At 47.4% G+C, this 69921-nt stretch overlaps 2 protein-coding genes across 5 annotated transcripts; one reads left to right on the top strand and one right to left on the bottom strand.

Moving 5' to 3' along the window:
* Positions 1-22066: 22066 nt before the first annotated feature.
* Sh2d6 (SH2 domain containing 6) lies at positions 22067-31867 on the bottom strand. The gene is made up of 16 exons (XM_042690404.1): positions 31802-31867; positions 31632-31657; positions 31186-31220; positions 29566-29636; positions 29339-29450; positions 28734-28840; positions 27261-27321; positions 26396-26418; positions 25852-25915; positions 25047-25125; positions 24797-24827; positions 24654-24678; positions 24206-24264; positions 23847-23930; positions 23523-23681; positions 22067-22183 (listed from the first exon to the last, which is right to left on the bottom strand). Exons 1-16 carry the CDS (start codon positions 31865-31867, stop codon positions 22067-22069), a joined length of 1119 nt encoding a protein of 372 aa, XP_042546338.1.
* Positions 31868-48910: 17043 nt separating this feature from the next.
* Positions 48911-69456, top strand: Capg (capping actin protein, gelsolin like). 4 transcript variants are annotated; one of them, XM_042690477.1, is made up of 11 exons: positions 48911-48956; positions 50032-50075; positions 61068-61103; positions 61283-61455; positions 61554-61708; positions 62178-62345; positions 64038-64187; positions 64899-64991; positions 65480-65612; positions 68155-68243; positions 69240-69456. In XM_042690477.1, the coding sequence occupies exons 3-11, from the start codon at positions 61081-61083 to the stop codon at positions 69303-69305; spliced, it is 1050 nt and encodes a 349-aa protein (XP_042546411.1). In that variant the 5' UTR covers positions 48911-48956; positions 50032-50075; positions 61068-61080; the 3' UTR covers positions 69306-69456. The 4 variants fall into 4 exon arrangements, with proteins under 4 accessions (XP_042546411.1, XP_042546410.1, XP_042546412.1 ...); XM_042690476.1 differs by lacking the exons at positions 48911-48956; positions 50032-50075 and adding an exon at positions 51247-51363; XM_042690478.1 differs by lacking the exons at positions 48911-48956; positions 50032-50075 and adding an exon at positions 51683-51704.
* The last annotated feature ends 465 nt before the right edge of the window (positions 69457-69921 follow it).

Here is a 69921-nt window from a genome sequence, read left to right as displayed (position 1 = left end):
ATATTTTTTCACTCTTGTGGAACTCTTTACAGGGCATGGAAACCTCAAAAAAAAACTACACAATTAAATAGCGACTTATGATTGCAGTAAAGAACTCCTTTGGCAGATGCGAGGATTAAAATGAATTGATGTGTAGTCAGGCAATTTTAAACCGATGTTTTAAATACTGTGCACAAAATCAAATGGGAAATCATCTTGCTGGTAGTCTTAAATAGTATATAGATGAGTTAAGTACTCCTCTTCTGCTTTATGCATATATTTAAATGATTCAAAGTAACAATCATCACATTGGGGTCATATTCTTACCAATTTAAGGAGAGAAGCTAAACTTGTTGCTAACTGCTGTCAGGAAGAATAGTTTACATTGGGATTTTAGCTCAGCAATACAGCATTTCCTTAGCATGCACAAGGCCTGGATGGGCTCCATCTCCAATACCAGAAGAGAGAGAGGAAAAAAAAGAGTTTAGCATTAACCCTAATTATATCAGCCATGCCTAACCTGTGGTTCTTGAGTTCCAAAGAGTGAGAGTGAGGGACTTTGACAAAAAGTTCTTTGCTAAGTTCTCTCCTAGTCCAAGTATTATTCACGAATAAAATATGTTCTACCCACATCCATGATGTGACTAATAAATTATAGATTAAATGAATTATAAAAGTACTATTGGTATTTTTTTCGTCAGATGTTTTCTTATTCATATCTTATCCTTCTTGGGGTTAGGGCTGGGGCTCAGTGATAGAGCATGTGCCTACCAAGCAGGAGACCCTGCGTTCTGTCTTTTAAGAAATAGAATCCAGCTCAGTGGTAGAGCACTTGCCTTGCATGCCTGCAGCCCTGGGTTCGATTCCTCAGCACCACATAAGCAAAAAGAAAAAAAGCCAGAAGAGGCGCTGTGACTCAAGTGGTAGAGCGCTAGCCTAGAGCTGAAGAGCTGAGGGACAGCACCCAGGCCCAGAGTTCAGGCCTCACAACCAGACCCCCCCCCAAAAAAAAAAGAAAGAAAGAAAGACAGGGAAGGAAAGAAGGAATGAAGCAAGCAAGCAAGGCACAACTAAAACCCTTTAACAACTCCTCATTGCTCTCCCCTTTAACAACTCCTCATTGCTCTCCCCTTTAACAACTCCTCATTGCTCTCCCCTTTAACAACTCCTCATTGCTCTCCCCTTTAACAACTCCTCATTGCTCTCCCCTTTAACAGCTCCTCATTGCTCTCAGAGCAAAGTCCAGATTGTCTCTTAGGCCCAACAAGATTCTGTTGACCTTTCTTGACACCTGCATCACCTATACTCCTATTAATCCATCAAGCTGGGACATGAAGACTCTTCTAGGCCATGGATTAGAGCCCCCACAGCTTAACACATTACATATTTTGGCACCAATAGATCCAGGGCTCTTGAGTAGGGAGGCATACTTGACCTTCCAATGGGTTTCATGCCAGCTGAGATGGGCATTGGATCCAAGCAGACTCCCCTAAGGCCAGTTGTTTCCTGCCTAGACTACTCCTTTTACCCAAATCCCCCCCCCCTCTTTTTCTCTTTTTCTCTCTGTCTCTCTCTACTTTCCTTTCCTTCTGGGAATAATGGAGGCCTAGATGAAAGTGAACTTGCTTTATCCCAAACTTTTTCTTCCCAACACAATGGCAATCATACTGCTTTAGTGCTGCTCCTGCAATTGTGTACCAGATAGTTTCTGAATTAAAGCCTTCTTTCTTTCAAAGGTTTTACACAAAACAACCTTGGAGCTGACAGAGCTTTTTTTCCCCCCCTGGTCATGGTATTTGAACTCAGGGCCTGCTGGGTGCTGTCCCTGAGCTTTTGCACTCAAGGCTAGCACTCTACCACTTTGAACCACAGCACCACTTCTGATTTTCTGGAGGTTAACTGAAGATAAGAGTCTCACAGATGGGAACTGTTGGCTCAAGCCTATAATCCTAGCTACTCAAGAAGCTAAAAATCTGAGGATCACAGTTCAAAGCCAGCCCAAGAAGAAAAGTCTCTGTGAGACTCATATCCAATTAACCACTCAAAAAACAAAAATAGTAAGTGCTAGCCTTGAGCAAAATAGCTCAGGGACAGCACCTAGGCTCTGAGTTCAAGCCCCATAAATGACTAATAATAATAATAACGATAATTTTAAATATTTTTAAAGAGTCTCACAGATTTTCCTGCCCAGGCTGGCTTTGAACTATAAAACCTCAGATCTCAGACTCCTGAGTAGCTAGTATTACAGGTGTGAGTCACCAATACTCAGCCTCACAAAGCTTTTTTCTTTCTTCCTTTCTTTCTATCTTTCTTTCTTTCTTTCTTTCTTTCTTTCTTTCTTTCTTTCTTTCTTTCTTTCTTTCTTTCTTTCTTTCTTTCTTTCTTTCTGTCTGTCTGTCTGTCTGTCTGTCTTTCTTTCTTCCTTTTTTGTCAATCGTGGGGCTTGAACTTTGGGCCTGGGCGCTGCCCCTCAGCTTTTCAGCTCAAGGTGAGCACTCTACCACTTGAGCCACAGCACCACTTTTGGTTTTCTGGTGGTTTACTGGAGGTAAGAGTCTCACAGACTTGCCTGCCTGGGCTGGCTTTGAACCGTGATCCTCAGATCTTACCTCCTTAGTAGCTAGGATTACAGGTGTGAGTCACCAGTGCCCAGCTCTCACAGAGCTTCTTGATGTTTGCCCTGAACTCATTTCTTCCTTATTGTATGGAAACCCAAGGTCCTAATGACAGGATGCTAAATATCACCTCAGTTGCCAGAATGTAGATCAGTTTGGGCATAGCCCCTAACACAGACTTTCTTTTTTTGGGGGGGGAGGGGTGTCCAGTCGTGGAGCCTGAACTCTGGGCCTGGGCGCTGTCCCTCAGCTCTTCAGCTCAAGGCTAGTGCTCTACCACTTGAGCCACAGCGCCACTTCCAGCTTTTTTCTTTTTGCTTATGTGGTGCTGAGGAATCGAACCCAGGGCCTCATGCATGCAAGGCAAGCGCTCTACCACTGAGCCACCTTCCCAGCCCTAACACAGGCTTTCTAATCATTAGTATTCACTCCTTTCTCCCTTAGCCTCCCTCACCCAGAGCAGCTTTCTCAGCTGGGAGCCTGGGACCTAGATAATTAACATGGCATCTGAACATGGCTCCTGTGGTATTTCTGCTCCCCCATGCTTTGGGTGGAGCCATTTCTCTGTAGTCATTCCAGTTGTTTGCCTTGTGGCTGCAACAATAGATCCATTAAGTGGAGCCTTTCAGAACAGTGCTTGTGTATGTATGTATGTATATATATATGCATGCGTGTGTGTGTGTGTGTGTGTGTGTGTGTGTGTGTGTGTGTGTGTGTGTGTGTGTGTGTTGTAGGGCTTGAACTCAGGGTCTGGGTGCTGTTCCTGAACTTTTTCACTGAAGACTAGTGCTCTATCACTTTGAGCTACAGCTCCAATTTCGATTTTCTGGTGGTCAATTGGAGATAAGAGTCTCACAGACTTTCTTTTTTTTTTTTTTTTTGGTCCGGTAGTGGGGCCTGAATTCTGGGCCTGAACGCTGTCCCTCAGCTCTTCAGCTCAATGCTAGCAGCGCTCTACCACTTGAGCCACAGCGCCACTTCCAGTTTTTTTCTTTTTTGCTTATGTGGTGCTGAGGAATCGAACCCAGGGCCTCATGCATGCAAGGCAAGCGCTCTACCACTGAGCCACCTTCCCAGCCCTCTCATAGAATTTCTTGCCCAGGCTGGCTTTGAACTGTTACTCAGCTTCCTGAGTAGCTAGGATTATAGGCATGAGCCACTAGCATCTGGTTTATTTATTTATTTATTTATTTTTGGGGGGTCCGGTCATGGGGCCTGAACTCTGGGCCTGGGCACTGTCCCTCAGCTCTTCAGCTCAAGGCTAGCGCTCTACCACTTGAGCCACAGCGCCACTTCTGGCTTTTTTCTTTTTGCTTATGTGGTGCTGAGGAATCGAACCCAGGGCCTCGAGCATGCAAGGCAAGCGCTCTACCACTGAGCCACCTTCCCAGCCAATTGAGCCACCTTCCCAGCCCTATTTATTCTTATTGATATAGATTTGCTATATAATCTCAGAGGGGAGAAAACACAAATGGTTCAAGGATAGTTGAGAAAATAGTCCTATTTAAAGTGACTGGCTGGGAAGGTGGCTCAGTGGTACAGGGCTTGCCTCGCATGCATGAGGCCTTGGGTTCGATTCCTTAGCACCACATAAGCAGAAAAAGCCATAAGTGGTACTATGGCTCAAGTGGTAGAGTGCTAGTCTTGAGCTGAAGAGCTGAAGGACAGTGCCCAGGCCAAGTTCAAGCCTTATGTCTGACAAAAAACTAAATAAAAATAAAATAAAGTGATGGACTACTACTTCTAGTAGTAGTAAAATATCCAAAAAGAAATGTACTCATGCCGGGCGCCAGTGGCTCATGCCTGTAATCCTAGCTACTCAGGAGACTGAGATCTGGGGATCTCGGTTCAAAGCCAGCCCTGGCAGGAAAGTCCGTGACACTCTTATCTCCAATAAACCACTAGAAAACCGGAAGTGGTGCTGTGGCTCCAGCAGTAGAGTGCTAGCCTTGAGCTGAAGAGCTGAGGGACAGCGCCCAAACCCAGAGTTCAAGCCCCACAACTGACAAAAAAGAAAAAAAGAAATGTACTCATTACCTTCTGTAACTGTAACCCCTCCTGTAAATCACCTATGTAGTAACAATAAAAAATAATAAAATAGTGGACTAAGCCAGGCACCGGCTCATACTTGTAATTCTAGCTATTCAGGAGGTTGAGATCTGAACATCGAGGTTCAAAGCCAGACCAGGAAGAAAAGTCCATGAGACTCTAATTCCAATTAGCCACCAAAAAACAAAAACAAAAAACAGATATGGAGTTGTGGTTAAATTGGTAGAGCTCTAGTCTTCAGCAGACAATCTCAGGGATAGTGCCCAGTCCCTAATTTCAAGCTCCAGGACTAGAACAAATGAACAAATGAATGACTGAATGAATGAATGAAATGAGGGACTAGCATTTGGTGGTGCATGGCTCTAACCTCGGCACTCAGGAGGTGAGCCTGGGTCCACAGTAAGACCCTGCCCACTCCAGAAAATAACTGCACAACAGTTTGATTACTACAGTAAATTCCTGAAAAACAATACATATGTCTCCTAATAAGGAGTTGGGTTAGATAATATGCGTTATATCACAACCAATAGAATACAATACAAAATGCAATCCTGGAGAAGTAATCCAATGGTCCTATTTCAATCAGGTGTTCCATCTAGACCAATTGATTTTGGCAAGGTGAATATAGTGCTTTGATTGGCTTGGGAGTGAATCTTGTCCTAACAGGATTTATAGTGTACTGGGCATGCAGTTATATTTTTACAAACATGGCAGCTCCTATAGTCATGGAATTTGGGAAAAACAGTCTGTAAAAATGTACTATTGGGGCAGGAATATAGCTCTCTGGTAGAACACTTAGCTAGCTTGCTGATGGTCCTGGGTTTTTTTGTTTTTGTTTGGTTGTGGGGCTTGAACTCTGGGCCTGAGCACTATCCCTCAGCTCTTCAGCTCAAGGCAAGCGCTCTACCACTCGAGCTACAGCGCCACTTCCGGTTTTCTAATGGTTTATTGGAGATAAGAGTTTCACGGACTTTCCTGCCCGGGCTGGTTTTGAACTGCGATCCTCAGATCTCAGCCTCCTGAGTAGCTAGGACTACAGGCATGAGCCACCGGCGCCCGGCTGGTCCTGGGTTTTGTATTAGCCCCATATGAAGAAAAGTAGTGTGTCTCTGGACAGATAGCTCCTTAGGATCACTACAACAGGAAACAGGAGGTTGAAAATCCAGAGGGTGTGCTTCTAAGTCAATGGCTCTATTTTCTACATCTTGGTCAGACATAAGGACAGAAACAAGGCAGGGAGAGGACAGGAAGAGAAAGAGCCCTTTAGTTCTTGGGATAGAAGCTTTGATGTCCACAGAACCCTCTGAGTCTTGCTGCTGTTAGATTGTACAGGAAGGGGGTAGGGCTTCTCTGTGATATATAATCCTGTTTAAGAGCTCAAATCTGAGACCTAGGGGAAAGTGAGGCCCAATACCAACTGTTCTCCTGCCTAGGGCGCTATACCTCATTCCATGTAGTGTCAGGATGGAGAACATTTGGGACTTGAGTAAATACAGCGTGAGAATCTGGTCAAAATGACCCTCTCCTGCAAATTTACTTTTGTTGTGTTGGTAAACAGAGATTCCCAAAATGTCAGATTCTCAGTCTTCTGCTCTTTTCTCTCTACACAAATGCAGTGAATGCATCTAGAAGAGTGTCTTGAAACCTTCCACCTTTGCCTGACCTCCCTGGTGACCCTCCTATTGCTTGTGGGATAGTTGCACGCTACTGTCCCATAAAAGTTTAGCCCCAGGGGCTGGGAAGGTGGCTCAGTGGTAGAGCACTTGCCTTGCATACATGAGGCCCTGGGTTCGATTCCTCAGCACCACATAAGCAAAAAGAAAAAAGCCAGAAGTGGCGCTGTGGCTCAAGTGGTAGAGTGCTAGCCTTGAGCTGAAGAGCTGAGGGACAGCGCCCAGGCCCAGAGTTCAGGCCCCACGACTGGACCAAAAAAAAAAAAAGTTTAGCCCCAAAGCTCAATGCTCTCAACTGACCTCATCTGTTTTCCTCTTGCCAGGTTTGAAACCTGGGAAATATTTTCAACTCCTACCTCTTCTTTGGCACAGTACCTGGTTAGTCACCATGGCGTAGTTATGAAAGCCAATAATGGCTTTCATACACTCATCTCACTGGGTCTGCCTGGGAGCTGGCTGTGGGTGTAAACTTGACACAGAGATCAGGAGATCAGGAGATCAGGAACAGAACAGAACATCACCCAGGAAGCTGTCATCAGTATGGAAAACTGTTACAAGCATCAAAAATGGCCTGAGATGAGGCCCAAAGGGACCAACAGGAAAGGATGGAAGACATGCTTAAAGTCTATGCCAGATCCCCACAGTAACAGTGGGTCATATAAACAGAACAGTAGGAATTGAAGCTAGCAAGGTACCTGTGACTGGTGGCTCATGCCTATAATCCTAGTTGCTCAGGAGGCTGAGACCCGTGAAGAACAGTTCAAAGTCAGCCCAGGCAGGAAAGTCCGTGAAACTCTTATGAGTTGGACTCTTATCTCCAATGAGCTACAAAACAAAACAAAAAGCTAGAAGTGGAGTATGGTTCCACTTGAGAAAAAAAAAAAAAAAAAAAGTTCAGGGATAGTGCTCAGGGCCTGAGTTCAAGCCTCAGGACTGGCCCTAAAAAGGAAAAAGAATTAAAGCCAAGTCAAGAGTAAACCCAGAGTTAGGAACTGGAAAAAAAAAGAGTAAACCCAGAGGCTTAGATGAGAGGATTCTTACAGAATTCTTCCTGTTGCTGTTGTTTTGGTTTTTTTCTTTTGTACCAGGGATTAAACTCATGGCCAGTATCTCCACATTGGAAGGCTAGCTAGGCAGGCTTCCTTTGCTTTGTCCAAATCGACTGTAATGACAGCTCTCCAAGGGTCCCTCACCTATCTTTCCTATCACTTTCCCTTATCTTCTATTGGAACAACCACTCTCCCCTCTCCTGGACTCCACTCTTGTCCATCAGATTCTCCTGGTCCTTTCAAGCCTGCCTACGTCCTCTGCTTGGGGAGTCTTCTCTTTGTTCTTTCTAACAAAACCAGTCTGTCTTTTCCATGCCTTCTTGTGTTGGGATTAGAATGAAGGACTGGTGACTTTGGGCCTGGATTATAATGATTACCGCTACTATGCACAGATGTCATAGAAATGACAACATAGTTGTCATGCAGGCTGAATTCCAGGTGATTGGCAGTTCTTTATTTTTCCTTTTAAAATATCTGTTTCTGTTCTCTCAGATGAGCATTAATCATACTGCAATTGTACAAAGAACATAAACTTTATCATGTTTTTTTAGAGAGTGTATTTAAACTAGGGAGAGGCTGAAGGCTGGGTCATCTTCATGAGGGTGCTGTGAGGCCAATCCAGTTAGGGGTATTTGACCTTGAGGGTGAACAAGGGGCGTTTCATGGTCACAAGCCAAAGTTAATTCAGACCTAGTCTTGAATCTCAGCTTTGCCTCTCTGTGACTTTGATAAATCAGCTAACCTTTGGAGTCTATATTTACTAATTATGTGACCCTAGGAAACTACTTTAGACCCTTTGATCCTCATTCATCCTCCAGCTTTAATATGTACATGCTGTATCCTAGGGGCAAATAATTCTGACTAATTATCCATCCTCATGGAGTTTTATATTCTAGAGGGAGGCAGATAACGAACAGGTGGGAGATATGCTATATTTCATTTCATTTATTTTTAGTCAATATAGAATAACCACATATTTATAGAGAACAGTGTGATACATCAACACACATATGCTATGTATAATGATTAAACCATCATCTCAGGCATTTATTTCTCGTGCTGAAAACATTCAGTATCCTTGCTTCTAGATGTTGTATAGCAATAAATAAGTGCAACTCTAGTTACTCAACTATGCTACAAAACATCAGAATTTATTCCTCTTACATAATTATTTTTGAACCCCAGATAGTTTATATGTATTTTTACACATACATGTATGTGTGCTTACACACATGTGTGAGATGCCAGATGGTAATTAAGAGCTATGAAAAAATGCGAAGACTAGAAATCTATAGAGTGTGGCATGTGGGAAGGGCTGATGTCTTAATTGGGGTGCTCTATGGAAGCCTCACTGTGAAGGTAACATCTAAAAAGAGACCAGAAGGATATAGGAGAGCCAGCTGTGTGAGTACTATGGGCTGAGAATTCTCAGTTTGGTTTCAATTTGAGAAGTGATCTAAGAGAGGCTGTAGATAAGAGCAGATTTTGGAGAAAAATAAAAGTTTGATTTTGGACAATATTTTGGCCATGTCTATTGAATGCCGAGTTCCAGGTATTGAATAGGCACGTGCATGTTCAAGTGCCAAGTTCAATAGGCATGTTGAAGTAGAGGCCAGGGCCAGAGATATAAATCTAGGAGCAGTTTAGAGAGATGATTCATTTTGCTTCTTTTGTGCTGCTCCTAGGGCTTGAACTTAGGGCCTGGGCACTGTCACTGAGCTTTTCTTGCTCAAGGCTTACATTTCACTACTTGAGCCAAAGCTCTACTTTTGGTTTTTTTGGTTAATTGGCAATAAGAGTTTCACAGACTTTCCTACTCAGGCTGGTTTTGAACCGTGAATCTCAGATCTCAGCCTCCCGAGTTGCTAGGATTACAGGTGTGAGCCACAGGTATTCATCAAGAGATGAATCTTAAAGCTACAAATCTGAGCAAGATCATCTGGGATGTAAGAAAGGACTTTGGGTCTCTATAGTATTTCACCCTTAGGAAGATGAAAGAAAACTAGAAAAAGAAAGAAAGAGAGGCTAAAGATAGAGAAAGAGGAACCAAAAGTGAGGATGTTTTTAACACACATGAACCATTGTATTGCTGATGGTCTGAATGCAGGCCATAGCAAAGTGAATGTCTTAGTACTTGGTCATCCATATCTCTAGAGGAGTGGTATCCTTTATGGCTATCTGGAAGAAAGACTGTCATTTTTAATGGCTAATGATTGAAGAGACCCATTCCACACAATTGAATACAACAATCAACCTTTGCCCCAGGCAGGGTTTTACTGATGATAGGTCACTTGTAGTAGAAATTGGGAGTTAAAAGTATAGTGGGGGGCTGGGAATGTGGCTTACTGGTAGAGTGCTTGCCTAGCATACGTAAAGCCCTGGGTTCGATTCCTCAGTACCACATACACAGAAGTAGCACTGTAACTCAGTGTTAGAGTGCTAGCCTTGAGCAAAAGAAGCTCAGGGACAGTACCCAGGTCCTGAGTTCAAACCCCAGAACTGGCAAAAAGAAAAAAAAAATACTGTAGGGTATTGTGGGAAGCTGAGCTAGGCAGCAGACCATGGACAGAATTCCAGGTGGGCCTCGGGTCCCACAATCAAGCACTGGCCCCTGGGGGGAGCCTGTGTCAGGTGAGATCCTGGCTCATTGAGGTGGTGACACTGGACAGAATGAGCAAACAGGGAGGGGAGCATGTTTTTGGAGCATGTGAGCTCTTCAGTGAGAACACTGATTTCCAATGGGAAATCCCACTCCAAGTGGCACTTCCAGATTCCTTCCCTGTGACCCATGATTGGCCACACCTTAGAGCCACCCTTTCTCCATGCTCAGCAATTTTCCCTCTGATACTAGCCTAACTTTGACATAGAGCGCTCTAGCCTTGAGCAAAATGGCTAGCAGCTCTGTTTTTCTGTCCTCTCAAGTCAGCAGCCCTTTAGTTCTTATCTGTCTCTCCTCAGGGTTTCTCTCCCTCTAGTGGGCCCACATCGACTTGAACTGAGCCTGAATTCACAAAATAACCATGACAGCTAATTTCTGTCTTGGGAAAGAAATAAGTCTTAGCTGGGCATTGGTGGCTCCTAGCTACTGAGGCTGAGATCTGAGGATTGAGCTTCAAAGCCAGCCTGGGCAGGAAAGTCCGTGAGACTCTTTTCTCCAATAAACCACTCAGAAAACTGGAAGTGGTACTGTGGCTCAAGTGGTAGAGTGCTTACCTTGAGCTGAAGAGCTGAGGGATAACTCCCAGGCCCACAGTTCAAGCCCCAGAACCGACCCAAAAAAAAGTCTTCTCCTTGTTCCTCCTTGTTCCTGCTGCCTCACTAATCAGACACAGCTCATGCCCTATGAAGACACAGTCCCCTCTCATTATCTGTTTCCCAAAAACCTAACCTTCTAAGCACTTTTAGAGAGACCAGATTTCTTTATTTATTTGTTTTTATTTTTGCCAGTCCTGGGACTTGAATTCAGGGCCTGGGCACTGTCTCTGAACTTTTTGCTCAAGGCTAGCGCTCTACCACTTGTGCCACAGCGCCACTTCCAGCTTTTTCTGTTTATGTGGTACTGAGGAATTGAAACTAGGGCTTCATGCATGCGAGGCAAGCCCTTTATCACTAAGCCACATTCCCAGCCCCACCCCCCTTTTAAATTTATTTTTGTGCTGGTCCTACAACTTTCTTGCCAGGGCTGGCTTTGAATCACGATTCTCAAATCTCAGCCTCCTGAGTAGTTAGGGAAGTGTGAGCCATCAGTGCCTGGTTGAGACCAGCTTTCTTGAAGATAGCTTTCACATCCAAAACAGAATAGAATAGACAAGGTTCATACCAGAAAAACACTATGGATCAGAAGGTGGGGTGAGGAGGAGCTGGGAGAGGAACTTGGCATTTTTCAGAAGAATAGTCTCTTTTTGCTATTGTAATTTGCAACAATCTGTTCAGTTCATGGATAAGGACAGAATGTTTCCCACAGGATAATCTCACCCCTTAGGGGCTCAGTCCATAGCAACTTTGGCCTTCTGAGCCAATTATGCAGAAAAATACTAATGAGGCTTAGAACCTGAGGGTCAGTGATTTTGGTCAGAGATATAGGATCCAGGTGAAAGCCTTAGGTATCTTGGAAGAACAGAAGGCTATCTGTCTCCCTCAGCATCATTGAGCCCTCAGGATCCCAGCTCAGAGTCCAGCTCACAAGGTGGGATGTCACAAGTCTCAAACTCTGCCCTTGAAGTGTCCATAAACACTGTGGCAAGATACTCAAAAACCTGACATTGTTTATAAAGCAAAAAGCTATTAGGGAGGTGGAATGATGGTATGGGAAAATTAGGAATGTCCCAGTGTAAGAACTTAAAATCTTGGACTCCTTAACTTCTCATCAAAGAAAAAAGGTCAGTGATCTCGGTCATCTTTTATGATGTCTTAGGCATAATAAAGACTTGCTTTTCTCTGTATTAGGCTCCTTTGTACCTTTTGAATGTTCCCCCCATGTGATTATAACATTTAGTAACAAATAATAAAAAGGCATTCAAGTAGTTCTAGGGTTTAGGGCAAAGCCATTGAGCTTTCTTCTTAGATGCCCTTTCTCTGACTCCCTGATGGGTCAGTAAAAGGGTAGGTGAGAAGAAAGCGCATGGTGTGCCCTGCAGGCTGGGCATCTCATGAACTTTTCCAGTGAACTCCCCGCTCTACCACAGGCCTCCTGCCAGGCCTGAGAGCCAGAGTCTGAGATGGGTAGGTGCAGCTGGCACAGGTTGTACCCTCTAGCACAGGGCATTGTGCTCCCCCCACCCACAGGCCTGAATGGCCTGAGCTCACTTGCCTCTGAATCTGTGTTGGTTGCCAGAAATGCTGGGAGCATAGATGAGAGGGATATGAAAGTGGGTGTGTGGACATCCTGAGAAGATTGGTCAAGGCTCAGAAGAAAGACCAGAGTCCAAGTAAAAGTGGGTAGATTAGGAAGATCCATTCAACCCCAATGTCAGCAGAGAGGCTAAAGATGGCTACTGCTACCACTTATGGGTCAAAACCCCCAGAAGTACCAATAATGGAAGACGTGACACTGATCAAGATGCATTGTACTCATAAGCTGGCATGTTGAATTGAAACTTCTTTGTACAACTACTTAAAGATATTTTAAAACTAGGTGCTGGTGTCTCATCCCTGTAATCTAGCTACATGGGAGGCTGTAATCTGAACATCAAGATTCAAAGCCAACTGGGGCAGGGAAAGTTGGGAGACTTTCTTTAATTAACCACCAAAAAGGTGAAACCACCTTGTAGCACACACAAAAATTAAAATTAAAACTAGAAGTACCAGTTCTTTTTTTGGGAGGGGAGGGTCCGGTCATGGGGCCTGGACTCTGGGCTTGGGCACTGTCCCTCAGCTCTTCAGCTCAAGGCTAGCGCTCTGCCACTTGAGCCACAGCACCACTTCCACCTTTTTTCTTTTTGCTTATGCGGTGCTGAGGAATGGAACCCAGGGCCTCAAGCATGCAAGGCAAGCGCTCTACCACTGAGCCACCTTCCCAGCCCCTAGAAGTACCAGTTTTGAAGCCAGCCTTAGCCCCCAGACAGCTACCCCAAACCTGCTGGTGCCAACCTGAGCAGTGTGACCAATGAGCCTTTTGGTAGGCTATTGCAGTGTTTCTCATTCCCTCTCTATGGGGATCCAAGTGCTCCACCAAATGTCTTCATTCCCTGACAGATAGGTATGGTCTTGAGCACGCCTCTACCCCAAATCTTCACTCACTCCTCACTGCCCACTGGAAACCCTCCTCTGCTGGCTCTCATAGACATCTGGAGCTGGTTATAGGGCACAACTAAGGCACCTTGAGGAAGTGGAAAGATACTGCCATTGTAGCTCTGGTTCTGCCACCTCGACTCCCTGAGCCTCCGTTTCTCCCTATGTTATAGAATCCTCACCAGGGTCACAGGAAGCAAAAATTAGTCACAACAGCACTTTGTAAGATGAAATTCACATGTGAAATGTATGATGCTGTTCCCACTGATCTCTTAGTAAACGTGCTGAATGAGTCCTGGTTCTGAGCTGAGGATGCATTGGTCTTTGATGTGTGATAGGGTTTCGGCATTCTCACTTTGGCATATGGGTGCTTGTTCCAAGTGACAGAAAGAACAAGTAGTTCTAGAACTAGTTCTAGGGCTTGAACTCAGAGCCTCAGGCTCTCATTGGGCTTTTTCTCTATTGCTAGTGCTCTAACACTTGAGTCACACCTCCACTTCTGACTTTTTGCTGGATGTTTGGAGATAAGACTCTCCTGGTTTTGTCTGGCCAAGTTGGTTACCAAAATTCTCAGATCTCAGCCTTCTGCGTAGCTGCGATTATAGGCTTGAGCCACTAGTGACCAGCAAGAGAAGCCTACTTTTAATGGGAAGGCAGAAGAAAGTCTAAAACTTCCCAGGGGAAGAAATGGACTGGTGTATACAGAACTTCAGGATGAAAGTCTGAAGGATGCTTTGACTCTCTATTTCCACTGCATGGGTTTACTCAGGTATGCTCAGTGTTCAAGTAGGACCTACTTCCAGATCTTTAGGTGGCCCTGCTCTGCTTGCAGAAGGAACAGATCCGAAGGGGGACAGTGAATGGATGTGTTGATAGTACAGGTGGAGCACAAGAGACTCCTAGTGTTGAAGTCAGGCTGAGCTCACCCACCACAGGCCTTGCATCAGCTGCAGTGCTGGCTTCCAAGCCTTGGGAATTAGGAAGACGGTCCCTAAGAACCTCCTGGCCTTGCCCATTGTTCTCAGGGAGAGGGGACAAAGATAAGTGACAAGCCAGAGGCTCTTTGAGCTCTTCTATTTCCTGGCCTCTCTTGTTGCCTGGCTCTCAACTACCCAGGCAGCAAGCGTCCTGTGTGATTAAGGCAGAGGTCTCTGCTGGAAGCTTTCCTAAAGGTGATGATTTCTCACAGATAAATCTGGGGATTTTAGCGCTGGTTCCTCTCCAGCCTAAGTCATCACTAATTTTTTTTAAAAAATTAGTTTGTTTGTTCGGGGACTTGAACTCAGGGTCTAGGAGCTGTCCCTGAGCTCCTTTGCTTAAGGCTAGTGCTCTACAACTTTGAGCCACAGCTCTACTTCTGGTTTTTGAGTACTTAGCTGGAGATAAGAGTCTCACAGGGACTTTTCTAGCAGGTCTGGCTTTGAATTGTGATCCTCAGATCTCAGCCTCCTGAGTAGCTAGGATTATAGGTGTGAGGCACGGGTGCCCAGCTAAACATTAAGCTTTCTGAAACTCAAGTTTTCTTTTTAGAAACTGTTATCTAAGACCTGCACCAGTGGCTCAAGTTTATCTATAATTGTAGCTCAAGTTTATATATAATGGTAGCTACAGAGGAGATTGAGATCTGAGGATCCAGGTTCAAAGCCACCCAGGTAGACAAAAACCAAGAGATTCTTATCTCAAATTAACAAATAAAAAGCTGGGAAGTGGAGGTGTGGCTCTCAAGTTGTAGAATGCCAGCTCTGAGCAAGAAAGCTAAGGGAGAGCACAAGGCCCTAAATTCAAGCCCAGTAGTAACTCTCTCTCTCCCTCTCTCTCTCCCTCTCTCTCTCTCTCTCTCTCTCTCTCTCACACACACACACACACACACATACACACCCCAAGAAACTATTATCTCTTCAGTTACCATTTAATCCAGCACTGCGAAGGGACACATCTCATGAAACACCTAGCAGAGCAAAAACGTTGGGGCTGAGGAAGGAAGAGCTGATGGGGCACAGCTGAGGAGGAAAGCAGGCTTGGTGCGAGAGAGCAAAAATCCCAGAGTGTGCACTTGGACCCTGAAAATAATGGGGTTAGAAAGGCTGTAAGTGTCATCTAGGCCAAACACTCGGCCTTCCTACCCCATTTTAAAGATGGAGAAACGAAGGCCCAGTAAAATCAAATGACCTGAAGTACAGTTAATCCTCTGTATCCCTGAGTTTGGGGTCTATGGATTCAATCAACTGAAGATCAAAAATAACAAAATTTTTAAATTGTGTATATACAGTAGCCACAGAAAGAGACTTACAAAGCCGGGCGCTGGTGGCTCACGCCTGTAATCCTAGCTACTCAGGAGGCTGAGATCTGAGGATCACGGTTCAAAGCCAGCCCCGACAGGAGAGACCGTGAGACTCCTATCTCCAATAAACCACCAGAAAACCGGAAGTGGCGCTGTAGCTGAAGTGGTAGAGCGCTCGCCTTGAGCTGAAGAGCTGAGGGACAGCGCCCAGACGCAGAGTTCAAGCCCCATGACCGACCAAAAAAAAAAAAAGACTTACAAGAGAGATGGCTGACCTGTTCAGGGATCGTACCAAAACAGACAAAAATATAGAAGATCCTTGGACTCTGACTTTGCACCAATTATGAACATATGTAATATCTATATTTATTTAAGCTCCACTACTTAACAAGAATCCTGCAAGGCAAGTGATATGAGTCACTTAAATCTTTTCAGATGGAAAAGTACCAGCCTTGACAGGACAAAAAATACAGACTGGCACAAAGCACACGTGTGTGCACTTGCACACACACACACACACACATTCATACCCAAGAAACAACTTGTGCCTATTGACATCTTCTCAAATAAAACCTGACAATAGAGGAGAAAAAATTCATACATACTGAATGTATACATTATTCTGGTCATTCTGTCCTAAACAATTTAACAACTACAAGTAATATAGACACAATTTATAAGTATATGGGAAGGCTATGTAGGATATATGCACACACTACACCATCTTATAGAAGAGATCTGAACAAGCCGGGCGCTGGTGGCTCACGCCTGTAATCCTAGCTACTTAGGAGGCTGAGATCTGAGGATCGCGGTTCAAAGCCAGCCCGGGCAGGAGAGACCGTGAGACTCATATCTCCAATAAACCACCAGAAAACCGGAAGTGGCGCTGTGGCTCAAGTGGTAGAGCGCTCGCCTTGAGCTGAAGAGCTGAGGGACAGCGCCCAGGCCCAGAGTTCAAGCCCCACAACCGACAAAAAAACAAAACAAAACAGAAGAGATCTGAACATGCATGGATTTTGGTATCTATCCTCAGGGGTCCTGGATCCAAGTTTCCCCAGATAACAAGAAACTATATAATTTAAAGGCAAAGCAAGAGGAAGAACTTGATCATGGTTTGAAGGATGATCAATCCTTAAAATGTAATAAATTTGCTGCAAGAAAAGCTTACTTCTCATTCTATGGGTTGCTTTTCTCCTCTTTTTTTTTCATCAGGACTAAGGATTGAATTCAGGGCTTCATGCTGCATAGGAAGGTGCCTACTACTTGACCATTCCCCTGAGGGTGTGTGTGTGTGTGTGTGTGTGTGTGTGTGTGAATATCCTGGGCCTTGAACTTACTGCCTGGGCACTATCCCTGAACTTTTTTTTTTGGGGGGGGGGGGGCCCGGTCATGGGGCCTGAACTCTGTGCCTGGGCGCTGTCCCTCAGCTCTTTAGCTTAAGGCTAGCGCTCTACCACTTGAGCCACAACGCCACTTCCGCCTTTCTTTTTTCTGCTTATGTGGTGCTGAGGAATCGAACCCAGGGCCTCATGCATGCAAGGCAAGCGCTCTACCACTGAGCTACCTTCCCGGCCCTCCCTGAGTTTTTTTGCTCAAGGCTAGTGCTCTACCACTTGAGCCATAGCTCCACTTCTGGCTTTTTTAGCAGTTAATTGAAGATTAGAGTATCACGACTTTTCTGCCTCAGCTGACTCCAAATCAAAATCCTTAGATCTCAGCCTCCTGGAGTAGCTAGGATTACAGGAATGAACTATTAGCACCCAGCTTCTCTGCTGAAGCTTTCATCCCTGGTCAGGCTGTCTCTTCACAAAAGACAGCTGAAAGTTTAGGATGATTGTTTAGACCACACTCTGAACCCATTTGGCCAGGATGATAGCCATGGTTTTAAGTCTTGACCAACTATATACTGCCTGGGCTCCTCTCGCCCTAGGTGTCCTTGGAGACAGACAAAACATACCTGTCATACCTGGGCTTCTTTACCAAATGGCATGTCTCAAAGATTTGATTCCTCCATACACATTGGTGACCCTATTTGGAATTCCTTAGACTATGGCTTTTCTACTATAGGAAATGTGAATGGCATGCAAGGTAGTTTTGCCAGAAAGTTTAGAGCAGCTAAACAACATTGGTCCTTGCATCTGGCAACAGAAGAATTCAACCAAGACATGAACATAAGTAAATATGATAGAAAAATTATCACAAAAGAAATAAGATTGACTAGGAAGGTGGCTCAGTGGTAGAATGCTTGCCTTGCATGCCTAAGGCCCTGGGTTAGATTCCTCAGCCCCACATAAGCAGAAAAAGCCAGAAGTGGTGCTGTGGTTCAAGTGGTAGAGTGCTAGCCTTGATCTGAAGAGCTGAGGGACAGCGCCCAGGCCCAGAGTTCAGGCCCCACGACCGACACAGAAAAAAAAAAAGAAGAAGAAGAAAAAAGAAAAGAAATAAGATAAAGAAAGCACGTGGCATAAATGCACCACAGAGAAGCCCACAGTTAACATGTCTATGTCTGCTATCTTGACCTATGGTTAGTGAGAAGCATATGGCTTTCTCATTGGTAAGTTCCTTTCTGTTTCCTGTAAGGTTGTGATGTCAGATATAGTCTTCATTTACCACCTCCTCCTCCTTCTCCTTTTTTTTTTTGTCTATTATGGGACTTGGGCATTGTCCCTGAGTTCTTTTGCTCAAGGATAGTGCTCTACCATTTTGAGCCACAGCACCACTTTCAGTTTTCTGATAGAGATTAGAGTCTCATAGACTTTCTTGCCCTGCTGGCTTTGAACTGTGATCCTCAGATCTCAACCTCCTGAGTAGCTAGGATTACAGGCATGAGCCACCGATGCCCAGCTACTTTCTCATTCTTTTGTAGCCCTCTGCCCCCATTTCATTGTCAGGGAGGTTTTGGTTTATCACCTATCTTTCCATCTGCAAGTTATAGAGGTCTGCATTTCTGCTAATTCCTATCACTAGGATATTAGCATGGTAAAAAGTCAGGGGGTATTAGCTGGCCTGAATTGCAGAAATAGCTGCAGTCCCTAACTGTTCTCCTAGACTCTTTGCTGCCCCTCTAGCCATTCTGCATGACACAGCTAGCAGGATGTTCCTAAAATACCATCCATCTGATACCCTCTGATACCCCACCACAGTATATACCCTCAATGACTCCCCAGTATCCATATTCCTTGCTGGGCCTATTAGGCTACAGACCTAGAACCTGCCATCCTCAAGACACTTGGAGCAATATGATGATCACCAACCACATGTGGCTACAGACATTTAAGGTTAATTAAATTAGTAAACAACAACTGGGTTTAATATTAAGTCATGCTTAATATCTTTTTATCATCACAGAAAACCCTTTTGAATAGCACTCTGTTGGACTTTTAACAAAGGAAGTTCTGATTATCAGTTTAGTGGAACCCAGGATAGACTTGACCTAGTTAGTACTCTTTGATCTGAAGTATTCTCTGCTGCATCTAAAGGTGCAGTAGGGAAGAGAAAAATCAGTGATAACTGCGTCTTGAGTGGAAGGAAATCTGGCCCTTCAACAGGCAACAACTTTTTATCATCTTAAAGAAAACAGCCCCAAACTCAAGAAACCACCTTGTTCAAGCTCTGTTCCAACAATAAAGTGATAACAATTCTCTGGAACAACTAACTTCAAGGACAAAGACTGAGATAATGGTCAACTGGACTACACACCTGTGACCTGGGCTGTTTTAACTATGCATATTTTTCTCACCACCTGCCCCTAATTCTATTTAACCTAAAGCTGTCCATATATCCCCTTGAAGATGGTGAAGATGTGCTGAAGTGCTGGCTTCCCATGGCTGCCATGGGATAAATCTTTCTCTGCCCTTCACCATGTCTATTTGGCACATGAGCGTAAGTAGCTGAACCTAACTTGGGACTCCTAGACTTTGGGCCTTGGGCCTAGTTTCAAATCTTTTGACAAATATTGTCTCTCCCTTTACTGTATCCAGGGCCTCAAATACTCAACAGTTGGAGTAGCACATGGGTGGGTCCTGGGAGGGAAAAGGTGGTTTAGAGGGGGTGCCTCAAGTACCAGCTCCCAGACAGGGGAGGATGAGGTGGGATGGGCTAGACTAAACAGAGGGTCCCCCTGGAAAAGGGGACATCTGTAGAGACCTGTGAGGTGAGGAGGCCTTCCTCTTTTCTGATCCTATCTCCCCGTTCCCCTCCTACTCTTACTTGGATTGCTCTCCTCATCTTTTCCTCAGGGAAGAGAATAATGGAGAGCAGCAGTTCCTTGAAGTGGGTCTCTCAGATAGGACAAGCAAAGAGGTTTCCTGTGGCCACTAACTCGAAAGCTCAAGGGCAGTGGCTTTGACCTTGGGGACAAAACTCAGAACTCAGTAAAACCAGGCCATGGGGCCTTTATGATTTTGGAATGTGGGGTCTCTCCTAGAAAGTAGAGCTAGCAAAGAGAGACTGAATGTAGGATCGGACCACCCCAGAATTGCCAGCCTGCCAAACTATACAGGTGAGGCTGGAGAAGAGGAGGAGATAGCCCCTCCTGCCACGGAGGGCCGTTGGGCTGGCTAATGGAGCGGAGGAGAGTACCCTGGCCGCCTACCCAGCTTCCATTAGAGGTCCCCAGCTGCTAATCCCCTCAGCATCCATCTGCTGCCCCATCCTCAGCCCCTTCCGGGCACCCCACCCCGAAATGGTCTCCCCGCTGGGACTTGGGTGGGTGGTGAGTAATTGACCTGAATTCACGGGCTGTGGTTTGGGAGGAGGGCCGCTGCAGGGCCGCCCTTCGACCCTTCTTAAATAGAAGGCCTCACTCAAGCCTCCTGGGCAGGGGTAGACGATTGTGCGGGAACAATGATCTTTCCACTCTTGCCCAGATGGTGATCCGCGGGAGTCGGGCACGCACGTCAGCGCGCCAGCTAGAACGCGCCAGGACCCCAACCCCGCCCAGGCGCGCGCGCGCGTGTGTGTGTGCGCGTATGTGAGTGTGTGCGCGCGCAGTCCTTCCCGCATAAGGCTCCCCGAGGACCCCCCCCCCACTCCCCCTGCCGCGCCGGAGCCTGCGATCGGCGGGGAGGACGGGCGGTGTGGGGGTGCGGGGTGCGGGCGGGACGCTCGGTGCCAGCCCGCGCGCGCAGGGGATGGGGGCCGCAGCGCTGCCCTTTGTTTCCCCCTGGCGCTCAGGACGTGTGCAGAGTCACGGTCACATGGCGCTTCCGGCACGGGGTGTTCCAGGCGGCGTGCCAGGGCTCGGAGATGCCCCCGCCCCCGGCCCCGCTCCCCTTCTGCCGGCCGTCGGCCCCTCGAGGGGCGCCTCCCTCCCCCCCCCCCCCCCCCCCCCCCCCCCCCCGCCAGCTTTCCAGGCCCACGCCCTACCCCGACACGCAGCCCCGCCTGGACCCTCCCGGTTGGGGCGGACCGCCACCCCCACCCCCCACGTTCATCTCTGAGCGCCCGGGCTTCAGTGTTCCCTGGCTTTTCTTCCAACACTAGATTGCCCAGAGTCCGGTTGTTTGCTGGGGCCCTCAGTTTCCCCAACCCTCGACCATTCCCAGGGCTCAAAAATCAACCTTCTCACACGCCTCCCGGGAGTCCTGTGTGGCTAGTAGGTGGAGAACAGTCGTTAATGGATTCCATTCTCCTTTAGAGGGATGGAGGAGGCAGTTTTGGGCCTCCCTTCCCTCCCTCCCTCTGATGCCAACAAGCAGAACAAAACAAAAACCAGCAGCTGCCCTTCATCCTCCTTGGCACACAACACATTTATTTAGTCATTTAATCGGCTGTGGGGTTTGAACTCTGGGCCTGGGCACTGTCCCTCAGCTCTTCAGCTCAGGGCTCTCTACCACCTGAGCCAGAGCACCACTTCCTGCTTTTTCTGTGGTGCTGAGGAATCGAACCCAGGGCTTCATGCATGCAAGGCAAGCACTCTACCACTGAGCCACCTTCCCAGCCCCGACACAACACATTTAGAAGCAAAGGTCCTAATCTGTTAGAAATATGTTCCCTTCTGCGGTGGTACAGTCCACCCTGGCTCCATCACTTCTAGCCTGAGTGCTCTGTGAAACTGAGAACCATGGAGGCTTCCTGGGGGCCACTGCAGTTTCTCTTAGCAGATTCAAGACTTCATTCAACAAATATTTATTGTGTACTATGCTGGTGATAACTATAAGATTGTAATGAATCCCAGCTACTCAAGAGGCAGATACAGGAGGATTGCAGTTGGAGGCTGGCCCATGGGAAACTTAGCAAGAAAACTAGCTGAAAAGCAAGCTAAAATACATAAAATGCAAAAGGTGGGGGAGGGGGGCATGCATGGCCCAAGTTGTAGAGTATATGCCTAGCAAGCTTGAAGACACAGAGTTCAATCCTCAGTCCTGCAGAGAAGAGGGGTGGGGGGCGGGGAGAGGATAAGGAGAGAGAGGGAGGGGAGTGTACTATGGCAGACCATGTCATTGCTTGAAACTAGCAATGGTGGAGGGAGGGTCTCAGGGATGCAGCCGGGAGGCTCTGGATGTACATTAGGTAGCATCCCCAAGGTCCTTTGTCTCTATGGGCAACCTTTGCCCAGTGCCTCTCATCTGGGGCCTACAGGGAGTGGAGTGGTAGAGACTAGAGAGGGAGAGAAGGCAGCCCGAGGTGGTGTCCAGAAGATGAAGGCACACCCTTTGGGCCAATGATGGGTGTGTTTGTTGCATGGCCTTAAGGCTTGAGGGGGAAGAGCAGGAAGGCAAGTTCCCGGTTGCCACTGTGTCTGTCCACCAGGGGCAGGGGATGCTTCGAATAGTGCTGAACCATGGTGGTCACGGAAGAGAAGACCTACACAAAGAGGTAGGGCAACCATGAATTTTTGTTTTGTTTTGTTTGTGCCAGTACTAGGGCTTGAACTCGAGGCCTTGAGTTCTCCTTGGGTTTTTTTTTTTTTTTTCCACCCAAAGTTGGCATTCTACCACTAGTGCCATATCAACAATTCATATTGATATCTATCTATCTATCATCTTCTGGCCCTGGGATTTGAACTCAGAGGCTGGATGCTCTCTCTCTGAACTTTTTGCCTTGAGCCACAGCACTACTTCTGGTTTGGGGTTTTTGTTTTTGTTTTTTTCCCAGTCCTGGGGCTTAAACTCAGGGCCTGAACTTCTTTTGCTCAAAGCTAGCACTCTGCCACTTGAGCCACAGCACCACTTCTGGCCTTTTCTGTTTATGTGGTGCTGAGTAATTGAACCCAGGGCTTTGTGCATGCTAGGCAAGCACTCTTCCACTAAGCCATATTTCCAGCCTCACTTCTGACTTTTTGATGGTTAATTGGAGAGAAGAGTCTCATGGACTTTTCTGCACAGGCTAGCATCAGCTCTCAGCCTCCTGAGTAGCTAGGAATACAGGCATGAGCCACCAGCACCTGGCACATGAGTTTTGTGAGCCTCACATGTCCAGCAACTTCCAAAGATGACTGGTAAGGGGGCAGATTGTCTCTGAAAGATGCTGCCCTACTTTAAACCTCCTACAACTTTCCTGTGATCATTGTTGGCTAGCCTTGGGTTTCCAAGGCCAAGTAAAAGTAACTTTCAGGCCCTGCTGTGCCTGGAGCTGAATGCTAGGTTATCATCTCTACCTTATTGCCCAGCAAATGCTGGGTATAAAATTGAGTTGAGATGGGCAGAGAGGCAGGAGTCTGGACTCTGGATCCTGCCTTCCTCATTAGGTTGTAAGTACAAATGCCCCACCTCAACCGTGTGCAGATGGGAGTCATAGCCAGAGGGAATACCTCTTCTCAAAGTGCCAGGAATCTAGGAAGCTTAAGCCACAGGCTCCTGTTATTTCAACCTGCCCTAGAAAAATGCAAACTGGGGGCTGGGAATGCAGCTTACTGGTTGAATGCTCATCTGGCATGCATGAAGCCCTGGGTTCGATTCCTCATAACCACATAGACAGAAGAAGCCAGAAGTGGTGCTGTGGCTCAAGTGGTAGAGTGCTAGCCTTGAGCAAAAGAAGCTCAGGGACAGTACCCAGGCCCTGAGTTCAAGCCCCAGGGCTGGCAAAAAAAAAAAGAAAATGCCAACTGGATTTCCCCCCAGACATATGCTCTTAGCTAGGCTCAGAATGCTGGTCTCTGTACTCTCCTTATTTGGGAAGTCCAACTCCTCCAGCAAGCACTTACCTCCTCATGGTTCCTGCCCTCCCGGCCCAGGGCATAGTGGCGCCCACCATCCAGCTGCCGGATGGGAATGTTGAAGACCCGGCCTTGGAGAAGCACTGCCAGGGTAAAGGGCTGGGAAGTGTGAGGCCCTGAGCTGGGGCGCACTGTGTAGGCCCCATCCTGTGAAGGAGACCCCAATCATGAACCTTATTTCCCAACTACTCATCCCAGCCCTGACCCAGGATGATCCAGAACCTCTCTAGACCTCCATCTGCCAGCTCAGCCCACCACAGCCTGTGAGAAGCAAGGATTTCAGAGAAGACTTAGGAGTCTATAGCTGCCTACCTTTTGGAAGCAGAGCAAGGCTCTCTCTACAGCATGGCGGTCACAGTTCCCTGAGTACCAAGGCTGGGCCAGCAGGCTACTGTCCTATATACAACCACACACACACAAGGCCACTCAGAGATGTGCCAGGGAATTGAATGGGGAACAGAGAACCCTGGAGTGCCGTTGTTTGCATTCACATCTGCCAGCGCCAGACTGAGCCCCAAAAGCAGAACAAAGCTGTGTCTGTGCCTGGTGCACACATACATACATTTCTGGTGGTGGTAATTCATGCCTCTGCCATGAGGGTCCTGGGTGAGGACTCAGACTCTGGTCGCCACAGGCCTTGCCCTCAGCCTGCCCCCCAAGCCCCTGCTCACCTTGGCAGCTGAACTGCTCCCAGGGTGGGCTGTGGAGGGAAGAGGGGCTTTCCTTCCCACTGAAAGAAGGAAATTACAGAGTTAGGGCCTGGAAGGGGTTAGGCAAAGGCTCCAAGGAACAGCTTTAGGTACAGGAGACTTGAAGTCCAAAATGGAGCACCCTGAACTCCTATTCTCCAGGTCCAACACCCTCCCAAGACCCACCAGCCCAGCCTTGGGAAACTTCCAGGTGAGATGTGACCTTGAGGCCCAAATTGGGAGCTTCCCAATTTGGTGCAGGCTCTGGAAAATGTCCAAGAGGATCCCCCTCACCCACCCCAACACACTGCTGCCACCCCAACCTGACCCTGGCTGGACTCAGCTGCAAAGTCGGGGAGTGGAGAGGGGTGAGGAAGGAGTCTACGGCCCGCAGGCTTGGGCAGAACCATCCAGAGATGTATGCACTGACCTTTAGAGGTGACATCTGCTGCTCCCTGGGAAACAGGAGGTCTGGTCAGATGATCACTGGCCTTGCAGCGAGTCCCACCCTGAGCCTCCCTTCTCTCTCTCCCCCTACCCAGTTCAGTTTCCCCTTGACCACAAGCCTCTTACACTCCAGGCATCCTGGGGTACTATGTTGGGCCTGTAGGGAGCAAATCAGGGCAGAGCTCAGGGTCCTCATCACTTTCAGAAATGAGCCAGTATTCCAACCGTCCCTTACCACCCCTGTCAGTGATCCAGGACAATGGAATGAGACTGCCATTTCATGGTCAGGACTGAGGCAGCCTGCGTTAGCATTCTCTTAAGCTCTCTTGCTTTCTCTCCTTCATGTAGGCACATGTGCATCTGGTGAGGTACCTACCTAGGAATCACAGGTGTCCTTGGCAGAGGGACTGGGGGCATCAGGGCTTTGGAGCTCAGAGACCTAGTTAAGGATGGGACTGAAACAGAGAAGGCAGGCTGAGGTTGGCCTGGGATCAGGCAAGGAAATCAAGGCTGGTCAGGGAGGGACTAAGAATGGCTTCCGGGTCTTCTCTGCTGTCTGGGCCCCTGGAAGTCCTTCTAACTAGAGGGAGATGCTAGCCTGGACACAGCAGCCGAGAAGCTCCACCCAGCCCTTCTTTTAAGGGGTTGGCTCCCCCTAATAGGCACAGGGTGCATGAACCCAGACCAAAGGCAGAAGTGAAGGTTATCCTGTGTGTGTGTGTGTGTGTGTGTGTGTGTGTGTGATGGGGCTTGAACTCTGGGCCTGGGCACTATCCCTGAGTTCTTTAGCTCAAGGCTAATGCTCTACCACTTGAACCACAGTGTCACTTCCAGTTTTCTGGTGGTTAATTGGAGATGTCTCATGGACTTTTCTACCTGGGCTGGCTTTGAACCCGGCCTAAATCCTCAGATCTCAGCCTCCTAGTAGCTAGGATTACAGGCATGAGCCACCATCTCCAGGCTCATTATTTTTTTTTTTTAACTTAGTTTGGTTTTGCAGCAGTGGTGATTGAACCCAGCACCTGGCATGTGCTAGGCAAGTGCTCTACCACTGAGCTACCTTCCTAGTGAGAGCTGAAGATGTCTGTGCAGTATCTGAAGGCCCATGCACACCAGTAAGGGGCAGAAGTGGGACCAGGAGGGTGACTGTGGGGCAGGATGGTTTGGAGGAAGGCCCTCACCTGGATCAGGCTCACACTTCAGGTAGACATCCTCATCCTGATCCTTTGCAGGGCCTGTTGCCACCTAAGGTAGGGAGGAAGGGGTATGTATGATCATGAGTTTGCCCAGCCCTGGACGTCAGGCTAGGACTAACAGACCTTTGCCACAAGCAGTAGGGTGACAGTCAGGGAAAGAGCCATTGATCAGGAGGTGAGGCTCCAGTGGACCACATTCCCTCCTTGTCAGTTGATCCTCTTTTGAGGAGGAATGATTAAAATTGTCCCTCTGCCTGGAAGGAAGCATCTCATGAACACCTTCCTCTTCAGTGGTACCCACAGGTGACAACTGCCAGGGAATGCAGGTGTCAAAGAGGAGCTCTGGCCAGTGCCTTTAGGACAACTGGCTTCTGCCTGCTAGGGGCCTGTGGCAGAAGGGAAAGACTCTTTGGGGCCTTTCTCCTGGGATCTAAGAGAATTTCCTGGCCTTCTCAAGCCCCTACTGTGTTTCTGCCTCTTTTCTAGATAGAACCCAAAAATGCAAAGTGAGGATGGGGGGGTTACTCACCACTCTGGATATCACCTCTCGCCCTGCAAGAAGGAAAGCAGCAGTCAGGAGGAGCAGGGAGGAGGGGCTGGGACATGGGGTCCTTGGAGCCAACTTTGAAACTCCAGGAGGAAACCATCCCCCTCTCCTTGTCATTTCCTACACAAGGCTGTAGTGTCACCTAACTTGACCTCCCAAATGATTTTCCAGGCTTGGCTCCAGATGACTGGGTTGAGCCAAAACTCAAAGCCACCCTCAAGGTCAGTAGGGCTAAGCAAATGTGCCTCAGGTGAGCAGTTTGACCTTGGGTGGAGGAAGCCATCAGGATGGAGGGACTACAACGCCACTCTTCCCACATCCTCTTTCAGACAGGAAAATTTCCTGGAGTTCTATCCTTTCCTGACATCCCAGAGTTGTGGGGTCACAAGCCTCAGAGGCACTGACCGTAGGGGCAAGTCCCTGAACAGTGATAGCAATAGTGACCGGGAATGAAGTCAGTGGTGGCCCAAGGATGTCCCCTTTGCTGGGGAAATGGTGCACAGATATCTCACTAGAGAGGGTACTGGAGATAGAGTAGGCTGCCCTTCTGACCTCTTTATTCTGGGGTCCCCCCAGTCTGACCCTGTACCAGACATTCTACACCTGCTGTAGAGGGAGCATCAGGTCAGATTTGATGCTTTGATGCCTTCTCAGGCACAGCAGTTGACATCTCTGGGTCTCTGTCTCATTTGTACACTGGAAGCCATGCTACCTCAGGAACTTGGCCAGAAAAAAGGAAGTTACAGCCAGGAGGGTGCAACAGAATGGCAGAGGATGACTCTAGTGTGAGGCACACCCAACTCCACCTCTCCCAGGGTGGAGAGAGGAAAGAGGACATGTCCCTTACCTCGACTCCCAAAGGCAGGTCCTGGCTTTGTGGTCAACTGCGGGTTCATTGCTGCCTTCAGCTGTGGGCATAATGGAGCTGGTGAGGGAGGAGGGAAACTGAGGCATGGTAGAGTGCTTGCCTAGCATACGTGAAGCCCTCCAATGGATTCCTCAGTACCACATAAACAGAAAAGGCTGGAAGTGGCACTGTGGCTCAAGTGGTAGAGTGCTAGCCTTGAGCAAAAGAAGCTCAGGGACAATGCCTAGGCCCTGAGTTCGAGTCCAGGACTAGGAAAAAAAAAAAGCTAAAGGACAGATGCCAGACCTTGAGTTCAAGCCACAAGACTGGCACAAAGACAAAACAAAACACAAAAACCAGGCACCAATGGTTCATGCCTGTAATACTAGCTACTCAGGAGGCTGAGACCTGAGGATCATGGTTCAAAGACAGCCCAAGGCAGGAAAGTAGGTGAGACTCTTATCTCCAATTAACCATCAGAAAACTGGAAGTGGCACTATGGCTCAAGTGGTAAACAGCTAGCCTTGAGCTGAGGAGCTGAGGGACAGTGCCCAGGCCCTGAGTTCAACCAACCAAAACAAAAAACAAAACCAAAAAAACCCACAAAAACCTGCTGGGTGCCCATGGCTCATACTATTCAGGAGGCTGAGATCTGAGGATTGCAGGTCAAAGCCAGCCTGGGCAGAAAAGTCCCTGTGAGACTTATCTCCACAAAACTGGAAGTAGAGCTGTGGTATAGCATTAGCCTCCAGCAAAAGAGCTCAGGGATAGCACCCAGGCCCTGAGTTCAAGCCCCACAACCAACAAAAACAAACAAAACCAAACCTGCCACTATAAGCTCAAGATGAAATGTACCAAAAGGACATTTTTCTCAGCTGCTTTTCTGTGGCTCTTGGCTGTGCACTTATCTCCTTTTTTTCTTTTCTTTTTTTTTTTGTCAGTTGTGGGGCCTGAACTCTGGGCCTGGGCACTGTCCCTCAGCTCTTCAGCTGTAGACCAGCGCTCTACCACCTGAGACTCAGCCCCACTTCCGGCTTTTTCTGCATATGTGGTGCTGAGGAATCGAACCGAGGGCCTCATGCATGCAAGGCAAGCACTCTACCACTGAGCCACCTTCCCAGCCCCCTTTTTTTCTTTTCTAGTAAAATATAGAATGAAAATGGTAGCTTTTGGAGTCCATGTGTGGGACTCAGTGGGACTGGGATCTGGCACTGACTGGCAGCTAAATGGAGAGGCTTGTGTAATCTCTGGACAGGATGGAGTCCTCAAGCTCAAAGCTCAGGGGAGTACAGTGGAACCTAGAATCCTAGGTCCAGCTCAGGGGAGAACAGAGGGAGGGAGTAGCAGGTCAGGCTGGCTGGGAGGGCCAAAGGACTTTGGCTTCTCAAGTCTCTGGCACCTGAGATTTTGGGGCTCTCTTGAATGCAAATGTTAGTGCTCTTGCACATGATCTACCTCTCACAATTTACTCACCGGAAAATGGTTGCCTGGTGTGGGGTGAATGGAGAAGGAGTGACTTGGGGGAAGGTCTCTCCCCATGGTGGGTGGTGGCTTGGGTGGTCCGAAGGGGCCAGAGCAATCTGGAAAAGACCCCAGGTATTTTGGGCCCTCCCATGTCGATTCCCATTTTCTTCCAGCTCCTTCCCAACTATCCTTCCATTTCCTTCTCCTTCCCTCTCCTTAGCTTATTATCTTCTGACAGCTTGTCTCTCTGGAGGCAGCCAGCTTCCCTGCTCCGACCTGGCCAAGACCCTAAGCAGTGGGAGTGGAATACCCATGGTACCTTCATCTCAGAGAACGTTCTAGAATCATAGAGGGGGTACTGGGGGCCCCTAGGGACCAGGGTCTAGCCTCCTGCTTTTCTGCCGTTGCCTTGGTTACATGGCACTCAATTCTCTGCCTTCCCTACTCTCCTTTCCCTCCTCCTGTCAGTCACTCTTTTCTAACTTCCATCTCTGCCCCAGCCAAGAGGCCCCATGACCACCCTGTCCCTGCCCCTGCTCAGGCAGGAGGAGAGGCAAGGCCTGGGTTCTCTACTCAAATCCCCACCTCCCTGCCTCTCACTTCCCTGCCCTCACCCAGGTACAAGGACTCCTCCTCAGCACCCGCAAGGTGTGCAGGGGCCAGATTGAGGGGCACAGCCTCACAGGGGGGCAGCTCATACTTATCCTCTTCCTCCTCCTCTTGGGCCTTCAGAAAGTGCTGCTGGGTACAGAGGAGATGGAGGGTGGAACATGCCCAGGACACTGATGGCTGCTGCCTCCCCCCACTCCCCCCCAGCCTCCATCTCAGCTGCTGAACTTACCCTGTGTCTCCAGGTCTCTGGAGTAGACAGAGGAGATGAGCTGAGGGCATCCTCTCTCCAAGCTGAGGCATCTGGACAGACAGACTGGCCTTGCCTCCTCCCACCCCACCTCCTTCTAGCACAATGTCTGATGTCCCCCCCCCACCCCACCCCCCACCACCGCCACCCAATAATGAGCTTTAATCCTCCACTAAAGAAACCAGTTCTCGTCGGGCACTGGTGGCTCACGCCTGTAATCCTAGCTACTCAGGAGGCTGAGATCTGAGGATCGCAGTTCAAAGCCAGCCCGGGCAGGAGAGACCGTGAGACTCCTATCTCCAATAAACCACTAGAAAACCGGAAGTGGCGCTGTAGCTCAAGTGGTAGAGCGCTCGCCTTGAGCTGAAGAGCTGAAGGACAGCGCCCAGGCCCAGAGTTCAAGCCCCACGACCGACAAAAAAAAAAGAAAGAAACCAGTTCTCCTGGGGGAGGAGGGAAGGTTTAGGGCAGTCCTGGGGCTTGATCTGAATGCCTGAGCTTTTTTGCTCAAGGCTAGTGCTCTGCCACAAGAGCCATAGCTCCACTTTTGGCTTTTTGGTGGTTAATTGGAGATAAGAATCTCAAGTACTTTATTGCCCTAGTGGGTTCAAATGGAGATCTTCAGATCTCACCCTCCAGAGTAATTAGAATTACAAGCATGAGCCACCAGGCTTCAGGAACCTATCCTTCCTTCCCTTCCCTCCCTTCCTTCCCTCCCTCCCTCCCTCCCTCTCTCTCTCTCTCTCTCTCTCTCCCTCCCTCCCTTTCTTTCTTTCTCTTTCTCTTTCTTTCTTTCTTTCTTTCTTTCTTTCTTTCTTTCTTTCTTTCTTTCTTTCTTTCTTTCTTTCTTTCTTTCTTTCTTTCTTTCTTTCTTTCTTTCTTTCTTTCTTTCTTCTGCCAGTCTTGGAACTTGAACTCAGGGCCTGGGCACTGACCCTGAGCTGCTCTTGCTCAAGGCTAGCACTCTACCACTTGAGCCATAGGGCCCCTTCTGGCTTTTTCTGTTTATGTGGCACTAAGGAATTGAACCCAGGGCTTCCTGCCTGTTAGGCAAGCACTCTACCACTAAGCTACATTCCCAGCCAAGAATTTACTCTTTTTTTTTTTGTCAGTCATGGGGCTTGAACTCTGGGCCTGGGCACTGTCCCTAAGCTCTTCAGCTCAAGGCTAGCGCTCTACCACTTGAGCCACAACACCACTTTGGTTTTCTGGTGGTTAATTGGAGATAAGAATCTCACAGACTTTCCTGTCCCGGGTAGCTTTAAATCTCGATCCTTAGATCTCAGCCTTCTGAGTATCTAGGATTATAGGCATGAGCCTAGCCTGGCTAGGAACTTAATTCTTGAGGGAAATTTTTATCATGGCAGCAGGGCCAATGAGTTGGCCCGAGAAAGAAGGGAGCCTCCCAGTCGCTTGTTTTACCTATATCAGTTCCACGCCTCCTGACACCTTTGACTTTCCCTAAGACAAATGGGAGAGCTAAGCCCCAGTAACCCAGCAGTGCAGGACTATGGCAGATGCGTGTCCGCAGCCACTCAAGAGATACTGAACTTGTGGGGGCCCCTAACGTACTGGAATCCTCTGGTCTACTGTGTCACTTACCCACGCATCTGGGGGGTGGAAGAGGTGGCCCCAACCTGCAAGCAGACTCTACTCAACTTAGCTCAAAAGGTTCTGGAGTTTGTGTCAAATAGACATTGCACTCTGTCACACTGATATCCATCACCATGAATGCCTACCCCCCCAAGAGTTGTGTGACATGGTGGCCTTGGACTGGGGCAGCAGAGTGGGAGGGAGGGTTCCTGGGGGTAGAGGGGCAGAGCCAGTGCCCTTGGGGAACACAACTGGATGGCCTGGTGCCCCAGGTAAGCTGGGAGACAGGGGAGCCCCAGTACTGATGGGTAAAAGCAGATGAATGGTGTCATGTGGGCTGGGAGTAATCAGAGCCAGCACCACACCTAGAGCAGCAGTGCCAGTGAAGGAGGAATAGGGGGTGGGCAAGGGGGACGAGAGAAGAGGGTGGGAGAAAGAAGAGCCCCAGTACTCACCGGGCCTTGGTCCCACTGAGCTTGTCCTAGAAAGAGGGGAAATAAAGGATAGTTAGTACTATTGGGATTAGGACACCTCGCCCTGCCCAGAGTTCTCCCCCTCCCCCACACTCCCACCCCAGAACCAGGCAGGTTTGTGTGCCTGGAGCTGTTCTGGGACCAAGTCTCACCATGGCTGGATTAGATGAGCTCTGCCTTCCAGTAGTCCAGGATTTGGCACAAAAGGTGTGAGGCATAGGGGCCCTTTTGTTCCCTATCCCCTTCTATCAATATTATTTGCATCTCTTAAGCACCCGGAAGGTGGGTGGCCTCCCATTCCAAATGGACTTCACTCAGGACACTCCCAGAGGAGACCTAGCTTCTGTGTTGCCACCCCCCCCCCCCCAAGTCCTCCAGAAGGAAGCTGGCCCAATGTCACATTTCCAAAATGCATGTGTTACTAGGTAGGCCCCTTTCAGACAATTTTTTAAAATCCTTATACTTGTCATTTGCTGGTGAGTGGTGATCAATGATCAAAGACATAAAAGTTAGAACTGTCATGTTCAGTGACAGCTTTATTATTATTATTGATGGATGTGTTTATTCATCCAGTGGACACATTACCAAACACTCTCTATCTACTAGGTGCTATTCCAGGTGGTGAAGACATCTGTAGAAAATAAAACAGGCAGGCATTACTGTGTGCTTCCTCATTGTGTTCTCAAAATAACCCATGATGCAAGTTCTAGTTTTATCTCTTTAAACAAAGAAATGGAGTGCATTAGTCAGCTTGGACCACCATAACAATAGCACAGACTGGTGACTTAAACAACAGATCTTTTATTTCCTCACAATTCTGGAGGATGAAAGTCCAAGATCAAGGTGCCATCAGGGTTGGTTTCTGGTGTGGCTGCTCTTCCTGGCTTGGAGACAGCAGCCTCCCCCATGTCCTCAAATGGCCCCTTGTCTGCACATGTCCAGAGACAGAACAAAGCTGGTATGCACTCCCTTTTCTTATGAAGTCAGCAGAGCTGTTGGAGTAAGGCCCAAAACAGCCTTATCACAGGCACATTGGGCATTAGGTCTTTAATATATGAATCGTGTTTGTGGCACAATTGCAGTCTATAACACTAAGGCCTTGATAAATTGCATATCTTTCCTGAGGTCATGCACTGCACTCAGTGATGAATGAGGCTCCAGAACCTGAATGCTAAACAATGGGCGTCCTGCTACCTCATCTAGGAGGGAATCAGGACCCTGTCGCATAGCCACTGGAGAATGAGGCTCATCAGCACTTGGAGATTCCTTAAGGGGTTCATGATTTCGAGGTCACTCCATGAATTTGGAACATTGACTTCTGAGACGTGTTGGGATAAAAGGAAGGGTGGGGTCTGGTGTTTGACTCTGTTTAAACCAGAAAATGAGAGCTGGGTACCAGTGGCTAATGCTTGTAATCCTAGTTACTCCAGAGGCTGAGACTTGAGGATAGAGATTCAGCCAGCCAGGGCTGGAAAAATCTGTGAGACTCATATTACTTGACAGTAATTTGATGGGGAGATACAGAGAAGCCACATTTTGAGTGGTTGAACCTGGAGTCTTTATTAGAAAGCCAGTGACTATGAGCAGATACATGTCCCCCCAAAACTTGCAGCCTTCAATGCACTTAAAACTGATAGGAAACTGAGCCACAAGGGTGGTAAAGAAAGAGCAGAAAAACATTCTGAAAAAACTAGATCAACTCTAATGGGAAGTTGAAGAGGGATGCCATGGTAACCGGAGGAGAGGCTGGAGGCAGGAGACATGGTGCATTGGCAGCTGAAGTGCTGGGGCCTAAATAGGGCCACAGTCAGGAGATAGGGTCACAAGGAGCTCGAGTTCAAAGTCTCCTCAGTTCATGGTACAGGTATGGCAGGTCTGGTAATCTATTGTTCAAGTCCCTGCCCCAGCTTCTAGGAATCTACCTGGGGGTGGGATTTTACCTCTAAAAGTTTTCATCAAGTCCCTGTCACCTGCCAGAAGTGGAGTTATAGCTTAAGTAGTAGTAGAGCTCCAGCCTTGAATGAAAAAGCTGAGTTCAAGCTGCAGTACTGGAACCAAAAAACAAAACAAACAAAACATCAAGAAACGAGGAAATGCAGACCATGATCATGAATACTGAAACTTATAGGCCTCTTCCTTTCTTGTATTTTTCACTTTGTGGCTGCACTAGCTTTTGGCACAAAGTAAAAACAAAGCCCAGATAACTTGCATGGGGAGTTGGAGTAGGACATAACCTTTTTGTTGGTGGTGGTGGTGATTGTGGGGCTTGGACTCTGGGCTTGGGCACTGTCCCTGAGCTTTTCAGCTCAAGGCTAGTGCTAGAGCCACAGTGGTACTTCTGGTTTGCTGGTGGTTAATTGGAGATAGTCTCACGGACTTTCCTGCCCAGGCTGGCTTTGAACCTCGATCCTCAGATCTCAGCCTCCTGAGTAGCTGAGATACAGGCATGAGCCACCAGCCCCCCGGGCAGGACATAACCTTAAGAGAAAAAGGCCAAGAGCTTCCTGGGACCTAAAGGCCAATGAACACTTAATGAGCCATAAGAATCACTGAGGAGATGAGGCATAGTTGCTTAGCAAGCAAGGCCCTGAGTTCAAATTCTAGTACTGAAAAAAACTAAAAAAGGATAAAGAAACAATTGTCAGTTGAGGTTAAGGACTTGGATCTATTCCTTGCCCTTCACTCCCCAGATGACCTATCTTCCACAAGGCAGGGAGCAACTTCCCTTACTTAGTGGGGCCTCCTATGGGATCAGAGTCCACAGGTAGAGTGAACAGAAGGTTCTGGATAGCACCCACCACAAACCCCAAATTGATCAAGCTTTCCTCTTCAGCCACCTCCTCCCTGTTTAGGGCTTTGCATAGGAAAATACTGAGGCCTGGGTGAATGATAGGATCTGAGGTGGAGGATGGAGTTTGTGCCCTCTTGGCTGGAGCACTTGCTGCACAGACCTAGGTGCGGGGCAGGAAGCTGGCCTACTCCAGTGGCCTTGTCTGTTGGGCAGCCCTTCAGGGCTGGGCATCTTGTTAATCACAGACATATTTAGACCTCTTCTTTACGTATTGGGCACAGGATTACTTTGTCCATACCATAGATAGATACTTTTTTTGGGGCATTTGTGGGGCTTGAACTCAGTGCCTGAGTACTGTCCTTGAGCTTTTTTTTTTTTTGGGGGGGGGTTCGGTCGTGGGGCCTGAACTCTGGGCCTGGACGCTGTCCCTCAGCTCTTCAGCTCAAGGCTAGCACTCTACCACTTGAGCCACAGTGCCACTTCCGGCTTTTTTCTTTTTGCTTATGTGGTGCTGAAGAATTGAACCCAGGGCCTCAGGCATGCAAGGCAAGCGCTCTACCACTGAGCCACCTTGCCAGCCCCATCCCTGAGCTTTTTTGCTCAAGGCTAGTGCTCTACCACTTGAGCCACCGTGTCACTTCCAGTTTTCTGGTAGTTAATTGGAGATAAGAGTCTCATAGACTTTCCTGCTGTCTAACTGAGATCCTCAGATCTCAGCCTCCTGAGTAGCTAGGATTACAGGCATGAGCCACCAGTGCCTGGCCAGATGCTTATATTTTGAAAGTTTCTAGTCCTTCCAGATGCTTCAAAATGTGCAGATCTCAGCCACTGAACCCCCGTGAGAACAGACCCAACTGTACTGGCCCAGAGCAATATAAATATATCTTTTGAAAGCAAACAAAGATTTTGCCATTTGCCTGATAATAAGCATTGCTGAAGGTCCCTTGGTGGCACAGTGGCTCATTCTTGTAATCCCAGCTATTTCGGAGATCAAGATCAAGAAAATCACAGTTTGAAGCTAGCACAACCAAAAGTTCTCAAGACCCCACCTCAATCAATAAGTGAAATGTGTTGACATATGCCTATGATCCCAGCTTTGTGGGAAGGAGATTGTAGGAGGATTTCATCAAGTGGAGGCTGGAATGAAAAAAAAAATATCCAAAACAAAAAGGTATGGCTCTAGTGGTAAAATGACTAATAAGCAGGAAGCCCTGAACTCAGGCTTTAATATTAGTCATGTATATATCTATAAAAAGATATGTACATATATATATATATATATATATAAAAATATGTGTATGTAACTCAGAGAAATGATGCTGTAATCCCAGCACTCAGGAGACTGAAGCAGAAAGATTGCTCCAAATCCCTAACTTCAAGGCCACTCTGAGCTAGAGAGCAAGATCCTACTTAAAATAAAACAAAAAATGGGGAGGGGACTGGGGATATAGCTCAGTGGTAGAACACCTGTCTAGTATCTTTGGGTCCCCAAACCCTTCCCAAGATTGTAAGACTTCGATCTTCCAGGAAGTCTACATTATTTTTAACTGGCATCTTAGATCTGTCTTACAAAAAGCCAAGTTTGAGAAACAGTGTTCTGTTGGAAACATTCCAAGCCAAGACTCGTGGGACAATTTTTAGAATCACATGCAATTCTTGAGAACATAAGTCTTGGCAGAGGAGGAATGGAACACAGGCCCTGCCCTCCAGGCGTCTCTGTGAGTGATGGAGAGGATTGATGTCAGCTCTCTGGGCTTCCATTTCCTTTTGTGTAAATAGGAGCACTAACAAAGCATTTTTCTCTGGGCACTGGTAGTTCAAGCCTGTAATCTTAGCTACTGAGGAGGCTCAGATTGGAGGATCCTGGTTTGAATCCAGCCCAAAAAGATTAATCTTTGGAGATTAGACTCTAATCTCCAATTTAACTGCCCAAATGCTGGAAGTGGAGCTGTGGCCCAAGTGGTAGAGCTCTAGCCTTGAGCAAAAAAGCTCAGGGACAACACCAAGACCCCTAAGTTCAAGCCCCACCACCAGCAGAAAATAATAACAACAAAAACAACAAAAACTAAAACAAAAAAATCCCCAAAGCATTCCTCATTGAGAGAGGAAAGGTGCTTGAGAGTTGACACATAAATGTGAGCTCTCCATGAACTCCTTGAACTTGGGGTGCAGCCATTGACGTAGTTGTCCAGAGAAGGTGGACAGGTCTAGCTGAAATCCCTGGTATGAGTGGAGGGGGAGGCACTGTGAGAAGGAGCTTGGGTCAGGGGATTCTGAGGACCTGACGGAGACGGGTCTCAGAGGAAAGAGAGTAGAATATGGAGGAAGAGCGGCTAGGATGTGTGTGGCTGGGCTCCTGGAGATCCAATGAGGACAGGTGAGTTCTTTTTGACTATTGAGCATTTCATATACTTGGTGGGTTCTCCACCTTAGGCTTCTGTTCGCAGAAGCCACTGTGCCTTCCCAGCCTCCTTTAGTCAGATGACTCTGCTAGGCTTTTCCTTTTCCTCCCTCCCTCCCTCCCTCCTTCCCTTCCTTTTTTCTCCTTTTTCTCTTTTTGTGCTAGGACTAGGGCTTGAACTCAAGGTCTCAAGCTCTCTCTTGGCTTTTTCCACTCAAGTCTGGAGCTCAACTACATGATCCACAACTTCACTTCTGGCTTTATGCTGATTAATTGGAGATAAAAAGCTCAAAGACTTTTCTGCTGGGCTGGCCTCAAACCTCAATCCTCAGACCTCAGCCTCCCGAGTAGCTAGGAATACAACCACCAGCTCCCTCTGAGCTGAAGCAGACACAAAGAGGATTGTACCTTGGGGAGGGTGGTGACAGTCACACCCGTTTCCAGAGGCCTGAGACCTATGGTTGTTTGCATATTGTGGTGTCTGACCCAGGGAGCCTCTGCTAGGCTAGATTCATCAGGACATTATTTCTGACAGCTTCTCTGGCACTCCTGGAGATACTGTGAGCTATAGGAATTGTCCCCCTCTGAACAGAATTATTAAACATAACAAAATTCTCAATACAAATGATTTGGTCCTAGTACTTTAAAACCTAATCTTTCTTTGTAATCACTCAATAGGTGAGTCCAGAGAATGTTCAAGAGCAATCTACTCTAAAATAAATAGAAAAAATATCCAAGGCACTCTAAATGATTGGCTGAACTACTGGACTATTGTTACTTTTGCAAGGTGTGGGCAGGAGGGAGTCTTAAAGATTGGCTGCTGGATAGCAGAGAGGAGATATTCAAGGAGCCATTAAATGCACTACTACTGGATGCTATTGTGTATCTGAATTAAATGTTCCCCTTGTCCCATTCCAAGCACAGGACTGTTGGTGGGGTCAGAAGTTAGCTCAGCTGCTGGTGGGAGCAGACAGACGCCAGCATGCTCCTCTCAGAGGCCAGTGGCAGTCAAGATGAAGTCCTTGAGGATCTGTACACAGAATCTTGGCAATGGCCTCCAAGTGTTCTGCCAAGATCCCCTCCCTCCCCCATCCTCTTCCTGGGCCCTGGACCCACAGGACCCACAGTAGGTGGTGTCCTCCTAGCTATGGTATGTTTGTAATTAACTATTTTTCAACCTGAACTAGCTACAGATGCTTGCTTTTCTCCTCCCTTCCTTCCTTCCTTCCTTTCTCTTTCTTTCTTTTTCCTTTCTTTCCTTCCTTTTCTTTCCCTCCCTCCCTCCCTCCCTTCCTTTCTTCCTCCCTCCCTCCCTCCCTTCCTTCCTTCCTTCCTTCCTTCCTTCCTTCCTTCCTTCCTTCCTTCCTTCCTTCCTCCCTCCCTTCCTTCCTCCCTCCCTCCCTTCCTCCCTCCCTTCCTTCCTTCCTTCCTTCCTTTCTTGCTTCCTTGCTTTCCCAGTCCTGGAGCTTGAACTCAGGGCCTGGGCACTCTCTCTGAGCTTCTTTTGCTCAAGGCTAGCACTCTACCACTTGAGCCAGAATCAAACCCAGGGCTTCATGCATATTAGGCAAGCACTCAACCACTAAGCCACATTCCCAGCCCACAGATGCTTTCTTGTACTTTCAATGATGGACTCTAATCTAGAGATAAAACCATAGCATCACTGAGGTCTTACCAGGGGATGCCATGATGCTCAAAAAATGGAGCCCAAGAATGTGTCTCCTGGGAAGGTAGGACCAGGTAGAATCCAGTATCATAGCTTTACTTCTAGACTCTAGAGACTTTTAAATGATTTGTGTGTGTGTGTGTGTGTGTGTGTGTGTGTGTGTATGCTGGGCCTTGAACTCAGGGCCTGGGAACTGTACCTTAGCTTATTTTGCTAAGGCTGGTGCTCTGCCACTTGAGCCATACCTTCACTTCTGGCTTTTGGCTGGTTATTGGAGTTAAGACTCTGATAGACTTTTCTGCCTGGACTAGCATTGTACTTTGATCCTCAGATCTCAGCTTCTGAGTACCTAAGATTACGGACATGAGTCATCAGTGGCTAGCTAGCATAAATTATTATTATTGTTGTCGATCGTGGGGCCTGAACTCTAGATGCTGTGACTCAAGTGGTAGAGCACTAGCTTTGAGCTGGACAGCTGAGGGACAGTGCCCAGGCCCAGAGTTCGAGCCCACTACCGACAAAAAAATAAATAAATAAAATAAAAATAAAAAGTTAATGAAAGGGGCTGGGAAGGTGGCTCAGTGGTAGAGTGCTTGCCTAGCACGCATGAAGCCCTAGGTTCAATTCCTCAGCAACATATGAGCAGAAAAAGCCGGAAGTGGTGCTATGGCTCAAGTGGTAGAGCAGTAGCCTTGAGCTGAAGAGCTGAGGGACAGCACCCAGGCCTAGAATTCAGGCCCACAACCGACAAAAAAAAAAAGTTAATGAAAGAACTAGGAATGTAGTTTAGTGGTGGAGTGCTTGCCCTAGCATGCATGAAGCTCTGGGTTCAATTCCTTGGTACCACATAAACAGAAAAAGCTGGAAGGCACGCTGTGGCTCAAGTGGTAGAGTGCTAGCCTTAAGCAAAAAGAAACTCAGGACAGTGACCAGGCCCTAAGTTCAAGACCCAGGACTGGCAAAAAAAAATTTTTTTTAAAGGTAATGTGAGCCAGGTGGCTCACACTTGTAATCCTAGCTACTCAGGAGGCTAAGAACTGAGAAAAATGTTCAATGCCAGCCTGGGCAGGAAAGCCCTTATGAGTCTAAGTTCCAGTTAATCTTCAAAAAAAAAAAAAGCCGGAAGTTAGGCTATGGCTCAACTGGTAGAGTACCAGCCTTGAGTGGAAAAGGTTAAGGGTCAGCGCCCAGCCCCTGAGTTCAAGCCTCAGTAATGGCCTCAGTAATGGTATACACACACACACACACAGAGTTAATCAGTAAAACTAGAAAAAAAAAATGGAGGGAGGAAAGGAGGAAGGGAGAGATTTATCTAGAGTCCCACAGTAAGGAAGCAGGGACAGGAACAGATATACTAGGAGCAGCCAGGACTCTGGCTAGGAGTGAGGACAGCCAGGTTTCCCTTAGCCAAGGAAGCTGAGAGAGGTGGGAAACCCCCAAGATGCTGGTAATGCAAGTATTCTTCTCCTGGGAGTGGGGATTCATAGAGGAGGTGGGAGTTTGTTGTTTATTTATTGCCAGTTCTGGGGCTTGAACTCAGGGCCTGGGCACTGTCCCTGAGCTTCTTTTGCTGAGCCACCTTCCCAGCCCCAGCTCAATGCTAACACTCTACCACTTGAGCCACAGCACCACTTCCAGCTCTTTCTGTTTATGCGGTACTGAGGAATTGAACCCAGGACTTCCTGCATGCTAGGCAAGCACTCTACCACTCAGCCCCATTCCCAGCCCTGAGGTGGAAGTTTAGATGGAGCAGAAAGAGGGATGGGAGAACTTTCTGAACAAGAGGCAATGGCATGGGGAAAGTCCTGACCATGAGGGATTGGGGATGGGAGAGGAGAGCTGGGAGCAGAGACAGAGCCCAATGAGGGAAGGGAATACAGGCAGCCAAGCTGGAGGCCCAAGATGTTTCAGGTGTCCACTGAACTGTGTGGTCCAGACATGATGTCAGACAATCCTGCAGGAAGGGGGTGTGTCAGGAAGGTGCTGTCCAAGGCTGGTGGATGAAGAATTTGGTCTACACAAGCCAACTGTGCCCACACTTTCTCCTACCTTGCTTCCTTCCCAGGCCTGGGACTCAGTTTCCTCGGTGACATCTGTGATGAAGAATGGCTAGAGGGACAGACAGCCCCCAAACCTATCCCTGGTGCATGGACAACTGATTTTCAGAAGTCTGGGCTATGCTACCTCCATCTTCTGAGGTGAAAATACCTTGAGACTGTGATGTACAATAAAGTTTCTCTCTATTTTTCCCCAGAGGGTAGGCCTTCTATTCTCAGACTCATTGGAGGCTGAGTTGAGGCTGGCTTTTTCTGCCCTCTAAGGTTAAAGGGCACCAGCCCAGCACTGCCCTGCTTCCCTCTGCCCTAGAGGGTGGTGCGAATTTGCACCACTCCCCTGCCTTGCCCTTCTTTGGAACTTCCTTATAGTATATCTGGCTGAACTGCAGATCTGACCAAAGCCCTAATGTGACTCTAGGGGTCAATGATTGTAAGATCAGGCCTCTGCTGACTTCAGCCCCCAGGTCTCATGGCTTCTAGTATGACTGGGGCTCAAGTGGCCCATTCAGCATCCTGTAATTTAGGGAAATTTCAGTTGGAAGAAATTGAGAATCTTTCCTAGTCCACATATTGCAAACTGAGGAAGGACTTTTTTTTTTTTTGTCTGTTGTGCAGCTTGAACTCAGGGTCTGGGTGTTGTCCCTGAGCTCTACCACTTTGAGTCACAGCACCACTTCTTGTTTCCTGGTGGTTGATTGGAGATGAGAGTCTGATGGACATTTCTGCCATGGCCGGCTTTTGAACCATGACTCTCAGTTCTCAGCCTCTTGAGTAGCTAGGATTACAGGTGTGAACCATGGGCTCCCAGTGAAGAATTTTCTTAATATATAGCAAAACACAATTGAAAGGAAGAAAAGAAGACAAAAAGGATACTTCTATATATACATTACACTTCAAAAAAATTACCAAGCAAAAGTACAATAAAGACACTATCCAAATGGCTCTCTTTCAAATGACCCTCCTTCTCCCAACCCTCTCCTCTTCAGCTTTGTGCTGCACATCTCTTAGCGGCTCATTCTGCTTCCTCTCTGACCTCCTTTTGTTCTTTTACATGGATTAGGCTGACCTCAGAATCATAACCCTCCTGTCTCAGTCTCCCTCATGAGGGGATTTCTGTGTGTGTCACCCAGGTTCTTGAACTGTCTTTTATCTTGATCCATTAGCCTATTACTACAATTCTGCACAGACAGAAGGAGGTGGCAGATACTCAGAAAACCTGGGTGAGGGGTTGCTGGGGAAAACAGAACAACACATAGATTCTTCCAATCCTTCTCAGCTCAGGGCCTCCTTTTTATCTGGGGGCTACGCATTTGCCTTTGCTCTATAGGAACACCTTGCGTCCTTCAGCCCTCTTTCTGCAGGCCTTAGATTAGGGGAACCTTTTCTCAGAGGGTGTTCCAGACCAGTCCTCCCAGGACCTCCCAGACCTACCCTCATGACTCCCACAGTAACTAGGCTGATGGATTTATTTTACAAATATACTGAAGACACCCCCACTTGACCATAAGCTCTATAAATAGATAGCTGTCATGTGTAAGGTTCACAATCAAATTCCAAGGGCCTGACACACAGTAGGCTCTCCTGCAATATTTGTTTCAAACGCATATTCAAATCTTGCTCACTTTTACCACCTAGAGAAAGTCTTCCTCTCTACCAACAGCGCCTCTCCTTGTTCCGTTCCTGCCCATATGTCACCAATCACTAGGCCTAGACAGAAGGCACCATGAGGGTCATTTACCTGTTGATCTACTGCAAACAGCCTTCATCTCTAAATGAAAAACAGTAATCACAAGCTGTCTTCACCGGCTACCTTCTGACTTCCCACATACCACTGGGTCTTTCCTTCTATTTGCCTTCCATAGAAGGTGACTTCCTTCCTAACCACTTTTCCAAGCATTCCATCCAACCCCAATCTCCCACGGATGTTATATGGGCCTGTTTGAGCTTCCTCCAGGTCAGAGCCTGGTAGTCAAGCATCTCCTATTCCCAGCACTTTCCTTCTCCCAGGACTGATAAGGAAGAACAGTTTTGGACATTGGCCTGACTTCTTAGCCTCCCCTTTAGGAGTCCAGATCACAGATGTTTCCCCATTCCCACAACCTTCCTCCATAGCCCCAGGGCCCCGAGATCTCCCACTCTACCTTTTACTAACAGAAAAGCTGAGAAACTAAACAGGAGATGGGTGCTGGGCATTGGCCAAAACTATTTAATTACATACACAAGGCCTTAATCTGCTCCACCAAAGCCATTAGAAGCATTTAAATAGTCTGTAAGGGAAAGGGCGACCCCTGGTGGTGAGAACAGCCTGTTGAGCCCGTTGCTCATTTCCCAAGATGTGGAGGCTCCTAGAGGAAGTGACATCAAGCAAGGCCCAGGCCCTAATTATCACGATGCTACAGAGAAGTAACCCAAGGGTAAAGAACCCAACTTTTGCTGTGCCTATCCTTAGCTACATTTCCTAAAATGCTCTACTAACACCATCCTGCAACTTTAACTGCACCCTGGCCTTGAGATCTTCAGGAATTGAGGACTGGCATTCAGTACCACATAGAGAAAAGCCTGAAAAGATGTCCTGTCCCTTCAGTCCCAGCCAAGGCCTCTCTTCCTGGAAGCCCAGATTCTGTGAGTAACTGTGAAGGCTGAATTGGCTGACAAATGTTTTCATGCATCAGGTAATAGCCAATTGCTTCCGAGTTTCAAGAAAACACTTCCCTAGCCAAATGTTTTTTAGGTATGTTATACCTTTCCTGTGACTCAGTCCTACAAGCAAGCTTCTACAGAAACCAGTGAGTTTCTATTCAAATCAGGAAAGCACATGAACAGCTTTAAAATATAATGGTCATCTTGAATTATTTTATATAAACACAAAAATCTTACCACCAACTACAAAAATATACCATTTTCCTAAGTGAAGTTCTAGTGTTTCTGTACTAAAATGTCATATATCCTTTATTTGCTGGATGGTTATATTTTAGAAAGGGAAACCTTTTTTTATTTTTTTTATTTATTTATTTATTTTTTTTTTTTTTTTTTTTTGGGTCCGGTCGTGGGGCCTGAACTCTGGGCCTGGGCGCTGTCCCTCAGTTCTTCAGCTCAAGGCTAGCGCTCTACCACTTGAGCCACAGCGCCACTTCCGGCTTTTTTCTTTTTGCTTATGTGGTGCTGAGGAGTCGAACCCAGGGCCTCGAGCATGCAAGGCAAGCGCTCTACCACTGAGCCACCTTCCCAGCCCAGGGAAACCTTTTTTTAAAATTGAGTGTTTCAACTGGGGGAAAGTGAAAGAAGGGATGACATTGTCCAAAAAAGAAATGTATTTATTACCTAACTTATGAATTGGTAATCCCTCTGTGCACATCTTAATAATAACAATAAAATCTTATTTTTTTTAATTGGATATAATTCATTACTCCTAAGATTTTTTTTGCAAGTCCTGGGGCTTGAACTCAGGGCCTGGGCACTGTCCCTAAGCTGCTTTTTTGTTCAAGGCTAGCACTCCACCCTTGAGCCACAGAACCATTTCTGGCTTTTTCTGGTTATGTGGTACAGAGGAACCGAACCCAGGCTTCATGCATGCTAGGCAAGCACTCTACCACTAAGCCACATTTCAAGACCTACTCCTAAGATTTTTTTGTTTGTCTGGTTAGTTTTGCTTTTTGGAGCCAGGGTCTTATTATGTATCCCTATCCAAAGCTAACCTCAAACTCATTACCTTTCTACCTCAGCTTCCTGAGTGTTAAGATTACAGGTACACCATCATGCTTGCTTATTCCTTAGATTTAGAAGAATATTCTCCTTTATGTTTGTAATAATATTTGAAGAGTTGGAAAACACAACTTCTTAATCCATCTTTTTCTGGAACAGCCAAAAAATGTACTTTCTTTGAGATAATGGGCTTGTAGAGTCCAAAGACTCAAGCAATAGCATTTCAGTATGTCACATGTTTACATATGTTTAAAATGTGGAGTCAAGCCTGGAATCCTAGCAGCTAGGAGGCTGAGGCAGGGGGACCATAAATTTTAAGGATAGCATGGGCTACATAGAAAGATTATCTCAAGAGTTTATAGTAGTTGTTTGTCTTCTCTAAGGGAAGAGGCTACTTAATAATGACTAGTTGTTATGTATGTATGTCAGTACTGGAGCTTCAACTAAAGGCTTTGTGCTTTTATGGCTGGTGTGCTACCATTCGAGACATACCTTCACTCCAGCATTTTGTCAGTTAGCTGGAGAGAAAAGTCTTGTGTACTTTTCTTTCTCAGGCTGACTGTGAAAAACAATCCTCCAGATCTCAGCCTCCTGAGTATCTAGGATTACAAGTGTGAGCTAACAGCATCTGCTTAAGGTCGTAGCAGAAAGTGTGCAGAAAAACAAGTCTTCCAGAAATTCCCAGACAGGAATGGGAATGTGAGCTGGGAAGGTGGTTCAGTGATACAGTGCTTGCCTTGGGTTCGATTCCTCAGCACCACATAAGCAGACAAACCTGAAGTGGCGCTGTGGCTCAAGTGGTAGAGCACTAGCCTTGAGCTGAACAGCTGAGGGACAGCACCTAGGCCCAGAGTTCAGGCCCCACGACCGACCAAAAAAAAAAAAAGAAAGAAAGAAATGGGAATGTTCATCCAGTTAATATAAACCTCAGCCTTGCTACTATGAGAATCTGGGACATATACTTTAATGATCACTTCAAGAGAAACTACAGATTATTTCAAGATTAAAGGGAATATTTTTAGAAGTAGGCAGTCTTAACCTAACTACATAAGAGAGAAATCTCATTGACATTACAGGGTCATGGCTGTATCCTCATCACCTATATATTTTTCTACCTATCTTGAGGATTAGGCATGAACAGTATATGCCCAGATCAGGAAGTCTAAAAGCTGAAAATGGGGTTAAAGACAGTCCATTGTGTTCCTGGCCACTGTGGTGTCACTGTTCCCAATACAGGTGTAACCTGAGCCACCACTTGGGAGCCAGAAATCAGCTGAGAAGAGGTCTCTGGAGAGAGGCTGCCCTGGCCACCGAGGGGGGATGAAGTAGGTTCTCAGAACAGCTCATCTCACCAGCAGGCTGATTTGCACCAAAGGTAGGTAAATCCCTTCTGCAGCCTGGTAAGTCAGAAGAGTTGTGACACCTGAGGCAGAATTGTGAGCTGAAGCCCTTGAGGAAGAGGATGCTGAATGCAAGTGCCTTGGTTATATACTTCCAGGTAGCTCCTCATCCAGCACCTTGACTTCGCTGTGTAAAGCTGATACCTGGGGGCAAGGCCCCAACAGACAGGGACTTACATCCTGGGATGTGGAAGGCTTTTCTCCAGGAGACCTGCAGGCCACCAAGGATCCGTGGCAGGCTTAGTCCCCATCTTAGGGTCTAGGATGCTCCTCTCTCTAGAACAGGAAATTTGCTCCAGGAGATGGAGGAGGCTTCATAAGGGCGCACTCCACATCTCTACCAAGTGTGGGCCCAAGTCCCCACCTACCAGCCTCCGCCCCAGCGGCCCCAGCCTGGGGGGGGGGGGGGGGGGCGGGGCTCTGGCTCGCAGAGGAGAGCTGGCATAGCAACTCCAGGGCCAAGCCCAGGTGCAGGGGCGCATAACCATGACTTCAGGGGATGAGACCCCGGTCCTCACCAACTCGCAGCCCCTCCCGGAGACCCGGATATCCTACCCTGCCTAACACCTCAGGGGTAGAGGAGCACTCGAGGCCCCGCCCCGAGGCCGCCCGCTGCCTGCTGGGGTTTGTAGTTTCTAGGGGCGGGGACAGAGAATTCACGTGTACGCGCACGCGCCGTGGTGGTGTGTGTGTGTGTGTGTGTGTGTGTGTGTGTGTGTGTGTGTGTGTGTGTGTGTGTGTGTGTGTGTGTGTGTGTGTGTGTGTGTGAAAATAATTGCATCGCGGCAGCCACCGTATCGTCTCCAGAGTTCTAATCTTGTCCTTCTGGACTTCTGAACCTGGATTTAGCTGCGTCGCAGACCCGAGCTCCCAAGGCCCCGCCCCTTTGGCGCGCTGTCTACTGGGACTTGTAGTTTATACTCGCTCGGCCTTGGGCAGGCGGAGGCGAACTGGAGTAGGTATCTTTCCCAGTTCTGGTGTACCAACCAACCCGGAATCTGCACCTCCACCAGTTTGTGCAAGCTTCTCACGACCGACCTACTATGTAGATACTAGCGTCTGCAGAACCAGCGTCTAGGATGGGCAAATTGGGACACCAAAAGTGGAGCTTTCTGGCCAGGGTTCACCTCCTTGGTCCATGATTATTTCATGCTGATTACACGTGAGATGGCTGAGATACACACATCCCTATATATGTACCTTCCCCTCGTGTGTGCGTGTGTGTGTTAGTCAACTATCTAAATTTGGGTAGTATCTTGCTATGTAGCAGGCTGTCCTGGAACTCATGATCCTTTTGCCCCATACTCCTAAGTTCTAGACGCGTACTTCCCCATAAGCTGGAAAAAAAAATTATTTGACAAATTTGTCAACTTCACAGAAGCAAATCCAGAAAGGAAGTCTCCTCTGTTTAAGACAATAAATGGACAATTCTGGACTGCACTTCACTTTAAGGATCAGATAAATGGGATTGTGTGTGTGTGTGTGTGTGTGTGCGCGTGCCCGTGGTTAGTAAACTCTTTTACCCAGGTTATGAGTGAAGTGTTTGGTAGATTCTACCTATTACAATCTGAACTCAAGCCTCTGAAGAAAAGTTCGAGGCCTTGGGGAGCTAAATTTTAAAAGGGAAAGTACAAGCTGGGTTTTGGGAGTGGTGAACACCAGCACTAGGGAGATGGAAGCAAGAAGCTCTCAATCTCGAGGCAGTCTGTGCCACAGAGTGGTACTTTTTCTTAAAAAGGGAATTTGGGATAGGTCTAAGGACTTGGCTTAAGTGGTAGCCCCAATAGGTCAGATGCCCTGATTTTAAAATCTAGTACCAAAGAATTCAAACAACAAAAAGCAAGGGGGAGGCACATTTACTATAGTGAGAAGTCCTATTTACGTGAAGATGGTGGATAGGTTCCACATTATTTCAATAAAAAGTGGGGTGCAGCCAGGCACTGTAATCCCAGCTACTCAGGAGGCTGAGATCTGAGGATCACAGTTCAGAGCCAGCCTGGGCAGGAAAATGTGAGACTCTTATCTCCAATTAACCACCAGAAAACCAGAAATGGAGCTCTGGCTCAAAGTGGTAGAGTGCCTTTGAGCAAGAGTTCAAGGACAGTGCCCAGGCCCTCACTTCAAGCCCTATGACCATTAAAAAAAAGTGGGGTGCAGGAGCAGTGGTGCTTTACCATTTAAGGTTATGAAGATTTTTTTTTTTTTACTAAACCTTGTTTGCTTGTTATAAGCTATATATAATTCACTCATTTCAAGTGTAATATCAGTATTTTAGTACATTTAGGATTGTGTAACCATCACTACGATATATTTCTGAAACATTTTTATTACCCTAAATAAATTAGCAGCCACCTCTTCCCACCCATCCTCCTGAATTCCTTCTATCTGTAGGCAACTATTAACATACTTTCTATTTCCATGGATTTGCTTGTTTGGGATATTTCTGTAAATGGAGTCATACAATGTGTGATTCTTTGTTGACTGGCTGTTTTAGCAGAATGCTTTCAAAATCCATCGTGTTGTGTGTGTGTGTGTGTGTGTGTGTGTGTGTGTGTGTGTGTGTGTGTGTGTTTGGTACTGTCTATCTACTGCCCTTGCGTTTGAGCTCAGGGCCTATCACTTGCTTGCTGGCTGGCTTGCTTCTTTAGCTAGCACTCTACCACTTGTGTCATGCCTCCAGCCCAGCATTTTGCTGGTTATTTTGGAGATGGCATTTCATGTTGGTTTCAAAGGGTGATGCTCTGGAGATCAGCTTTCTGAATAGTTAGTATTGCAGGCATGAGACACCAGCACCTGGTTACTTTATAGTACTTTTGGCAGGTTTTTATGAGTCTATATTTTGAAATAAATTCTCTTTTAAAGTAAGATATAGCTTGTTGCATGTGAAAGGACTCACGGCTGGTTTTCACGACTAGAAGCAGGGTGGGCCTGAGGAGAGAAGGAAGAGAAGGACCTGAGGGGAAACAGCTGACAGGAGCAGCTGACTTGCAGTGACAGTTGGGAAGGGAGGTGTGGACTCCTACCCCGGCCTCCCCACACACTTTCTGCCATCTCTTATGCGGGTCCTGAAACAAAGCTTTCGAGTGGCATGCTGGACTTTAGCGTTCCCCAGGCCCCACCCTCAGCATGCCCCACCCCCTCAGCGCCCCACAGTATGGGTCTCAGCGTGGCCAGGAGGGCAGATCCGGAGCACTGGCCGGCCAAGCCCCTCCCTCTGACTCACTGTGGTGCTTCCGCCCCTCATCTCCTGGGGCGGTGGCTGGGGATGGCCTGAGCCACAGCACCAGCAGGCAAGTAGCAGGCGCTTAGGCTTCTGGTTTGAGACCCGAGGTCGGCCTGTGGGGTTTAAAGGTGGGGCTTCACTGATTCTGGGTCTTCTAGTAGTCCACACCTGGAGGCAAGCTCCTGGCCCGGAGAGAGCGAGGCCATGCGAACCAAGTGTTCTCTTCTTTGGAGATAAACTCTGTCTTGTTTTGGGGAGACTGCAGTGGGAGTAAACTTTGAGTCGAAAGAGAGAGAGGGGGGGGGGGAGGAAGAGAAAGGGAGGACTGGTGGCTCAGGCCTGTAATCTTAGCTACTTAGGAGGCTGAGATGTGAGGATGGTGGTTTGAAGCCAGCCTGGGCAGGACAGCCTGTTAGACTCTAATCTCCAATTAACCACCCAAAATCCAGAAGTGGAGCTGTGGCTCAAGTGGCTAGGAGAGCACTAGCTTTGAGCAGAGATGCTCAGATACAGCACTCAGGCCTTGAGTTCAAGCTCCAGGACTGGCACCAAAAAAGAAAAAGAAAAGAAAACAAGTTCTAGAGATTGCAGATTATTTATTAACATATGCTTTAGAGTTCCCAGGGGCTGGGGAGAAACCCACGGGCTGCTTGGCCTGCCCCAGTATGTTTCTGCTTCTTTGTCATCCTCTCTCTCTTTTTTTTTCCTCCCTTCCTGTGATGATAGGACTTCCTCTGGCTTGGAGAGACCCTCAGTGTAGGTAACAGTGATCCCCATTCATCCTGTCCCCTGGGTGGGTGCACAGAATTGAGCTACCCAGGTTCACACTGGTACAACCAGTATGACAACCTCAGAGGGAGGTAAAGGGGGGTGTGGAAGGGGTATACTGTAACTCTCTTCCCCTGGAACTATTCACTAAACTGGCAAATGGGGGACAAGAGGTGCTAGGTACACTTACTAGGATCCCCTCACAAATTCTCATTGTGGCAAACCCTCCCCCAAAAGAAAACTTTTGTTGCTGATATGAAATAAATAGCAACCTGAAGAGAAAGAAGCCTAGATTTGTTGAGCATCTATTAGTTGCTTATTATTTATAGGCTCTCAGTTAATCTTCATATTCTTCTGTATGCTCATTTTACAAGGAGGCTACAGGAAGTTGAGTAACTGACCTGAGAAAGCACAGTTGGTAAGTAGCCAAACTATTCAGCTCTTAACTTTTCTTCCAGGTTGTCTGCCCAGCCTCTGGTGCTTGTGTGAACAAGGCCTTCCTGGGATTCCAACTTTAAATACAAAATATCTGTCTTTTGGAACCAGGCATGGTGGTCCATGACTCTCTGTAATCCCAATACTAGGGAGGCTGGGTCAGGAGGATCTAGAGTTAAAGGTCAGCTAGGCTAATGTAGCAAGACCAAATCTGAGTAAAAAGAAAAGATCCAGGATGTGGTAGTTCATGGCTGTAATCCTAGCTATACCAGAGGCCAAGGTAAGAGGTTTGCAGCTGAGTTGAACAGGCAAAAACATGAGACTCAATATGGAAAAATAAAAGGAAACAGAATGCCTAAAAGCAAAAAGAACTGAGATGAGGCTTAAGTGAGAGTGCTTAAACTGGTGTCAACAGGCCACGGAGATGCTTGGAGGTCTAATCCCACAGGTGGTGTTCAGCACCAGTTGTGAGTGGAAAAAGCAGAGTGAAAATGCAAAGCCCTGAGTTCAAGCCTAAGTACCAGTACAACAAAACCAACCAACCAAACAAAAACCACATCCAGGCTAAATCCTTGCTAGAATTTGGTTTGAAGGTTGACTAAGTATGAAGATTTGGTCCAAATTTTAATTACCAGGGCCAGGGTAGAAACCTTGACCCTCCACACCAAGCTCTATCTGGAACCAGAGGTTGACCCACAGTTTTCTACAACAGGCTGCCAGCATCCTGGGCAGTAAGCCACGCTTGTGTGGCTGCATAATTGGGTGTTCATTTTTTTCCTGGAGCTTTACCCAGATTTTGCCCTTCTCCATGGATTCCGAGGGGGATGGGAGACTATCTTGACTGGCCTCCTACTCTGAGTGTGACTGTGGATGGTCACTTGTGTTCACAGGGCCTCAGTATCCTCTGCAGAGCCAGCCACTGGGACAAGACTGTGATGTAGGAGGGTTGGCTGCCCCCAGGTGCAGCCTGCACCCTGCTTATTTCTATGGCTGTTCCTGAGTGCCCTGCGCTCAGATTCTGTGACATCTGTGGACATCTGGTGACTGATTAGCAACAGAACTGTCTGGGGCAGGCAGGAGACCACAAAGAACAAGTCAGAGCCCCAGCCACGCCCTCAGCACTGAGCTTTAAGAAAAAAAAAAACAGTCAAATGCATTCAGACAAGAAGTCAGGGGGAGGAGGAAAAAGTGCTGTGGAGCCATTGACCCCACCCAGGAAGTGTGACTAACCCGGAGCATCAGGGGCTGTACAGACGTGCCTGTTGGGTCTGGTGAGTGGGGGCGCTGGGGAGTGGGAAACAGGGTGTCTTGTGAGCTCTACATGCAGAGATGCCACCTGGGCCTGCCTTACTCGAAACCGGTCACTATTCAAGGCTGGGGTGGGGACCTCTGGCCTCGCCCTGCGCACTTATGACCAGGTAGCCTGGTAGCCTGGGTTCCAGGCGCGCTCTGCTCTGTCTAGACCTGCCAGACTCCAAGCTCAGAGCCTCCTTTTGGAGGGGGTGGATGGGGTGGGGCTGGAGGAGAAAGAAAAGGGGAAGTTAGAAGTTGGGGTGGAGCAGCTGGAAAGAAGCAGTTCAAGACGCTGGAGCAGGAAGAAGTGGTGTCAGAGGTAATAAAGTGGGAGGTGGCTGTAAGGAATGATTATGCGGAGGAGAAAACGAAGGAATCCAGAAACCTCCACAGATCAGAACAGGCTTTTATTCAGGGTTAAAGCCTGAGAGGGCTGCCAATCTTCCAGCCAGACTGGAGAGACGAAGATGCACTCTTTTACAACTGAGGTCTTCTTTTATTTAGGCACAGAGAATACAATCAGTCAGGCCAGGAGCCTGGGGGTAATTTGTCACGGGAGAGGGGGCAGGATGGGAACAGGGGAAGGGGTTCTTTGTGCAGAGATTGAAGCTTATAGCATTTGTTTTTAGCAGACATGTCAACTCATGGTAGGGCCCTCAATCTACAGGTTACCCTTTTGCAATGGCAGGGTGTGTTTGGCGAGAGGGAAGAGGGTGGGAGATGATTCAGATTAATTGAGGTCTGCAGCAAGGGCAGTATTTATGACAAAGGTGAGTGGTTTGAGTTGAAGGCATTTCCCATCAGTGGCCAGCAGAGGGAGCTGGGGGCTGTCCAGGACACTTTAGGGGGACACAGATGAGAGCTGGTTGCCAGGGTCTTGAAACTGAGTTAAGGATGATGCCGCCCTGGCACACTTATGCCAGGCTCCAGGTGCCTTCTTTGACTGCAGTCTTGCGGGTTTGTAGGTGGGCCATCTGGCTTGTGCCCAAGCTGCCAATGGAGGAACTTGTAGTCTTTTATCCTAGCCTGTGGGAAGGGGTGTCAGACTTCAATGCCGAATCCCTCAACCAGCCTAGTGGTGAATTTAGATTTGGTTCTCCCAGGCTCCAAGACAGCATTGTGGCAGAGAGTTTGTGGAGAGATGTGGCAGTCGTAACCATATGAATTCAAACATTGGGTATAGGATGGGGTTTAATAGTTCCCAGCAGATCTGGCTGAAGGCAGGGCAGGAAGGAGATGGAGGTGGAGCTGGAGGGCTGGGAGCTGGGATCTGGGGAAAAGAGTACGTGATCCCAGAGAGGCACCTCTGGATGGCTCCTGAGAAGCCCTGGACAGTTTAATGGGACACTTAGCCCCAGCTTTCTGCCCCAAGGCTGCTTCAGTCCATATCTGCCTGTTAAAATCTTGGGCTGTCCTTCAGATTCCATCTGGTGTAATAACTGGAGCTCATTAAGAACTGCTAAACTGGGGCTGGGAATGTGGCTTAGTGGTAGAATGCTTACCGAGCATTCATGAAGCCCTGAGTTTGATTTCTCAGTATCACATAAACAGAAAAAGCTGGATGTAGCTCTGTGGCTCAAGTGGTAGAGTGCTAGCCTTGAGCAAAAGAAGCTCATAGACAGAACCCAATGCCCTGAGTTCAAGCCCCAGGACTGGCAAAAAAACAACAACAACAGCAACAACAACAACAACAATAAACGTCTTTGAGTATCTGCAAGGTAGTAGGCACTAAGAGGTTTAGCTAGATGTGGAATCTAGTTCTGAGAAACAGAATCTAGCTCCTGCTCCAAAGGCCCTCCCTTATAGTCTGGTAGAAGGGGGGACAGTGCCTAACTCTCCTCACTATGGAAGAGCAGAAGATCTAGAAAGGAGCTGGCTGAAGCTCATTGGCAGAGCACTTCCTAGCATGCACAAAACCCTGAGAGAAAGGGGAGAGGGAGGGAGAGAGAAGGAGAGGGGGAGGAAAAGGGGGGGGGGGGAGAGAGAATAAATAAGTTTCCCATCAGAGCATTCAAGAAGAGAATGGTTGGTGAGGGCTATTACAGAAGTGCTGTGCATGTACAGGTTCTATGTTGGGAGGCAGATTCAGATCAGGACTAGATCAGCACTAAGGCTCCTTCTAAGGCTGACATCTGTGATTCTATGACATTCCCCTGGGGGGGGGGGGAAGTTGGCAGGTTCATTAGATGGTTGGCTCCTCATGTCTCTGTGCCATCTAAAGAGGCCACAAGGCCTGGGCCTTTTTTCATCTCTGTGTATTCTTGACCCTGCCCCCCACCCTGAAGTCTGCCTTTGGAGAGCACCCAGCATGGGCCTTGAATGGAATTGAATAGACTCTGTCATAGTCTGCTTGCTAGACCAGTGCACCAAGGTATCAGGTTCTGGAGACATGAAACAGTCCCAACATGCTTCCAGCCAGCCAGCCAGCACACAGGGGCTGAAGTGTGTGCTCCTAGCAGAGAGGGGTGGGAGAACTTCCATAGGAAGCTGAGACACCAAATGGCCCAGAGATTCCTAAGACCGCTGGGGCTTGATATGGGCCTGCGGGGATGTTGGACTTTGATGGAGGCGAGATACTTGGGAACATTGATGAGCCAAAGGGCTGGGACAAGGAGGAAAGACTGAAAGGCCAGATGTTGGGATGGACCTTTTCTCTGGAAGAGCCTGGACAGAGGGTCAGGATATGCAGCAGGATCCTTAACCCTGCTCTAGAACTTCTCAAAAACTGGTAGCTAGGCTCTGAGTCTGATTTTTAGCTAACCCAAAATGGCTTTGAGGCATCAGGAGGGTTTTTTGTGTTTTTTTTTGCCAGTCCTGGGACTTGAACTCTTAGGCACTATCTTTGAGCATCTTTGACTCAAGGCTAGCACTCGACTTGAGTCACAGCTCCACTTTTTTTTTTCTTTTTTTGTAATTTACTGGAGATAAAAGTCTTGCAGACTTCCCTGCTTGGGCAGGCTTTGAACTGAGTCACTGATGCTCACTTAGACATCAGGAGTTTTAAGGATCCCCAGATGATTCAGTTTGCCAAGAGTTCGATGTTATTCTTACAGAATATGCTGCTAGTATTGAGATCACTTCAAACATGTTTCAGAACTGTGGAGGCAGATTTTCTAGGCTGGGGGCATGGGTACTGTTAGGGAAAAATGTAGTAATACTTGAAAATGCACAATAAAGACTTTGAGAATGATGCCCCGGGTGTAGGGACCGTAGCATCAGGGTCTTGAGTTTGGGAGAGAGACTGTATTTAATGCTGAATACAGCATGGGCAAGTGAGAAATTTTATTTTATTTTTTGTCCGGCGTGGGGCTTGAACTCTAGGCCTGGGTGCTATCCCTGAGCAATTTAGCTCACGGCTCGATCTACCACTTGAGCCACAGTGCCACTTTTGGCTTTTTCTGCTTATGTGGTTCTGAGGAATCAAACCCAGGGCCGCATGCATGCAGGGCAAGCACTCTACCACTGAGCCACCTTCCCATCCCTGCAAGTGAGAATTTTTATCTAAGGAGCAGAGTAAGGGGTCAAGGAGTGGAAAATTACTGAAAGAAATGGTAGGGGTAAGGAAGGTTCTGTCCAAACTGACTTAACAGGATTCTAGAAGAAGTTTGTCCAGGTTGATCAGAAATCACCTGGAGGGGGAGTGGAAGATAAGTGAATCTGGTCAGAAGAGGAGATGACTGAATGTGGAGGGAAGGAGGATAGGGACTTGTGACTAAACAGGCCTAGCAAACTGGCCCAAACTGGATTTTGCAAGGAAGTGTACTGATGGGCCTAGGAGAAGATTCAAAAGCCTGAGGGATTTTTGGACAAGGAACCTTTGTGAGTGGATAAAATTATATAAGGTCTCAAGGTAATTCTATTGGGCAGCTAGGGTGATGAAGGAGCTGGTAGCCAAACCTCTTTCATCAGAATCCTGAAATGTCTGAGGAAGGTGGGTTAATTTTGTCCTAAGTTCTTATTTCAGGAACAGAATGACAAGGCTGGCAATTGGCTCACTCCATTTCTCATTCTGAGCTCTTCCTGCCAGCTTGGGTGGGGCGGCTACCACTTCCCACCTGAGTCACCAGCTGGTGGGCTGTCTGTAGCAGGGGATGTGGGCATACCATGTGATCCTATGTGGGATGAAGAAACTTTAGCTCTTCCCCGCCCCCTGACTGACTCCCAGTCTCAGGGAAATGTGACACCAAAAAAAGAAAAGAAAAGAAAAATGCCTTCCACTATTTTTAGGTTGATAATGGAAAGTCATAATTCAGATGGTATTTCATAGCCATTATTACTAAGGCTCTGCCTCCCCTTCTCTTTTCTACTCAGACTCAATACCTTGCTCTTCAAGCTACCATTCAGAGTCTCTTCTCCCCTCCGGCAGCCTCAATCTCCAAGAGTCCTCTAATTAATTAATTTATTTATTATTAATATTATTATTATTATTTTGTCGGTCATGGGGCCTGAACTCTGGGCCTGGGCGCTGTTGCTCACGGCTAGCACTCTACCACTTGAGCCTCAGCACCACTTCTGGCTTTTTCTGCTTATGTGGTTCTGAGGAATTGAACCCAGGGCCTCATGGATGCAAGGCAAACACTCTACCACTGAGTCACCTTCCTAACAAAAGTCTTCTAATTTTACAATTTTGTTTTTGTCGGTCATGAGGTTTGAGCTCTTCAGCTCAAGACTAGTGCTCTACCACTTGAACCACAGCACTACTTCCGGTTTTCTGGTGGTTTATTGGAGATTAGTTTCATGGCCTTTCCTGCCAGAGCTGGCTTTGAACTGTGATCCTCAGATTTCATCCTCCTGAGTAGCTAGGATTACAGGCATGAGCCACCAGTGCTCAGCTATTATTTTCTACTTTATATTTTCACCTTCAGTTTCCCCAGACCTTAATCCAACACCACAGAGGCAGAGAGCCTTATAAAAACCTTAACTGAGCTGGACATTGGTGGCTCATACCTGTAATCCTAGCTACTCAGGAGGTTGAGACCTGAGTCAGCCTGGGTAGGCAAGTCTTATGTCCAATTAACCATCAGAAAATTGGAAGTGGAGCTGTGGTTCATGCTAGCCTTGAGTAGAAGCCCCCAGGCCCTGAGTTCAAGTCCTATGACTAGCAACCCCCCCAAAACAAAACAAAACAAAACCAACCAACTAACAAATGAACAAAAACCTTAGTTGAATGGACCTATGTGTTATATTAAGTGCTTGCTGGAATTTAGTCTCTACATTTTAACCCCTCATTCCCACCAAGAAACCAGCTAACAATGGGAACATAGAAAAGACAGTGAATGAAACTGTAGTGATTATATTTTTTGAATTAAAAAAAAAGATAATGAGTTTTTAAAGATGTTTGCCTTTAGAATTCTCTCCCCGTTCTAATATATTTTGTCCAAGGAATTTTGGCCCTGCTGACCTACAGAATAATGATGGCATTCATCATCCTAGTACTGGAGGCAAGCTAAGCACTCAGAAGTGATAGCTGATGCCTGGGAATGAGACACAGTTTCAATATGAGATCCAAGCTGGCCTCATTCTCACGATCTTTATGCCTCGGAATGCTGAGTACTAGGATGTTACCATGGCCAGCCCCCCCCCCCTTTTTTTAAAAATCAAAATGGATATATAGAATTTTGCTAAATGGTTTTCTCTACATGTATTGGAATTTATATTTGGTAGTATATATAATACACACACACACACATATACACAAATATGCTTCACACATATATGTTTATTAATAGGGCGGTTGAATCTCAGAGATTAAACCAACCTTGCATTCCTGGGATAAACCTCATTTGGTCATCATCATCATTATTATTATTTTTTTGTCGGCTTGAACTCTGGGCCTGAGCTCTGTCCCTCAGCTCTTCAGCTCAAGGCTAGTGCTCTACCATTTGAACTACAGCGCCACTTCCGTTTTTCTGATGATTTATTGGAGATAAGAGTTTCACGGACTTTCCTGACCAGGCTGGCTTTGAACCGTGATCCTCAGATCTCAACCTCCTGAGTAGCTAGGATGAACCACCAGATATCATTATTTTTTTGGTTGGTTGTGGGGCTTGAAGATCAGGGCCTGAGTGCTGTCCCTGAGCTCTTTAACTCAAGGCTAGTGTTCTACCACTTTGAGCCACAGCACCACTTCTGTCTGATATCTTAGTGGTTAAAACCTGCCCAGCTGTTTTTTTTTTTTTTTTTTGGTCCGGTCATGGGGCCTGGTCTCTGGGCCTGGGCACTGTTCCTCAGCTCTTCAGCTCAAGGCTAGCACTCTACCACTTGAGCCACAGTACCACTTCTGGCTTTTTTCTTTTTTCTTATGTGGTGCTGAGGAATCGAACCCAGGGCCTCATGTATACAAGGCAAGTACTCTACCACTGAGCCACCTTCCCAGCCCTGCCCAGCTGGTTTTGAATTGCAATCCTCGGATATCAGCCTCCTGAGTAGCTAGGATTACAAGCATGAGCCACTGGCACTTGGCTTATTTATTTATTTTCATGCTGATACTAGGGATTAAACTCAGGGCCCGTGATCACTCCATTCACTTATTCACAGCTAGCACTGTCTTACAGACTTGTTTAGTCTCAACTGGCTTCAGATTGTCCTCTGGATCTCAGACTCCCGGGGTTTACAAGTGTGAGCTACTGATGTATTGTTCCAGTTGAAGTTTTAATAGGGTGCTGAGTTACAGAAAGGCATAGGGGTTTGGGATTCTGAGGGGGAAGTAGCCACTGACTATGGGAGGCTGAGGAGAAGAAACACATGACAACAAAGGTTGGCTACTGCAGAAATAAAGCCTTTAGGGTAACAGCTTCAGAAGAATAGATAGATGGCTGCTGTGGCACACTCTGGGCAGGGTATCAGACCTTTTCCTCTAAGTTCATCTTCTCTATTTAGTGAGAAAGTATGTGTAAAGGGAGTGGACTTGACAGTTGCATTTCTACAGAAGAAACTCTTTAGTCAGATAAGAGAACTTCATAGAGGGGCTGGGAAGGTGGTTCAGTGGTAAAGCGCTCGCCTTGTATGCCTGAGGCCCTGGGTTTGATTCCTCAGCACCACATAAACAAAAAGAAAAAAGCCGGAAGTGAGCTGAAGAGGTGAGGTACAGCGCCCAGGCCCAGAGTTCAGACCCCACGACCGGACCAAAAAAAAAAAAAGAGAACTTCATAGAAAGTTCCTTCCTGCAGCTGGAGAAAAAGAGATGGTCAGGAGACCCTGAGACTACTTCTTTAGAGTACTCAACAACCAAAGTACACCATACCCTGGGGTATTACTTTCTGAGCCACAACACAGGTAATTTGTTTCTTTTGGAGTGAGCATTCCCAATTTTTCATTTAATTTTAATTTAATTATTTGTTTATTGTGTGTGTGTGTGGTCTTAAACTTGTGATCCTCCTGTCTCGAGATCTTCCTTGTTGATTACCAGGGTATGCCACCAGGGCCAGCAGTATTTTTTATTTTTAATTTCTTTCTTTTCTTTTCTTTCTTTTCTTTACTTATTTTGGTGCCTGTCCTGGGGCTTGAACTCAGAGACTGGGCAGTCTCTGAGCTATTTTTCTCAAGGCTAGTGCTCTACCATTTGAACCACAGCTCCACTTCTGGCTTTTTTGGTAGTTAATTAGAGATAAGAATCTCAAGGGCAGGCAGCTGGGCGCCTATGGCTCACACCTGTAATCCTAGCTACTTAGGAGGCTGAGATCTGAGAATCATGGTTCAAAGCCAGCTGGGGCAGGAAAGTCCGTGATACTCTTATCTCCAATAAACCACTAGAAAACTGGGAGTGGTGCTGTGGCTCAAGTGGTAGAGTGCTCACCTTGAGCTGAAGAGCACAGGGACAGCACCCAAGCCCAGAGTTCAAGCCCCACAACTGACCACAAAAAAAAAAAAAAAAAAAAAAAAGAAAGAAAAAAGAAAAGAAAAGAATAAAGAATCTCAAGGGCTTTCCTGTCCAAGCTGGTTTTGAACCACAATCCTCAGATCTCAGCCTCTAGGATTATAGGCATGACATGCCTGGTTTCCTAAGCTTCCTTTGGTCAAGGCTAGCACTCTACTACTTGTGCCACAGTTCCGCTTCTGGCTTTTTTGGTAGTTAATTGAGATAAGAGTCTTACAAGTCAGCTGCTGGTGGCTCACACCTGTAATCCTAGCTACTTAGAAGGCTGAGATCTGAGAAATGTAATTTAAAATCAGCCCCGTCAGGAAAGTCTATGAGACTCTTAAGTCCAATTAACCACTAGAAAACTGGAAGTAGCACTATGGCTCAAAGTGGTAGAGCTCTCAAGAGCCCAGGGACAGTGTCCAGGCCCTGATCTCAAGCCCCATAGCCAACAGAAAAAAAAAGTCTCATGAACTTTCCTGCCTGGGCTGACTTTGTTTTTTTTTTTTTTTTTTTTGTTTAATGATGTTGACCATGTACCTTGTTTATGTTTTCAGTTCAGTAGTGTTAAGTGGGCTCACATCATTATGAAGCAGGTGTTTAGAAGATTGAAACCATGCCATTGAATAGTCTACCTTTTTGCCCTTCCTCCAGCCCCTGACAACCATCTATGTGTTTTCAGTTTCTGTGAGTTTGGCTTATTTAGATTCCATGCATGAGTGGAATCACACTGTGTCTGCTATGCGCTGGTGGCTCAAGCTTGTATTCCTAGCTAGGCAAGAGGCTGAGATCTAAGGATTGTGGTTCAAAGCTAGCCTGGGCAGGAAAGTCGTGAGACTCATATCCAATTAACTTCTTCCAAAAGTCAGAAGTGGAGTGTGGTCCAAGTGGTAAATCGCCAATCTTGAGTGAAAAAGATAAGCAAGAATGTGAGGCCCTAAGTTCAAGTCTCAGTATTGGTGTGTGTGCATATGCACATGTGTGCGCATGTGCGCGCGCACACACACATACATACACAATATTAGCTGGGTTTTGTATTGTGGGGGCCATTGATGATCTTAGCAAGAACTGTGGTGGTGGATCTCAAGGGAGGAGCCAGATGCAGTGAGTAGAATTATGTGCGGAGGGAGGTAGAGTAAAATACATCTTTTTTTTTTGGGAGGGGGGGGTCAGTTGTGGGGCTTGAACTCAGGGCAAGCTAGAACTCAGGGTGCCATCCCTTAGCTCTTTTGCTCAAAGCTAGCATTCTACCACTTTGAGCCACTGTGCCTGGGCTGACTTTGAATTGTGATCCTCAGACCTCAGCTTCCTGAGTAGTTACTAGGATTACAGGTATGAGCCACTGGTGCCAAGCTGATTTTAAACTTTTCTAATATAAGCAGTGATTAGTCAGAAATCTATACCCCAAGTTTACACAATATCCAGGATTCAGGATAGATGAGAAGAATGTCTGAGAAGTCATGGCAGGAAGAAGACACTGGCCTAGAGGTCTGAGATCTAGTTTCCATGAACTACCCTCACTAGCTATGTGATCTTGGTCTTACTGTCTCTGCCTTATTATTATTTTTTTGCCTGTGTAATAAAGCCAGGACAATCTTTTCTTGGGCTCCTAGATGTAAAGTAGTTGATGAATATGTATAAATATATACAAAGTATATGTATATATAAAGAATATATATATATATATATATACAGATATATCTATATATCTATATATATATATATTAGTTGATGAAAACTTGGCCTCCTGGACAGGCTTCCCCAGACCAGTGTAAGAGGCAATTATTGTGGCCTTTGTGATAACTATGGCTTCTTTCTTTCCAGATCTGGAAACAGTATGTACACACCAATCCCCCAGAGGTAGGTAGTGTGTCCCATCTCCTCAATCCTCTTCCCATATTCTCTTCAAGGGCTTTTCCTCCCTCTGCACTGCTGTCCTCATTCCCAGACCTCAGGCCCAGGCCTGTTCAGGTCTCTCCTTGAGCCAGGTCTCTCCTTGTGGGCCCTGGACACTGCCAACCCTCTCTCCCTTCCCACAGTGGCTCTCCATTCCCAGCCTCGGTACAAGATCCTGGCCTGCACATATGGCGAGTGGAGAAGCTAAAGCCAGTGCCTGTGGCACGTGAGAACCAGGGCATCTTCTTCTCAGGAGACTCTTACCTAGTGCTGCACAATGGCCCAGAAGAGCTCTCTCATCTGCACCTGTGGATAGGTAAAGGGTTTGGGCTGAGTGAGGGATGTGGCCTGGGCAGGGGTGGGGGCTGGCATGGTTCTCAAAGGCTTTTTCCTGTCCCCTCCCACCTGTCCCAGGCCAGCAGTCATCTCGGGATGAGCAGGGGGCTTGTGCTGTGCTAGCTGTGCACCTCAATACCCTGCTTGGAGAGAGGCCTGTGCAACATCGTGAAGTGCAGGGCAATGAGTCTGACCTTTTCATGAGCTACTTCCCAAAGGGCCTCAAATACCAGGTCAGAACCCACCTCCACACACCCACCCTTGGGGCTTCTCTCAGAGTCAGCATTGCTTCTGCTTCTGTTATTTGTGTGTGTGTGTGTGTGTGTGTGTTTGTGTGAGTGCTAGTACTGGAGCTTGAACTCAGGGCCTGGCCTCTGCCTGTTGGCTTTTTGCTCTACCACTTGATCCATACCTCGAATTCCAGATTTTTGGTGATTACTTGGAGATATGGTTTCATGGGCTTGCCTTCCAGGATTGACTTCAAACTGTTATCCTCAGATCTCAGCCTCTTGAGTAGCTAGGATGATAGGCTTGGGCCACTGGCACCTGGCTCAACCCTGTTTCTGGCTAGTTTGTACTCTGTCAGAGCTTCCCCAGTACACTCAATCATGTTTCTCCCCTTTTCTTCCCATCTTCCAATGGGAAGGGGTGCAGAGGGACCTGGGTCTATCAGCCAACTCAGACAAGCCTTCTGGTTTGCAGGAAGGAGGTGTTGAGTCAGCATTTCACAAGACGGCCTCCGGTGCCACCCCAGCTGTCATCAAGAAACTCTACCAGGTGAAAGGGAAAAAGAACATCCGTGCCACCGAGCGGGCGTTGAGCTGGGACAGCTTCAACACTGGGGACTGCTTCATCCTGGACCTGGGCCATGTGGGTAGATGTCCAGACCGGGCACTTGTGTTGGCACTATAGTTGAAGGGGGCAGGGCCTGGAGTTGGGAAAATGGAGAGGAGTCAAGAAGCTGTAACCCCTCTCATTCCCAGTGGATCGATGCAAGCATGAGAGGAAGTCCTTATATTTAGCCCTTAGCATCCACAAGGAATCATTTCCAAGCCCCACCAGGGACACCAAAATCCACGGATGCTCAAGTCTCTTATATTTTCCATGACTCCTAATATTACATTGTGAATGCTGTTAAAATAGTTGTTTTACTGTATTGTTTAGGGAACAATAACAAGAAAGAAAAAAAAAGTCTGTTCAGTTCAGATGCAGTGTTTTTTTTTTTTCTGAATATTTTCTTCTTTTTTGTGTGTGTCCCAGTACTAGGGCTTGGATTCAGGGCCTAGATAATTGTCCTTTAGTGTGTGTGTGTGTATATATATATATATACACACACACCATTCTACCATTCTACCATTGAGCCAGCTTCCCAGCTCCCATTTCTGGCTTTTTCTGTGTATATGGTACTGAGGAATCGAACCCAGGACTTCATGCATGCGAGGCAAGCACTCTACCACTCTACCACTAAGCCACCTTCCCAGCCCATTCATTTGCCTTTTGTTGTTGTTGTTGTTGTCAGTCCTGGGGCCTGAAATCTGGGCTTGGGCGCTGTCCCTCAGCTCTTTAGCTCAAGGCTAGTGCTCTACCACTTGAGCCACAATGCCACTTCTGGCCTTTTCTGCTAATGTGGTCCTAAGGAATTGAACCAAGGGCCTCATGCATACAAGGCAAGCACTCTACCACTGAGCCACCTTCCCAGCCCCTCATTCACTCTTACTCACTCATTCAGTACAGATTTACTTTGTATCTAAATATGTGCCAGCTCTGTTTTAGCAGTGGGTGAATGCCAGGTAACAATACAAAAGAAAACATCTCTTAAGCCAAGCACCGGTGGCTCATAGCTGAATCTTAGCTACTCAGGAAGCTGAGAGCTGAAGATTGTGTTTTGACGTGAACCTGGGCAGTAAAGTCTGTGATACTCTTATCTACAGTTAACCAACCAGAAAACCAGAAGTAGAGCTATATGGTTCAAGTGGTAGAGCATTAACCTTGAGTAAAAAACAAAAACAAAAACCTCAAGAACAAGGCCCAGGACCTGAGTTCAAGCCCTGGGCTCTCTCTCAGTCACACACACACACACACACACACACACACACACACACACACACACACACACACAAGCCCTGGGCTCTCTCTCAGTCACACACACACACACACACACACACACACACACACACACACACACATACCCCTACAACTCTGGAAATGGAAGTGGAGCTCAAGTGGGTGGAGTTCTAGCCTTGAGCAAGAACATTCAGGACAGTGCCAGGCCCTGAGTTCAAGCCCCAGGATTGACACAAAATAACAACATCTTTTCTCTGAAGCTTACTTTTAAGAGAAGGGAGAAAAGAGAAATATGCTTAAGTATATGACATGATGTGGTGAAAAAGAAAATGGTGAGAGAAGTGACAGGCAAAAAGCACTCTCACAGAGTGTTGTCACTGCTTTTCTCTGAGGCCTCTGTCTCCTTGATTATCTGCCTCTGGGGACAGTTCTTCTGGGAGGAGAGCAGGGGCAGGACTCAGGCAGCTGGCTATGACTGGACTCTTTGCTTCCTTGCAGAACATCTTTGCCTGGTGTGGTGGGAAGTCCAACATCCTGGAGCGCAACAAGGCGAGGGACCTGGCCTTGGCCATCTGGGACAGTGAGCGGCAGGGCAAGGCCCAGGTGGAGATCATCACTGATGGGGAAGAGCCTACCGAGATGATCCAGGTTGGAGAATACTGGGGTGGATGGCCAGATGGCCAGCAGCAGTGATAGGCCAGAAGTGTGTGGATGGCAGATAGAGGATGGTAGGGGCACTGCTTGGGGCTATGACTAGCTCACATAGTGTTTCTGTGTGATGCAGAATAAGCAGCCCCTCCAGGTGCACAGTTGGGACAAGCACCCTGGGTATGGGTAGAGTGGACTCAGCCCTGGATCATTTCTGCTTGGGGCGCTAGTGTGGGACAAAATGTACCCCATAGGAGCATGCTGAGAAAGAGCTACATTTATAGTTTAAATGGTAATTCAGTGTCAATTGAGAAATAATTGCTAGTATTTGAGTCTTAGTGTATATATCGTACATTCTATAATTGGTCATGCAATGGATATGTTATAGAAATAAATAGTATTGAAAAGAAATCTAATTTGTTATCTTAAAAATCTAATGTGGGCTGGGTACCTGTGGCTCATGCTTGTAATCCTAGTTACTCAGGAGGCTGAGATCTGAGGATTATACTTCAAATCCAGCCCAGCAGGAGAAGTCTGACAGACTCTGGCAGATCTTGAGGGGTGGTGTAAGTGAGCACTCACCATGGGCAGAAAAAAAGGGAAAGGTTCTAGTTTATGGCAGCACACACACACACATCTAATCTGGATGTGATGGCTTGGAAGCTTTGGGGCAGAAATCCCACCCTACTTGATCTGCTCTGGTTCCTGTAGGTTCTGGGCCCCAAGCCTGCTCTGAAGGAGGGCAACCCTGAAGAAGACCTCACAGCTGACCAGACCAATGCACAGGCTGCAGCTCTGTATAAGGTGGGGCCTTCCCCTGGGACCAGTGAGGGGGTAGGAGCCTACATAGAGCAGCTGAGGGGGCCTTGGGGCTGAAGACAAGAGGAGGATGTGGGAAGGTGGATCTAGGAACCAGGGGACTTTATGCAGGGGTTGCTGAGGCAGACATCGGTATTGGGCGGGAGGGAGAAGGGGAAGGGAAAGGGGTGGGAGTTGGGGAGATGGTCGGTGATAAATGCCATTTCACTTCTGGTCCCTTCTTAGTGAAGGTTTCAAGCCAGGACTGAGTTTTAATTCTTTTAAATCTGTGCATTCTGAAATGAATTTAGGGCCTGGGTGCTGTGTGGGGAGGTGATGGGTTGGAGAAGGGCACCTTGGGTTTGCTTTTCAGGGCTTATTTTCTACCATCTGCTCCTCGGTGATGGGGCTGAGGCTCACCGAAGAGGCAGGCCTGGGCAGCAGCCTTGGGCTCAGGTGAGGATTGGGATGTGAATGCTGCCTGTCCTTCCTAGGTCTCTGACGCCACTGGACAGATGAACCTGACCAAGGTGGCAGACTCCAGCCCTTTTGCCCTGGAGCTGCTGATCCCCGATGACTGCTTTGTGCTGGACAATGGGCTCTGTGGCAAGATCTACATCTGGAAGGGTATGTGTGGCTCCTTCCCACCAGCCTGAGGTCTCTGTAGCTGTCCTGAGCTGAACAGGTTTTCCACTGCATGGATCAGCCTGCCCCTTGGTGGCCACTCCCACCCCATAAATCTAGGTGGTGGCTCTCTAAGTAAAGCCAGCTTCAGAATCCACAGAACCTGCTTCAACACATTGTTGGGCACTGCCCAAGAGATTCACTTTTGGAGGTGAATCCTGAGCAGGCATACCTAACAGGTTCCCAAGGGGTGCCCTGTAATCCCAGAGAGCACACTTTGAGAATCATTGTCCTAGCCCTTTCCTAGGCCTCCAGAGCTTTTGGTCCCCTGACCAAAGATTTTTGTCATGAGGTGTGACAGAGGTAACTTTTAGATAAATTGTCACTTTATGCGGTACAAAGAAAACTAGCAGAACTTGTTTTGGGAAGAGATGTTATCAACTAGAAAGAAATGCTGTTGGGCAGAAGGCTGTCCGGCTTTGACGATAGGAAAATATTGAAACTAAAGATCCTGAGTATCCAGGCACTTTTCTGTGGTTTTCTTTCTTTCTTTCTTTCTTTCTTTTTCTTTCTTTCTTTCTTTCTTTCTTTCTTTCTTTCTTTCTTTCTTTCTTTCTTTCTTTCTTTCTTTCTTTCCTTCTCTCTCTCTCCCTTTCTCTCTCTCTCTCCCTCCCCCTTCCTTCCTTGCTTTTTCACTCAAGGCTAGCACTCAACCACTTTGAGTCACAATGCCACTTTGGGTTTTCTGGTGGAGACAAGAATCTCACCGACTTTTCTGCTCAGGCTGGCTTTGAACCATGATCCTCAGATCTCAGCTTCCTAAGATTATAGGCATGAGCCACTGGCGCCAGCTAGTTGTCATTTCTTGATCTTTTCTTACCTGATCAGATTATAAACTTCTGTACTTCCCTGAAGTTCTTGATGACACAGCATTTGCTCAATAGATAGGGTTGAATGAACCAAGGCTGAGAAATCACTAGTTCCTATTCTGGTTAGTAATAGTGGTGACTTGCTGTTGCAGGAACTGACCTGGAGCAGCAAGTCCACTATCAAGTTTCTAAAGATTAAGAAACATTAATTAACCCTTAGGGTGAGACTAGCCCTCTGTTGCTGAGACTCATGTGACCCCTAAGGCCAATGTCAAGCCCCATAAAAGGGTCTATAATCCTCAAGCAAGGAACCATTGCAGAAAGAGAAAGCAGAGAAGAGACAGGCAACTTGGAGGCCAAGAAGGAAAATGCCTAATAGGTTGGCGTGGAGCTGGGCAGTTCACTGAGGAAGGACCCAGAGGGTTAGTTTCAGATCCTCTGTACTTCTTAGGACTCTGAGAGCCTGGCTAGAGTATCTGTCCTAGAGAAGCTGCCCTCCTTACGAGCACAGGCATTGCCTGAAGGTGTAGGTGATTTCTGTAGTGCTGTCTCTCTCTCTCTCTCTCTCTCTCTCTCTCTTGCTCTCTCTCTTAGTCTTGAGGCTTGAATTCAGGGCCTGGGCACTGGCCCTAAGCTTTTGTACTCAAGGCTAGTGTTCTACCACTTGAACTGTATCTCTATTTTTTTCTGGTTAATTGGAGATAAGAGTCTCATAGACTTTCCTGCCTGGGTTGATTTTGAACCGTGATCCTCAGATCTCAGCCTCCTGAGTAGCTAAGATTACAGGCATGAGTCACCAATGCCCAGGTTGTGATATTCTTTTTTTTTGTCAGTTGTGGGGCTTGAACTCTCCACCTGGGGGCTGTCTCTAAACTCTTCAGCTCAAGGCTAGCACTCTACTACTTCCGGTTTTCTTGTGGTTAATTGGAGATAAGAGTCTCAAGGACTTTCCTGCCTGGGCTCGCTTTGAATTGTGATCCTCAGATCTCAGCCTCCTAAGTTGCTAGGATTACAAGTATGAGCCGCCAGTGCCCAGCGTGGTATTCATTTTTATGTGCACTTTGTTAGCATGATAACTAAGCCACCATTGGCTTGTTGAGTTAATTAGAGTCAGCTTGCCACCACACAGTTAGAGGTGAAGGGAGACAATCAGAGTTCTCTGAAATATTTCTGAGCAGATTTTGATCAGACCAAGGCAGGAGTGAAGGTTTTGTCTTAGCTTGGAGCTGGCAGCTTCCTGGGAAAATTCTTTAGCAACTGACTTCATACTGCTAAAGAGTCCCTTAACATTCTTGGAATCTCCTGGTCCAGTTGTTTATAAAGTTGTCAGCTATCCTGTGACCATTCCCTGCCTTAAATTTGCTTAATTAAGTAGGATGAAAGCCGGGACACTGGTGGCTCATGACCATAATCCTAGCTACTCAGGATGCTGAGATCTGTGGATCACGTTTCAAAACCTACCTAGGCAGGAAAATACATGACTCTTATCTCCAATTAACTACCTGAAACCAGTAGTTCCGTGGCTCAAAGTGGTAGAGCACTAGCCTTGAGCAAAAGAGTTCAGGGTCAGTGCCCAGGGCCTGAGTTCAAGCACCACAACCAACCAAAAAGAAAAAAAAATAGATGAAGATTAGAGAGGTTCACTTTTTAAAAAATATCTTCTTTCTGTTATCCAGGGCGAAAAGCTAATGAGAAGGAGAGGCAGGCGGCCCTCCAAGTGGCTGAGGACTTCATCTCCCGCATGCAGTATGCCCCTAACACTCAGGTAAAGAGACACCCACACCCCTAGCCCCTAGCCCCTAGTCCTGGGGCCCTTCCCAAGCCTCCTGCCCTTCAGACCAGATAAAAGGAGCAGGACAGCCTTAGGAGTCAGGAACACTCACGCCTCCTCTCACACCCACCTTGGAGAAGGTCCTTCTCAATCCTTCACCGTTTACAAGTGTGTTATTGCTGGGCTGCAGTGGCTCATGCCTATAATCTTAGCTGCTCAGGAGACTGAGATCTAATGATTGCAGGTTGAAGCCAGCCTGGGCAAGAGAGTCTGTGAAACTTGTACCTCTAATTAACCAGCAAAAATCCAGAGGTGAAGCAGTGACTCAAGTGGAAGAGTGCCAGCCTTAGTGAAAAAGCAAAGGGACTGCACCTAGGCTCTGCATTCTTGCCCCAATATCAGCACCAGGAGAAAAAAAAAAAAAAAAAACAAGTGTTATTTTAAAGAGGATGTTGGGCAATATGTTATGGGCTGATTTTCACCCTGGGAACCTTGTATTTCTCCTCTTGGCCGCTGTTTCTGGCTGCTGCAGCCTCTTGTCACCCCAGCACAAGGATTCTATAGGTCATTCCCATATAGCTCATCCATAACTGATGGCATCTCCAAAACTACATCCATGCACCTGATATGATTTTTTTTTGGCGGGCCTGGGTCTTGGACTGAGGCCTGGGCATTGTCCCCAAGCTGCTTTTGCTCAAAGCTAGTACACTTGAGCCACAGCACCACTTCCAGCTTTTTCTGCTTAGGTGGTACTGAGGAATGGAACCCAGGGCTTCCTGCATGCTAGGCAAACATTCTACCACATTCTAGCCACATTCCCAGCCCATGATGTGTTCTTAGCTTGTATCTGCGATCTTGTGTCTGGTCTTGTCTGAGGGAGCATTTCTAGCCTGGACAGCATATAGACTTGGGCCTAGGGTGCCATTTCCTCTCTGGCAGAGGCAGAGATGGCTGCCAGGTCAGCCTTATTTCTCTCCCATTGTCCTGCAGGTGGAGATTCTGCCCCAGGGCCGCGAGAGTCCTATCTTCAAGCAATTCTTCAAGAACTGGAAGTGAGGGAGAGAGGGTCTCTGTGTTTGCTTCTGTCCCTTCCCTCGCCCCTGGGCTTCCTGTCCGTGCTTTCCTCTGGCTGCCGGGTCAGTGCTGAGGTACCCTCTGCAGATGGAAAATAAAGGAAAACAAGTGCCTTCTCCAGCTTTCTTCCCGTGCTGCCTGCTCTGGGCTGATTCCTATGTCCTACCTGCAAGACACAGAAGCCAATTCCACAGCCTCTGAGGGGCCAGCACTGGCTTTGCAAAACCAAGACAGAAGTGCCGGAAGTGCTAGGGGCTGGCAGGCACTGCTGTGAACCCAACAGGGAAGTGCATGGCACCCAGGCTCAGGGCTGCTTTAGCTAGGGTTTAGTTCAGCTTCACATTCCCTGACAGAAGGTTGTGTCTGTGATGAATCTCCACTAGACCCAGTTTTCCTTCCTTCCTTCCCTCCTTCCTTCCCTCCCTCCTTCCTTCCTTCCTTCCTTCCTTTCTTCCTTCTTCCTTCCTTCCTTCCTTCCTTCCTTCCTTCCTTCCTTCCTTCCTTCCTTCCTTCCTTCCTTCCTTCCTTCCTTCCCTCCTTCCTTCCTTCCTTGCTTCCTTCCTTCCTTTCCTTCTTTCTTTCTGTCATTCCTGGGGCT

This window comes from Dipodomys spectabilis, unplaced genomic scaffold (assembly GCF_019054845.1).
Source record: "Dipodomys spectabilis isolate Male_0828 unplaced genomic scaffold, ASM1905484v1 ptg000137l, whole genome shotgun sequence".
Lineage (NCBI taxonomy): Eukaryota > Metazoa > Chordata > Mammalia > Rodentia > Heteromyidae > Dipodomys > Dipodomys spectabilis.
This window is presented reverse-complemented; position numbering and strand designations above follow the sequence as displayed.

Bases quoted from the DNA above. Each gene is read 5' to 3' on its own strand.
- Capg (XM_042690477.1), top strand. From the start codon at position 61,081: ATGTACACACCAATCCCCCAGAG. The intron at 61,104-61,282 runs GTAGGTAGTGTG...CCCTTCCCACAG, and splicing joins TACACACCAATCCCCCAGAG to TGGCTCTCCATTCCCAGCCT. The intron at 68,244-69,239 runs GTAAAGAGACAC...ATTGTCCTGCAG, and splicing joins AGTATGCCCCTAACACTCAG to GTGGAGATTCTGCCCCAGGG.
- Sh2d6 (XM_042690404.1), bottom strand. From the start codon at position 31,867: ATGCCTCACACCTTTTGTGCCAAATCCTGGACTACTGGAAGGCAGAGC. The intron at 24,828-25,046 runs GTAGGTACCTCA...TGCTCCCTACAG, and splicing joins AGGACACCTGTGATTCCTAG to GCCCAACATAGTACCCCAGG. The intron at 23,682-23,846 runs GTAGGCAGCTAT...TCTCCTTCACAG, and splicing joins CCTTGCTCTGCTTCCAAAAG to GATGGGGCCTACACAGTGCG.